The 57226-nt window shown below is 48.7% G+C and overlaps 3 protein-coding genes across 6 annotated transcripts in view; 1 reads left to right on the top strand and 2 right to left on the bottom strand.

Annotated features, from left to right (window-relative positions):
- Window positions 1–8834: 8834 nt before the first annotated feature.
- Window positions 8835–25628, bottom strand: LOC122706234 (interferon alpha-inducible protein 27-like protein 2). Its single transcript, XM_043921309.1, has 6 exons — window positions 25500–25628; window positions 15810–15935; window positions 15240–15404; window positions 10789–10818; window positions 9593–9754; window positions 8835–9103 (listed from the first exon to the last, which is right to left on the bottom strand). Exons 2-6 carry the CDS (start codon window positions 15880–15882, stop codon window positions 8982–8984), a joined length of 552 nt encoding a protein of 183 aa, XP_043777244.1. The 5' UTR covers window positions 15883–15935; window positions 25500–25628; the 3' UTR covers window positions 8835–8981.
- Window positions 25629–25674: 46 nt separating this feature from the next.
- Window positions 25675–45895, top strand: DDX24 (DEAD-box helicase 24). 3 transcript variants are annotated; one of them, XM_043921305.1, is made up of 9 exons: window positions 25678–25797; window positions 27110–27826; window positions 35586–36116; window positions 37194–37347; window positions 37624–38139; window positions 39090–39165; window positions 42341–42529; window positions 43775–43904; window positions 45345–45895. In XM_043921305.1, the coding sequence occupies exons 2-9, from the start codon at window positions 27112–27114 to the stop codon at window positions 45620–45622; spliced, it is 2589 nt and encodes an 862-aa protein (XP_043777240.1). In that variant the 5' UTR covers window positions 25678–25797; window positions 27110–27111; the 3' UTR covers window positions 45623–45895. The 3 variants fall into 3 exon arrangements, with proteins under 3 accessions (XP_043777241.1, XP_043777240.1, XP_043777239.1); XM_043921304.1 differs by having other exon boundaries at window positions 27107–27826; XM_043921306.1 differs by lacking the exons at window positions 43775–43904; window positions 45345–45895 and adding an exon at window positions 43474–43722 and having other exon boundaries at window positions 25675–25797; window positions 27107–27826.
- Window positions 45896–48581: 2686 nt separating this feature from the next.
- The window catches only part of OTUB2 (OTU deubiquitinase, ubiquitin aldehyde binding 2), a 20964-nt gene continuing 12319 nt past the window's right edge, over window positions 48582–57226 (bottom strand). For both annotated transcript variants that reach the window (XM_043921308.1, XM_043921307.1), the window contains exons 3-6: window positions 55945–56063; window positions 52636–52720; window positions 51972–52166; window positions 48582–51023 (exon numbers count right to left, since the gene is read on the bottom strand). In XM_043921308.1, coding sequence (XP_043777243.1) covers window positions 50817–51023; window positions 51972–52166; window positions 52636–52720; window positions 55945–56063 — 606 coding nt within the window. In that variant the 3' untranslated portion in view covers window positions 48582–50816. The remainder of the gene's footprint in view (window positions 51024–51971; window positions 52167–52635; window positions 52721–55944; window positions 56064–57226) is intronic.

The raw sequence follows: 57226 nt of genomic DNA, 5'->3' as shown, positions 1-57226 counted from the left end.
GACTCTCAAAAGTCCTCTCCAACACCCAGCTCCAAAGCATCAATTCTTCGGTGCTCAGCTTCCTTTATAGTCCAACACTCACATCCATACATGACTACTGGAAAAACCTTAGTCTGACTAGCTGGACCATTGTCAGCAAAGTAATGTCTCTGCTTTTTAATATGCTGTCTAGGTTGTTCATAGTTTTTCTTCTAAGGAGCGTCTTTGAATTTCATGGCTGCAGTCACCATCTGAAATGATTTTGGAGTCTAAGAAAATAAAGCCTGTTACTGTTTCCATTGTTCCCCCACCTATTTGCCAAGAAGAGATGGGCCAGATGCCATGATCTTAGATTTTTGAATGTTGAGGCTTAAGCCAGTTTTTTCACTCTCCTCTTTCACTTTCATCAAGAGGCTCTTTAGTTCCTCCTCAATTTCTACTATAAGGGTGGTGTCATCTGCATATCTGAGGTGTTTGGTATTTTCCCAAAAATCTTGATTCCAGCTTGTGTTTCATCTAGGCTGGCATTTCATATGGGGTACTCAGCATATAAGTTAAATAAGCAAGGTGACATCCAGGAGCTCTACAGATACATTGAAGGGCATAGAAAATATGGTCGTCATGGTAATCGAGGTGGTATGGTAAATGACCCTTCTTGACATTATCTGTGTGCATGCCTTCCACCCCCATCCCCCATCACCAGGAACTCTACACCTGTTACAGAATCCAACCTCATATTGCTTACCACAAGACAGGGCAAGAAATTGAGAGAAAAATGGTTTGGGCAATGAATACAGACTTTATTCAAATACCATCTTCTCAGGAGACTGAGAAGATGGTAGACCAGTGTTCCCAAGAGCTCTCTTCGCAGGGCTGGAATTCACTCTTCTCTTACAATGAAAGAATGGTGTAGCTGGTTACTGGAATCTTCTTGGTGCCTTCCTTCTTGCAGCTATCCAGGTAGGTCTGGTCACAAGGTTCCAATGCTGTTGTTTGGTTGCTCAGTCGTGTCCATCTCTTTGCGACTCCATGGACTGTAGCCCGGCAGGCTCCTCTGTCCATGGGATTTCCCAGGTATAAACATCCAGCTAGATAAATGCTATTCTCTTTTCTGCAACTTTGTAGATTTATTTTACTTGAAGGATAATTGCTTTACAGAATTTTGTTGTTTTCTGTCAAACCTCAATAAGAATCAGCCATAGGTATACATATATCCCCTCCCTTTTGAAACTCCCTCCTATCTCCATCCCCATCTCACCCCTCTAGGCTGATACAGAGCCCCCGTTTGAGTTTCCTGAGCCGTACAGCAACTTCCTGTTGGCTGTCTATTTCACATTTGGTAATATGAATTTCCATGTTACTCTTTCCATATCTCTCACCCTCTCCACCCTCTCCCCATGTCCATAAGTCTATTCTCTATGTCTCTTTCTCCACTGCTGCCACTGAAGTAAATTCTTCAGTACCATTTTTCTAGATTCCATATATATGCGTTAGAATACAATATTTACCTTTCTCTTTCTGACTTACTTCACTCTGTATAATAGGTCCTAGGTTCATCCAGCTTATTAGAACTGACAGAAATGCGTTCCTTTTATGGCTGAGTAATATTCCATTGTGTATATGTACCACTGTTTCTTTATCCATTTATCTGTCGGTGGACATCTAGGTTGTTTTCATCTTCTAGCTATTGTAAGTAGTGCTGCAATGAACAATGGGATACATGTGTCTTTTTCAGTTTTGGTTTCCTCAGGGTATATCCTAGGAGTGGGATTGCTGGGTCATATGGTGCTTTTATTCCTAGTTTTTGAAGGAATCTCCGTACCATCTTCCATAGTGGCTGTATCAATTTACATTCCCACCAACAGTGCAAGAGGGTTCCCTTTTCTCCACACCCTCTCCAGCATTTACTGTTTGTAGACTCTGATGATGGCCATTCTGACTGGTGTGAGGTGATATCTCATTGGAGTTTTGAGTTGCATTTCTCTAATAATGAGTGATGTTGAGCATCTTTTCATGTGTTTGCTAGCCATCGGCGTGTCTTCTTTGGAGAAATATTTGTTTGGGTCTTTTTCCCACTTTTTGGTTGGGTTGCTTGTTTTTCTGGTATTGAGTTGTATGAGCTGCTTGTATATTTTGGAAATTAATGCTTTGTCAGTTGTTTCATTTCCTATTATTTTCTCCCATTCTGGGGGTTGTCTTTTCACCTTCCGTCTAGTTTCCTTTGCTGTGCAAAAGCTTTTAAGTGTAATCAGCTCCCACTTGTTTACTTTTGTTTTTATTTCTGTAACCTTGGGAAACTTACGCTAATTGAAATAAATCAGTCAGAAAGAAAAAATATATCATGATTCCATTTACTTGGAAATTAGTTTAAATTGGTCAGATTCATAGAGACAGAAAGGACTGTGGCTGCCAGGAGCTGGGGTGAGGAGGAAATGGGTAGTTAATGTGTAATGCCTCTAGAATTTAAGGTTGGGGTTTGGTGAAAGGAGTTCTGGAGTTGGGGTACACAAAATGTGAATATAGTAAACACTGTTCAATGCACACCGACAAAAGGTCATGCCAGTATTTCAGGCTCTGTGTATTCTGCCATGATTTATTTTTAAAGCATGTGCCTTTGGTGTCTTGGCCCTGGGCTGCACACGTCTTAGAGCTGACTCTGCTCTCAGAGGGTGTGTCTTTGGAGGACATTAGTGACCAGGTCCTGGGGAATCAAGGGAGGAGCCCAAATGGAGAAATGAAACTTACCTGCCTTGGGTGCTGTGGGTCAACGGGGCAGGCGTGGCAAGGAGCCGAGCCTGAGCCTGTGCCAGCCAGCTGACCAGGAGCCAGAGCAGCCTCTCTGTCCTACCTAACTGGAGAATACCTGGATCTGGGAGACCCTTAAGAGTGACCTCATCCTACCCGTGTGAGGTCAGAGGTGGCTCCTCTCTCTGCTCTCTATGGTTTTAGCTGTCATCCTGGCGGCAGTGTGGGAACAGGATGCACAGCCAAGGACAGCACAATCTTCCTCACAGACAGAGTTAGAAAACCAGAAGTGCTCTCCTGATTTGTGAAGGACTAGGGGACGGGCACCTCCCTACTGCCCTGCCCTGCTCTCTGTGCTGTGACAGTCTGTGGGCTACTTCCAGCCCACCCACCCCCCAATCTGCTCAGAAAACAGTTTTGAAGTTAATAATGACTTTGCTTTGCTCCCTGGCCTTCAGAATCCTGTCTACTTCTTAACACCCCATCTCTGTCTGATGCTCACTGCCCGCCCAGTTGAAATCTTAGGGTTTCAGAGCACCCTGGTTCAGGACAAACCCCGAGGCTCCCAGAGCCTCATGGTGAAGGTGGGCTCGGGCCCCCTCCCCACACTCACCTCTGGTCACAGTGACCACAGCCCTGGATGCTGTGGGTGGAGGCCTGTGCTCCCTCCCCTCCCCACTGCCCAGGTCCCTGTTTATCCTGGTTGGTAAGGGTCTGGGAACGAACAGCAGCATGGCAAGTTCTGCACGGAGTGAGTCTGGGGCCTCCAGGAGGCTGAATAATCCCACCATGGATGATATCTAACCCCAAGAGTCCAAGGAGGAAGTGAGTCAGTCTCTTTCCAGCTGTGGTTTCTCCCCTACTTTGCTAATGGGAGGATGAGGGCCATGGGCTGGTCTTGGGCAGGAGCATGACTTTCCCTCTCAGAATCCTCTTCTTGCATGTGTTTGAAATCCACAGTCCTGCATTTTATAAAACTCACCGGGCTTCCCTGCTGGTCCAGTATTGAGGAGTGCAACTTGCAGGACAGCAGACACAAGTTCGATCCCTGCTCCTGGAAGATCCCACGTGCCGTGGATCTACTAAGCCCGAGCACCACGACTGCTGAGGCCTCGTACCTACATCCATGCTCTGCTAAAGAGAAGGCACTGCCACGGGGGTCCTGCCCACTGCTCTTGCTGCTCTGCAGAGTAGCCCTGTTCTCTGCAACTAGAGAAAGCCCGTGCCCAGGAACAAAGACCCAGCACAGCCAAAATAACTAAATAAATATAACTTCAAATAAAAATGTACCTGCAATTCTTGTGAACTTTGTTTTCCCTGCTCCCCATGATTGGCAAGTTCACAGGAGAAAACATCTTCCCTTGACTGACATGTGGCACAGAGCCCTGAACTCATATCTGTAATAACCGAGGAGGCAGTGCAGGTTGGCAGTTAAGAGCACGATGTCTGACCAGTGCCCGGGTTGGAATCCTTACTGTGACCTTCGGGGAGTGATTTGCCCTTGCTGTGCCTCAGTTTGGCGGCACACAGGCACTTACAGACTAGGTGCTGTTACTACATTTACTTCTTTCTGCCCCTTACCCCTAGTGGAATAAGTCTCATGAAAAGTGTAGATCTGGCAGTCTCCTCCTGGGTCTGGAGCTCAGTCAATGTGTTTTGAATGAAAGAATGAATATGGACAAGAAAGGGGAAAGTGACAACATCAGTGTGAAGCTGGGGTGGGGTGGGAGAACAAGGGGCAGGAAATGAAAGGAGGGGCAGAATCAGGGGTGGAAGAGGTCACTGCTTGGGACAGGCGACTGTCCTGGGAATGGGGGCCTTGTCCCTCCTTCCAGAGGAGGACATGAGGGACCAGAGGCAGGGCACTGTTGTCCCCCACCCCCACCCCTGCTTAAGCTTTAGGACAACAACTCCAAACATTTCAGCAAATCCTCCTGCGGTTTCCCTGAGACACTGAGAGATGCTGTCCATGGGGCTGAGAGCGGAGGGTTTGCAGGAGCCCCATCTTGGGGTCACGTGCTATTGGCTTCACTTTCCTGGAGATTTCAGGGCATGAGGGACACCCCCACCTACAGAGGCAGGCCGATTCATTTCTCTGAATTTCCGATCACTAGATGGTAGCTAGATGAAATTGAAAGACACTTACTCCTTGGAAGGAAAGTTATGACTAGACAGCATATTAAAAAGCAGAGACATTACTTTGCCAACAAAGGTCCGTCTGGTCAAGGCTGTGGTTTTTCCAGTAGTCATGTATGGATGTGAGTTGTACTACAAAGAAAGCTGAGCAGGGAAAAATTGATGCTTTTGAACTGTGTTGTTGGAGAAGACTCTTGAGAGTCCCTTGGACAGCAAGGAAATCCAACCTGTCCATCCTTAAGGAAATCATCCCTGGGTGTTCATTGGAAGGACTGATGTTGAAGCTGAAACTCCAATATTTTGGTGACCTGATGCGAAGAGCTGACTCATTTGAAAAGACCCTGATGTTGGGAAAGGTTGAAGACAAGAGGAGAAGGGGACGACAGAGGATGAGATGGTTAGACGGCATCAGTGACTCAATGGATATGAGTTTGGGTAAACTCCGGGAGTTGGTGATGGGCTGGGAGGCCTGGCGTGCTGTGTTTCATGGGGTCGCAAAGAGTCGGACACAACTGAGCGACTGAACTGAACTGAATTGAGATGGTAGCTAGAAAGACACCTTATGGAACAGAACAAACTGGTGCCTTCAGAGTACATGTGGCATTACAAACTCATGAACAAGGGTAAGAGAGAAGTCACCTACTGAGGGGAAAGAAAAACAAAACCTTTGCATTATTAGAATTCCCAAAGTAAAGAGAGTTGTTACGGAATCATATGTTAAAAGCCTTCAGGGTACTTCCCTGGTGGTCCAGTGGTTAAGAATCTGCCTTCCAGTGGAAAGAACACAGGTTTGACCCCTGGTCAGGGAATTAAAATCCCACATGTCAAGGAGCAACTAAGCCCAACTGCCACACCTACTGAGCTCTCGGGCCTCAACTGGAGAGTCTCTGTGCTTCCAGGAAATAGCCACACAACACAGCAAAGACCTGAGTACCACAGCTAAGACCCAACGCTGCCAAATAAATAAATACTGTTTAAAGAAGGAAATCAGCCTTGGGAATTCCTGGTAATCCAGTGATTAGGACTCTGTCCTTCCACTGTAGGGGGCACGGGTTCCATTCCTTGTCCGGGAAAGAAGATTCAGCATGCTGACATGTGGCGAAAGAAAAGTCAGACTAGAAGAGGTGATCCTCAAAGAGAGAATTGTTTACTACCAATGAATATTTGAGAAGACGTTCAATCATTCCGATAGTAAAAATAATTTTTAAAAAAAGTAGCTCTGTGTGTATGTGTGTATTCTATGTATTGGTCAGTTAGGATTTGGCTGCAGCTATCAGAAGACACTCCAGCTAACTGAAGCAGAATGCGTTTTTACACAAGGAGTTCCATGCCTATAAAAGGACCCCAGGATTGGAGAAGATTCAAGGCTGAGGCTGGAATGAACTTCCCATCCTCTAGAGGAACATTGAAGGACTGGGCCACCAAGGATTCTGGGACTGCTGCTTTGATCAGGAACCAGAGATACCAGGAAGCCACTCTGGGACCAAACTGCTATGTATGTCACGTCTGCAGATAAAACAACGCATCTCAGTCAGGTGAGAGCTAGATTCTGACTCCACTGCTGCTGCAGAAGACCTAGTCCTCACTACTGTGCTTGGCAGCAAAGCAGCAGTCCTGTCTCCCTGCCTGACGCAAGATCCAGTGCCTTTGCGGAACCAGTGTCACCAGAGAATCTGGGGAGTATTGTCATTACTCTCTGTCCCTGGGGGTTCACAGCAGGGGATGAAGCAGAACTGAGTGAGGACAACCTCCACAGCTGCTCCAGAGAAAGTAAATAAAAACATCCAGTGTTTGCACGGGGCAAGGAAAGGTGAATGCTCACACCTTGCGGGTGGGATGTGCTCTGATACACGGGTCACAACTGGCAATACAGAAATGTGTAATAACAGCTTTCACTCCACATGATTCAGAAATACTATTTCTGGGAATTCATTGTAAGAAAAGAATCAGATGTGTGCACAAAAACATCTGTACATGATTGATTATCATGGTGTTATTGAGGACAGCAAACCTTTAAAACAAGAGGAAATCAAGGACACATAATTTTATGCCCCTGCATAACAGACATTTATGTGGCCACTGATGATAGTGTCAAAGACCAGTTTACCATTAAGTGAAAGAAGGCTGTGAGAGCTGGACAAAAAAGCTAGCTGAGCGCCGAAGAATTGATGCTTTTGAACTATGGTGTTGGACAAGACTCTTGAGAGTCTCTTGGACTGCAAGGAGATCCAGTCAGTTCATCCTAAAGGCAATCAGTCCTGAATATTCATTGGAAGGACTGATGCTGAAGCTGAAACTCCAATACTTTGGCCCCCTGATGGGAAGTACTGACTCATTGGAAAAGACCCTGATGCTGGGAAAGATTGAAGGAGGGAGGAGATGGGGACTACAGAGGATGAGATGGTTGGGTGGCATCACCAACTCAATGGACATGAGTTTGAGTAAACTCCAGGAATTGGTGATGGATAGGGAGGCCTGGCGTGCTGCAGTCCATGGGGTCGCAAAGAGTTGGACACGACTGAGCGACTGAACTGAACTGAACTGAACTGAAAGAAGCCTGAGCTCAGAGACTCTCACTTGCACTGGTTCTGTTCAGGAGAATTCCTGAGAGCAATTCTGCAGTGTGCTAGCATTGCTATCATTGCTATTTGCAAAAGTATGGTATTCTAAGAGCAACTGGTTAAGACTGCAGACTTTTCCCAAACTGTCTTTACTCTACCACTTTCCCTTGTTTCTGAATGACATTTTAGTGCTATTGGCATTTTAGATTGTAATTCTCTTATTATATTTTTTAGAGTTTTCTCTCCCCAACTACTTAAATCTCAAGCCCCTAAAACCTAGATCTGTCCTTGGTTATGGATTTATATTTGTGAACATGGGGAATTGTTTCTCAGGTATTGTTAAGGAGGAATTTGACCATGCAGTAGTAAGGCAAGACAACGTTTGGTGTTTTAACACGTACACGTGCTTTTCTTTTGTTTGTTTGTTTTTGTGGTAAGAGTCACATAAAGTCAAGCATGCTATTTTAATTACATTTAACTGCATGGACATATTTTTCTCATTATTTAGTCTATTTATTTTTGGCTGTGGTGAGTTTCATTGCTGTGCAGGCTTTCTCTGGTGCTCAGGCTTCCCACTGTGGTGGTTTCCTTGTCTCAGACCATGGGTTCTAGGGCACATGAGCTCAGTAGTTGAGGCTTGGGGGCTCAGTTGCCCCAGGCATGTGGGATCTTAGTTCCCTGACCAGGAATCGACCAATTCCCTGACCGATGTCTCCTGCATTGGAAGGTGGATTCTTGCACACTGGACCACCAGGGAAGTCCCTCTCCTGTGTTTTTAATGTATGGTACTTGGAGCAACTTTGGAAGTCTGGGCAAAATTCTAGGTAACTTACGATGTCGCAGACATAAATTCCTTTTACCATCTGAGTGAGAAAACAGACTTTCTCAGTACCATGGCCACTCAGACCACTTTGGATGTCAGACGTGTGGATTTCCTTACAAGAAACTCCAGTTGTCTATGGATAGCAGCTGGGTGTCCTGCAATTTAACGTGATTCTGACATTAACTAGAGTTAACCCCACGGGTTAAGGGTTCAAACCCACAAGATTGCCCCACTTAGTGGCTCAGATGATAAAGAATCTGCCTGCAGTGTGGGAGACCCAGTTTCCATCTCTGGGTTGGGAAGATCCGCTGAAGAAAGGAATGGCAACCTACTCCAGTATTCTTGCCTGGACAATTGCATAGACAGAGGAGTCTTGCCAGCTACAGTCCATGGGACCACAAATAGTCAGACACGACTGATCGAATGACACTTTCACTTTTGGTCACAATAGAGTGGAAACAGACCTTGCTTCCTGTCATGGATATCGGTGCCCATTCTTACAGAGTTCTTGGCCCATATCCTATCACCAGTGGCCCTACAGATGCCCTGCACCCTGTCTGATAAATAAGAACCCAGTAGGGACACTCATGAAAGGTCACAGCATCTTGTTTTTATTTCTTTTTGTTGTTTTTATTTCTTATGATTCTTGGAAGAATTTTGGGAGGCAGAATTTTGTCATTTGGGGGACTGACATCCTGAGGCCCTGGAAGTTCATCTCCAGCATGGGAACCGCTCTCTTATTCAGTACTGGATCCTGGTGGAGGAGCGGCCTTCTTTTTTGAACCCCACATCCACATGCCAAATACTGACCCAGCAGAGCCCAGGAGGATGTTGGATGATGCGGAAAGTCCAGCTGCCCCTGGGGGAGAGGAGGATGTTAGAGCACAAGGGGACAGGGAGGCCCAGCAGCCCCCAGCAAGGCCATGGGGGTCAGAAGTCCCAGGACCATCTGGAGGCCGGAGAAACAGACATCCCACCTTTGTGGCCTGCTCTACTTCCTGAAACCCCAGGATGTCTGCGGGGGTAGGGGCGGCTGCACATGGCCGCCCAAAGAGGAGACATGAACTCTGATGGTCAGTCCATCAGCGACAGGACAGACCCTCTGAGAAATGACAGGCTGCCCCTCCCTCCACTGCACTCGGCTGGGCCCAGAGAGTGGAGGGACCTACATAGGTTATATAGTGTTGGTGAGGAATGCAGGCCTCCTGGGATGCACACCCCTCCTCCCATCACCCATAACCACAACCAGATGTGGGGACAGTGAGGGGGACACAAAGGTCCAGGTACACTGATGACCATGAAGCTGGAAGAAGCAGAGGGGCCCGCCTCCTCCCGCCCGGACACTTACCCACGGACTGGAGAGTGGCCACCAGGCTTCCAGCGGCAACCCCGCCCCCACTGGCCACGGCGGCCGCTGACATCATCTTGGCCGCGATGGAGGAGGCGGCGATTCCAGCCCCGGTGAAGCCCATGGCGCCCAGCACCACGGGCACAGACCCCACGAACAGGGCTGCAGAGAGAGAGGAGCTTTGGGGTTGGCCCCATGGGACCGACTCCCTACATCTCCCTGACACCTTCCTGTGACATGAGGTGAGGGGTCCACTCTGCTCTCCTGAAAACCTCGGCGTCCAAGACAAGGGAAGGCTGTACATGTGGACACAAGTGGGTGGGGGACCCTTCCAGAAACCTGAATCCCAGGCCTGTTTGTACCTCATTTTAGCTGTGTTCCTGGGAACCTCAGCAGTCCTCCCTGGGCTTTAGTTTGCCCTTTATGAAATAAAGTTGAAACAAGCAGGGGTCTTCAAACGCCCCCTTTTGATGGGGAAACTGGTGTCTTTCACACAGGCACAGGCCCACAGTATGAGGACAGAACTGCTCTTCTGAAAAGGTGCTGGGTGGAGCTTCTGACCTCTGGCCCGGGGCCGCTGGTGAGCATCCCCCAGGGTTCCTATATCTCAGATGGTGCAGGCATAGAACCTTCTGCCACCAGAAACCTTCTATGTCTACACCATCCACATGGTGGACACATATGGCACTGAGCACTTCAGACTGGCTGGTGTGACAGAAATGTTTGATTTTCTTTGATTCCGGCCACCGTGAATGACCCTCACCGGTGGATGACCCTCACCAGTGGATGACCCTAACTGGGCTCACTGGATGAGCTCCAAAGATTACAGAGCAGTTCTGAGAAATCCACACAGCTCAGCTCACACATTTCCTACAGGCCTTTGCAAGAAACCGTGCCCCAGCTTTCTGGGGAGAAATCACGGATTCAGACAAGTCTAGCAACTCACCTGGGTTCCCACAGTTTGCACTCGGGAGAAGCTGAGATTGGAAGTGGGTGCTGTGAATGGCTTTGCTTTGGTTCCTTCTTGGCAAGGTTCTTGTTACCGCAAGAATTCCACCTCTGACACCTTCCACCCCACCCCTACCCACCCAGGTCTTGAGGCTCAAGGCAATCTTGGACTTAGTCAAGGCCAGACTCTCCCAGGAGCTCAGGGACAGTGGCAGATGCGGCTTGAGTTGCTTTACAAAGAGACTCACCTCCTCCGATCACGGCTGCGGCAGTCTTGCCTGGAGAAAGAAAGAACCCCTGTGAGTGCCCAGCACTGGCCTTCCCCTGCATCTCTGCTACTGTCCCAGTGGGAAGGGTTCCCTGGAGTTGGGATCACAGGAGACAGCAGCCCCTGTGTGGCTTTCTGCTTTTACGTAGTAGTCTGAGAGTCAGGGAATCAGAGGAGGATGGACAAGAGCCCAGAGCTCTGTGGCACTCCAGAGGGGGAGAGGAACCTGCCTTGAAACGGTTTCATACTGTTCCTTAACTTCAATACCTTCAGTATCATTTTCTCAACAAGAAAAAAAAGAAGAAATCAGAAAAGCATGTTGATTTTATTTGCAATCAAATAAATTTGACTGTTTTGGTTTGTTCATCTTTCAGACACCCTTCCGAGATTATAGCTTGAGTGGAAGCACCCCGTCCTCCAGGGCTCAGCCTACTTGTGACTTTTTGCACAGAGCATCCCCGATTCCCCCATCAGGAAATGTGTGTGCTGCCTTCTCACTGGAGCCCCTGGCCACACTGGATTCCGGCATGCCTGTACCATACTGAATTGCTCAGAGCTCTTGGGTCTGGCAGGGATACCTGACAGCAGCAGGGACTAGGATGTTTGGGCAGTAGGGACCAGGTGTTCTGGAGATTTCAGGAGCTGTGGGAGTGAGCTCAGCCAGCTCCCCAGGAAGAGAAGCCTTGATACCAGGCAAGGAGGAAAAGGTACAAAATCAGCCTCCGGCCCCCAGCCATTTCTGGAAGGCTGTAGCTCCTGGCTCACCAACGCCTCTCTCTCCATCAGGAGCCCTGATTTGTCTTGAGGGCTTCCATTTCTGCACAGATGAAATTTCTAACAACCTGGTCTTTCAATTCTCACCTCCCTACTTCTAAGGATCTTAGACTCTAGGCCACACACACCCAAGGTCATACCCTATACCTATGCTGCCCACTATGGGAACCACTAGCTATGTGTGTGACTTAAATCTTGAAAGTGAAAGTCGCTCAGTCCTGTCTGACTCTTTGTGATCCCATGGACTATACAGTTCATGGAATTCTCCAGGCCAAAATACAGGAGTGAGTAGCCTTTCCCTCTCCAGGGGCTCTTCCAACCCAGGGATCGAACCCAGGTTTCCCGCATTGCAGGCAGATTCCTTACCAACTGAGCCACAGTGAATTACAATGAAATAAGCATTACAACTCCGTTTCTTGGTCACATGACCCAGGGCTCATTAGTCACACATGGCTAGTGGCTACTGTTTTGGATCACACAAAGAACATGGTCATCACTGCAGAAAGCTCTATTGGATAGTGGGGCCCTAGACCTTGACACTAACAAACACTGCCTTCTCCCTGTGATCAACTTCAGCACCCCTCTAGATACTCCCAGCTCCTCCTTTCACAGATTCTGACTCCAATACAGCCTTCAAGAGTTCCTCAACCACAATGAGATTTTTGATCTCTGTCCAGACACAACTTGGAGATACGAGGGATTCGGTTCCAGGTTACTGCAATAAAGCAATTATCAGATGATTTTTTGGTTCCCCATTGCATATAAAAGTTATGTTTATAATATGCTGGAGTCTACTAAGTGCACAATGACTTTATGTATTAAAAAATGTGTATATCTTAAGTTAAAAATACTTTATTGCTAAAAATATGAACCAACTCTGCCAACTCTTGGTTGCTACAAGCCTTCAACTTGTTTAAAAAAAAAAAAAGAGCATCTGCAAACTCCAATAAAATGAGATTTGCCCACCTTAGTTTCCTGAGGCTGCAGTAACTAAGGACCACAAGCTCTGTTAATTCTCTCATGTTCTCACAGTTCTGGAGGTGAGAGGTGTAGAAGAGCCAGGCTCTCCCTGAAGGCTCTAGGGGAGGATCTTTCCTTGCCTTTTGGAACATCACTGTCTAGTGCTTGCTGACAACTCCTGGCTTGTGGCTGCCTCGCCCCGATCTCTCTGACTCCACCACTGCCGCCCTAGTGGGCATCACCTCTCCTTGTCCAGGATCAGAGACGGGGGAAACACACAGAATGAGACACATCGGCTGGCCGCTGGGTACAGAGAAGGGTGAAGGTTTGGGGTCCCTTCTTGCCCCCTGTGCCCACAGGTGAAAGTTCACTTCTCCAGTGAGGATGAGGAGGCTCTCATTGATCTGGCTTCTGCTTCTATCCTGCGGAAAGAATAGAAGCCATGCCCAGCCCTCAGCATTCAGTCTTTTGCCTGGCAAATCCAGGCACATCTTCCAGGACTCTGCCCCACGTTCCCAATGCTCCTGAGCCACCTCCACCTAAAGACTCAATGTGAGTCTACTGTGCTGCTGCTGCCACAGAATTTTCCACAAGGCAGTATTATTCTCTATCATTTCTGCTTCTTGAGGGTTTTAAAGTCAATCGTAAGTCCTCCTTCACTGCCATCTTCCAACATGAGACCTACTGGTTTGGGACCAAGGAAGCTCTGAAGGAGAATTTCAGAAAAAGAAGTATAAATGAAGCGTATCTTTGCATGCAAAGTCATGTTAGGATCTGAATGCCTGTGTTCCCATAAATTCACATTCTGAAACCTAATACCCAATGTGATGGTGTTAGGAGGGTTGCTTCTAGGAGGTGATTTGGTCTTGAAGGCAGAGCCCTCTTGATTGAGATGATTTTCCTTATGAAAGAGACCCCTCCACCCCATCCCCATGCCAGTTCCTTTGTTCCTCCCACCATAGAAGCTTACAGGGATGGCTGTCTAGGAAGTGAGCTCTCACAACACAGAGTCTACCGGTGTCTTGATCTGTGACTTCCTAGGCTACATAAATGTGAGAAATAAATTCCTGTTCTTTTTAAGACACCTAGGTTGTGGCATTTTGTTACAGCAGCCATAATGGTCTACAACAACACACAATCCACACAGTGGAAAGGCAACTTACAGCATGGGAGAAAAACTTGGCAAATCATGTATCTAGTAAGGGACTAATATTCAAGGTATGGTAGAAGGAATTCCTATGACCGAAAACTCAAAGAACTCGGTTTAAGATTGGGAAAAGAATTCAAATAGGCAATTTCCTAATGAGATTCAAACGGCTAACAAGTATTTGGAAAGATGCTCAAATTCATTCATCATTAGGGAAATGTAAATCAAAACCACGAGATACCACTTCACATCCATCAGGATAGCTACTATTTAAAAAACAAAAAAACATAAAATAACAAGCCATGGTTAGAATGTGGAGGAGGTGGCACTCTTGTGCACTGTTGGTAGGAACAGAAAATGGTGCAAGAGCTATGGAAAACACTATGGCAGTTCTGAAAACATTAAAATAGAAAATCATATGATCCAGCAGCAATCCAATTTCTGGACATTGATTTAAAGAAATTGACAACAGGGTCTGGAAGAGATATTTGCATTGCATGTTCATAGCAGCATTTTTCAAAGTTGTCAAGAAGTAGAAGCAATCTAAGTGTCCATCGATGGATAAATGGGTCATCACCACGTGGTAGAGACACACAAGGGAAGCTCATTCTGCATTAAAGAGGAAACTATGACATATGGGTGAACCTAGGGAAACTTACGCCAAGTAAAACAAGCCAGTCAGAATAATAAAAATACTGTATGATTCCGCTGACATGGAAATTAGATTACCTTACTCAAATTTTAGAAATAGAAAGAACTGTGGTTTCCCAGAGCTGGGAGCAGGAGGAGACAGATAGTTCATGTTTAATGTGTACAGAGTTTCAGTTTCGGGAAATGAAAAGAATTCTAGAGATCAAGTACACAAGAATGCAAATGTACTTAACACTATTCAACCTACACTGACAAACTGTCATCTTGGCATATTAAATTCTATAGTGTATGATCACCTGATTTAAGAAAAAACAAACATGCACCTTTGGTGCCCTGGCCCAAGGCTGGCCCCACATTAGAGGTGACACTGCTCTCGGAGGGTGTGTTCTGGGAGGACATTAGTGACCAGGCCCTGGGGCATCCGGGGAGGAGCGCAAATGGAGAAATGAAACGTACCTGCCTTGGGTGCTGTGGGGCCACAGGACAGGCATGGGCAGTGAGCCGGGCCTGAGACTGTGCCTGCCAGCTGTCAGGCATTTAACCTGAGCAGCGCCTCTGCCCCACCTAACTGGAGGTGACCTGGTTCTGAGAGGCCCGTAAGAGTGACCTCATCCCACCCCTGTGCTTAAAAACAAACCTATGAAGGCCCAGAGAGGGCAAGTGACTGGCCCTGGGTCACTCAGCGAGTCAGAGGCAGAGCTAAACCCTAAGTGTGGTCCCTCTGATTCTAGAGCATCATTTATTTCATCTCCTCTGTACGCTGTGACTTTTTTCTGACTGTGTGTCAGAGACATTCCATCAGGAAGACTGTCCTGACAATGACAATTTTAGCAGGTTGAGCTGTGCAGTGGGTGTGGGGTGAGGATCCGTACGTAGACTGGTGCTCGGAGACCTGTTACCTGCATAATGGTAGAAATTGCTGCCTTGCGACTCGGGTGGATCTCTGGGGTCAGAGCCAGAGCCATCTGGTCCCTGATGAGGCCCCTCATGTGGCCCCTGTGGTGTCTTCCCAGGAGAAGAGCCATCAGAGGCCTGATTGCTTGACTGGGAAGGTTCTTCTTCCTCTGGAAGAAAGAAATAATGGGGGAGCACACAGCGGGGCAGGCAGCTGTGGGACCAGACCCCACACAGCACCCTCTACCCTTTCCTGAAGCTCCCAGGATCTCTGATGCAGGGAGGGGACCTCAGAGGAAGCTGCGGTATCAAGGGTTCTTGGAGGTGAACCAGGAGAAGACAGAGAGAGGGAGGCCCAGCACCAGTGGAGAGCTGGGGTTCCTGACTGCACAGAGCAGGAGGCTGAGGACCAGGGGGGAAGAGACTTGATGGGGCCCAGAGTACCAGGGGTGCTCACCAGGGGTGCTCACCAGGGGTTGCAGCACCAGGACAGAACCCAGACCCCCTCTGCCCACATCCAGGAACCCCAAGCTCTGGGCCACCCCACCCTCAGGAGCTTTCCCAAGGGCACTCACCTTCCGACAGCAATTCTGGCCGGGGGGCATCCAAGGCACCGCCTTCCCCGCTTTCTATGGCTTTAGCTGACATCCTGGAGGCGGTCTGGGAACACTAGTTGTGGAGCCAAGGTCACCGCTGTCTTTCTGAGAAACAGAGTGTGAAGTTAAAACTGCTCTGCTTGATTTAGGGCTTCCCTGATAGCTGAGTTGGTAAAGAATCTGCCTGCAATACGGGAGACCTGGGTTCCATTCCTGGGTTAGGAAGATCCCCTGGAGGAGAGAAAGGCTAGCCACTCCAGTATTCTTGAGCTTCCCTTGTGGCTCAGCGGGTAAAGAATCTGCCTACAATGTGGTAGACGTGGGTTCAATTCCTGGGTTGGGAAGATCCCCTGGAGAAGGGAAAGGCTAACCATTCCAGTATTCTGGTCTGGAGAGTTTCGTGGACTTAGAGACTGGGGTCTTAGAGACTCGGACATGACTGAGCGACTTTCACTTTCACTGCCTGATTTAGGCTGCACCTAGGTTTCAGGGGGACATCTCTCTGCTGTTCCAGCCCTGCCCTCTGTCCCATTGAAGCCTGAGTCACTTCCAGCCCACCCCCTTAATCTGCTCAGACCACAGTTTTGAAGTTAATAATGACTTTGCTTGGCTCTCTGATCTCCAGAGTCCTGGCCACCTCTAATACCCCATCTCTGTCCCCTGCTCACTGCCCACCTGGTCTGTCTCAGGGCTTCATTGTAACCCAGGTCAAGACAAGACCAGAGGTTCCCAACATCTCATGGTAATGGTGGGCTCAAGCCCCCTCCCCACACTCAGCCCTGGTCACAGGGACAGCAGTCCTGATGGAAGTGGAGAGGGAGGCTGAGAGTGGAGGCCCTTTGCTGCCTCCCCTCCCCACCTCGCAGGCCCCTGCTTACCCTGCTTAATAGTTGTTGGGGATCGAAGAGTAGTGTGTGAAGCCCTGCACATAGTGAGGCTGTTGAGAACTCCAGCCGGCTAAATAGTCCCTCCCTGGGTGACGTCTGACCCCACGAGTCCAAGGAGGAGGTGAGTCACCCTCATTCCAGGCTTGGTGCCAGGGAGACCTCACCTTTGCATGCTAATGGGAGGATGAGGGGTGGGCCTTTTGCAGGAGCATGGCTTTCCCTCTCAGATTCCCCTTCTTGGATATGTGAGGAATCCCTAGTCCTCCGTTTTATAAAACCACCTGCATTTCTTGTGAACTTTCTTTTCCCTGCCCTCCATGATGTGCAGGTTTACGGTACAAAACATTTTCCCTTGGCTGACAAGTGGCACAGAGCTGTAATCTCCTATCTGTAATTACTGATGCGGGTTGATGGTCAAGAGCACCATCTCTGACCAGTACCTGGGGAGGAAATCCTTAGTTGCAACTAAGGGAGTGAATTCCCATTGATGTGCCTTAGTTTGCTGACACAGTGGCATTCACAGAATTGTGGTATTACTACATTTACTTCTTTTTGTCCCTTGAAGTATTAGTCGCTCTGTCGTGCCGACTCTTTGTGATCCCAAGACTGTAGCCTGCCAGGCTCCTCAGTCCTTGGGGTGCTCCAGGTAAGATTACTGGAGTGGGTTGCCGTGCCCTCCTCCAACAGATCTTCCCGACCCAGGGATTGAACCCAGGTCTCCTGCATTACAGGCAGATTCTTTACCACCTGAGGCACCAGGGAAGCCCTTCTGTCCCTTATCCCTGATAGAATAAATCTTACGAATAGCACAAATTTGTCTGTCTTCTCCTGAGTCTAGAGCTCAATAAATGTTTTGAATGGTTGAACAAAGAAGAAGAGGAAAGTGAGAATGTCAGTGTGAAGCTGGGTCAGGGTACAACGGGCAGAAAATGGGGGAAAGCGCAGAATCAGTGTTGGAAGAGGCTCTGCTTGGGACAGGCTTGAGTGTCCTGGGAATGGAGGCCTTGTCCCTCCTGCAAGGTGAGGACAGGAGGGACCAGGGCCAGGGCCCTGTCTTTCCCCCACCCCCACCTCTGCTTAAGCTTTGGGACAACAAAGCCAAACATTTCAGCAAAAGCTGCTCCAGTTTCGGTGAGCCACCGCGGATGCTGTCCATGGGGCCAAGAGCAGAGAGGGTGCAGGAGCCTCTCCTTGGCGTCACTTGGTATTGACTCTACTTTCCTGGCAGAACGCAGGACACAAGGAACATCCCCCACCTGAAGAAGCAGGCCGATTGGTTTTTCTGAAATTTCTGTCACTAGAAGATAGCTAGACAGACAGCCTATAAAACAGAAAAGACTGGTATCATCCGACACAGGTCACATTAAAAACACCATCCATCCCTGTCTCTTTGACCTAATGGCTGTGGTGGTCAGTCTGGGTCACGGTCTGGGACCCGGTCCCATCTGGGACGCCAGAGGAGCTTGAGAACTGACTGGGTTCTGGATGCCTGGCTCCTTCATGATGATACCTGGACAGGGCTTGGGGACCAGGCCCTGAGGGCACCGCCAGCTGAGATCTGCCTCCTCAGCCAGGTCTGGGCACTGTGGGAGGACCCCGATTGGGTGCTTGACCTGGGCAGGGTAACCTACCCCCTCATGGACCCTCTCCTCTTAGGCAGGGCCTGAGCCTTGGAGGGCAAAAGTTGCACCTGGGAACCTTGCCCTTCCTGCTTCCTTGGCAGGACAGAGACTAATCTTTGTTTGGTGGAGATTTACAGGAGCATAGTGCCCTGACTGGGACCTGACCTCTAGAACAAGGGATCTGACATCAGGAAGGTTACAATAACTAACCACGCCCCTCCCTCATTTTTCCTAGGAAAGGGCTTTACTGAAAGCTTCCAGATTTCTGGATTTTTAAGCCATGAGCCACCTGTCTCCTTCCTGGCCCTGCAAAAAACAGTCCTCTGCACCAAACTGACGTTTTGATATTGTTTGGCCCCACTGTTTGTTGGGCACACGGACATACATTCAGTTACATGACCTCTTCCTTGGGTTCTATAATTTGCCAAAAGGCTCACAGAACTTAGGAAAGCACTTTCCTTACTATTACTGATACACTGCAAAGAGTATTAAAAGATGCAAGTCAACAGTCAGGTGGAAAGATACCTACGATGAGGTTGGAGCACAAGAGCTGCGGTCCCTTGAGCACAGGAGTTGTGGTCCTTGGTCCACAGGAGTTGTGGAGTCTGGGGGGCATCACCCTCCCAGAGTGCCGATGTGTTATTGTTTACCAATTGGCAAGTTCTCAGAACTCCATATTTTAGGAATGTTTATGCAGGATCCATTGTGTAGGTGTGATGGAATATTAGCTTCATCTTTATCCCTCTCCTAGCCATGCAGGATTGGAGGATGGGGCTGATAATGGCTTGGTCTTTCTGGTGACCAGCCCCCATCCAGGAGCCCAGCTAGAATCACCCCCATTAGAACAAAGGATGTTTTTGTCACTCACTCAGGAAATTCCAAGGAATATAGGAATTCTGTGTAAGATGTACCTATCACTAGGAAAGTACAAGGTTTTAGGGGTTCTGTGTTAGGGATTAGGGTCAAAGACCAATATGTATATATATATATATACTGTTTTTCCTTTTTATTTCACATCATCATAATATTCCATATTATTTCAAATCACATTCTGCTAAAAGAAAATGCCAAAATTATTTCTCTTTAAGAAAGAATATCAAATTAATTATTTTAGTAATCAGATGCAGGTTAAATACTTTGTGATAAGAATATATGGGTGATGTAGTTTCTTTACTTGTTAAACATTCAAATAATGATGGATTTAAAGGAAGTTGCCAAATTCATGCAGAGACGTTCTGGGGATCCTTCACCCAGTTAACTGCATTGCTTATATATTATGTAATGATAGTATAAGCTAAAAGCTAGGGAAATGACATTGGTAGAAAGTGTGTTTATAATGCTATGTCATTTTACTACATGTGTAACCACTATTGACTCATGATACAGAACTATTTCATCACCACAAAGATCTCCCTTTAGTGACCCTCACACTGAACCTCTAACACTCTCTGGCCCAACTTTCCTTATCCCTTGAAACCACTAATCTGTTTTATATCTCTATGATTATGTCATTTTAAGAATGTTAAATGATGTTTTGTGATGGGCTTTTTTTAATTCAACATAATGCAGTTTAGATCCACTGAAGTTGTGTATATCAATAGTTCATTCCCTTCTATTGTTGAGTAGTATTCCACGATATAGATCCATAGGGTTTTTTCCCCCAGTTTTATTGAGACATAATTGATATACACCACTGTGTAAGTTATACTGTGCAATGTGATTTAGTACATGTATATATTGCTAAAAGATTACTGTACACTGCCATTTGTTTAGTCATTCACCTGTCTTGGTTGTTGCCGGTTTTCAGCTACTAAAAGTAAATCTGCTATGAACTATCAACAAATGGCACCTGACCAGGCCGGTACTCTTTGTAACTTTGGGTACCAGGTTCAGCTACAAAAGTGGAGGTGAAGAGCCTGTTCTCAGCTAGGGTCAACTGCCTACTCATTCATTCATTCAACAAATATCTATGACTCACAAAGTCAGTCAGGCACTGATTAGGCATTTTGGGGGGATGCCAAGATAAATCTGACGGGATTTCCTGAGGAGTTTGCAGTCTAGGAGGAAGACAAGAAAAATAAATCTCTTTCTCTAATACACAGTTGCAAGTGCTATTCAGCGCAGCAAAAGCTCTGGGAATCCTGAAGAAGCAGATGTTGAGATAAATTCTTAGCCTGAATTATACTTTATTCAACTGTGGTTACAGGTTTGAAACAACATTCTGCAAGGAAATGATTTCAAATTTCAAGCCAATTCAATCTCAATGTTTTCATACTTTGAACTACGTATTGAGCTAAGGGTCACAAAGCTGATTTTGAGACAACTTCCTTGCCAGGTCTAAGATTCTCCAGGCAACCTACTTTGCAGAGTGAGGAAATTTGGCAACTATTGTTTTCTTCTCAGTTTGAAACCAACTCAGAAAGAATCCCATTTCAACATTGTATCCATAATAATCAGGAAAGTTTTATTATGAAAAAATTATGCATAAATAAAAACACTTAGTCTGATGTCAGAATTTCCATCTCATGTGTCATTCATAACTTCTCCCATTTCCCCAGCTTAGATCTGATTCAGGCTCCCATATGGAGAGGTTTCAGAAGGGGAAGGGAGATAGAATCTGCTCCTCACCTCTCTCCTCTACTGCTTCCCCAAATGACTGCTTTTGGCAACATCAGGGTCAACTGAATGGAGCCATGAAAGATAAAGGTGCAAAAAGCTATTTTACCTTAGGTGGTACAGTATGCAGATGTCCCTTGATTGTCGAATAGACCTGTCTCTGTCATGGAAGACATCCAAACAAAAGCTGCCCTTTTTTCTCTGAAGATATTTTTTTTGATGGTTAATTTTATGCGTCAGTTTGGCTGGGCCACCATGCCCAGATATTTTGTCACACATTATTCTATACAGTTTTGTGAAGGTTTTTTTCAGATGAGATTAACATTTAATATCTAGACAGCATATTAAAATGCAGAGACATCGCTTTGCTGATAAAGGTCTGAATAATCAAAGTGATGGTTTTTCTAGTAGTCATGGATGGATGTGAGAGTTGGACCATAAAGAAGGCTGAGCGCTGAAGAACTGATGCCTTCAAACTGTGGCGCTGGAGAAGACTCTAGAGAGTCCCTTGGACAGCAAGGAGATCAAAACAGTCGCTCTTAAAGGAAATCAATCTTGAATATTCATTGGAAGGATTGATGCTGAAGCTCCAATACTTTGGCCACCTGAGCTCATTGGAAAAGACCTTGAAGTTGGGAAAGATAGAGGGCAGGAGGAGAAGAAGACAACAGAGGATGAGCTGGTTGGATGTCATCACTGACTCAATGGACATGAGTTTGAGCAAACTCTGGGAGATAGTGAAGGACAAGGAAACCTTGCGTGCTGCAGTCCAGTGGGTCACAAAGTGTTGGACACAACTTAGTGACTGAACACCACCACCAAACATCTGAGAAATATTTTTATTACTATTACTGTTAAAATTTTGGGGTGTGTGTTGGGAGCCGTTATGGGAGGTCCCGCCCGTGACGAGGTCATGAAGAAAATACCGGGCAGGCAAGGCCGTCTGGGACCCCATCCATGACAAGGTCACGAGGAAAATACCTGACAGGCAAGGCCGTCTAGGATAAGGGACCCTCCAGGTTGGCCTCGGCCTCTACCCCACCCTATATCCTCCCCCCTTTTCTAGTGTTGTTCTTATTTGCCCTGCTGCAGATTTTTGTGTTGCCTGCCGAGAGCTCTCCTGCTCCTCTTTCACTGAATAAAGACCAACTTAAAAGCTAATTAATAAATCTCCTGGACGCTGGTACCCTATGAAGGGGCCAGGGATGAAGGAAATGCTTCAATTCAAACCCTTTTGCTGGCATTCTGGCTTGTTCGATAAATGTGTGCTCTCATTGCAAAAAATGCTCATGATTGTTCTAAACATCCTAAGCACAGTACGCTAACAAAAGAAACTATTAAGCATAGGCCCTTCGCGGGGTGAGAAAAGCTCCACAAATATTATAGCCACATATACGCCTAATAGAAAATAGTTTAGATAGAGATTAGCTGGTGACTTCTTGCAGGTAATTAACTTTTGGACTAAGAGCCTGTTTTGTGCCATATCTGCTGTTTTTGCAATCCTTTGCATTTCTGTTCTGTAAAAATGTAATCCTATCTAGTTCCCTTGGAGATGACACCTAATAGAAAGAAAATAGATTAACCACAAAAAAGACAGGGTCGGCTACTGAAGTTGCTTAAAGTTGCACCAGGGGCAAACCATAAATTGTCAACAGGCCTGAAAGCCAAAAGATATTATACCTAGAGATTAACCATTAAAAAGGCCCTAATAGGCACAGAGCCCTTTGGGGGGTGAGGAAGCCCTATTAGAAAATACAAAAATATTGTTTTAAAAGTGGTTATTAGATCAACGTTTGATTGATGTTAATGTGCTGAGGTTGTGCAGTAGAAACTATTGTTAATATAGTTAAAGATATAGTAAAATAAGAGTTTAGCCCTAGTGTAAAAACAATAATTGTTAATTTTAACCAAGAGCGCTAAACAGGGGCTGCCTCACCAGAGCCACAGAGTCTTTGTGTGTTAAACTTTTTAGATAAATTTAGCTGAGAATTTCTGCAAAAAGACTGACTTTTATGTTAACAGGATTGTATTTCTATTATGTTACAACTTGCTGTACCATGAGACTGCCACTTTTCTGTTTTCTGCTAAGCTCAAGGCCAGAAGATAATGTACAAAAAATCTATGGGAGAAGACTCTCATAAACAAAAAATATACAGAGCACACCTTGTTTCGTGAAGGACAAGCTGATATAATGTTAAACTAAGTCTGTGTGCTTATCTGCCCCTTAGAAATGTACCGACTTAGGGTATAAAGGCTATGGTGAAAAATAAAGCAACGGCCAGACTCTGCTGCATATTCCTGGTCTGGTCTCTTTCTTTTTCTCTCTCTCTCTTCCCCTAGCAGACTTGGCCCTATCAAGACTGGTCCTACGTGTCTCTCTCTCGCCGACGCCGTTCATCCTGAGGGTTCCCCTGGATCCTGCTGGGGCTGGACCCCGGCAGGTGTGCTGGGTCTTCATCGCAGTGCACAGGCTTGGTTGTTGCTCCATGGCATGTGGGATGTTAGTTCCCCAAACAGGGATTGAACCCACATCCCTTGCATTGGAAGAGATTCTTAACTACTGGACCACCAAGGAAGTCCCAGATGAGATTAACATTTAAATCTGTGGACTTTGAGCAAAGTAGATTCCCTTCCACTGTGTGGGTGGGCCCCATCCAAGCAGTTGAAGGCCTTAACAGAACGAAAACTGACTTTCCCTGAGCAAGCAGGGCTTCTTCAAGCTAACTGCTTTAGGATGCTTTCCCTGAGTCTTCAGCCTGCCGGACTACCTCAGCAGATCTTGGATTCACTGTTTCCACAATCACTCTGACTTAATTCCTTAAAACAAACCTCTCTCTAATAGCATTGAAACATATATATTACTATATGTGAAATAGATCATCAGTCCAGGTTCGATGCATGAGACAGGGTGCTCAGGGCTAGTGCACTGGGATGACCTTGAGGGATGGGATGGGGAGGGAGGGGGGTGGGGGATTCAGGATGGGGAACACGTGTATACCCATGGCTGATTCATGTCAATGTTTGGCAAAAACCACTACAATATTGTAATGTAATTAGCCTCCAATTAAAATAAATAAATTTTTAAAAATGAAAAAAAAAAAACAAATTACTTATTCCTGCTTTTCTAAACAATTTCTTAAAAAATTAAACCTTTTATTGAAAAGGACAATATTGTCTGTTTCCATCATGAAGAAAAATAATTATTACCGGTTTGTTTTATGCTGAGAAATAAATATTTACTATGCTACTTTCCTTTCTAAAACTGTCCACACGACTTTCAGCCATTGTAAAATCAAAACATCTTATTATATAAAACTTTAAACATATAAAATAATATAGGAGGGAATAAAATTTGATTGACTTTAAAAAACAAACAAACAAACAAACCCCTCTCTATATATGGTATCCTGTTGATTCTGTTTCTCTGGAGAAAGTGAAAAATGAAAGTGTTAGTCGCTTGGTCATGTCTGACTCTTTGCAACCCCATGGACTGTAGCTCACCAGGCTCCTCTGTCAGTGGGATTTCCCAGGCAAGAACACTGGAGCGGGTTGCCATTTCCTTCTCTAGGGCATCTTCCCAACCCAGGGATCAAATCCAGGTCTCCAGCATAGCAGGCAGATTCTTTACCATCTGAGCCACCAGGGGGAACCCTGACTAATACAGATGCTTTTGTTAGTTTTTTGGAGGCCTCCACTGAGAATCTCTATGTATCTTTCGGACCCCATAAGACAGCCCCCAAGTCCCACTTCTGGGACCCTACTTGTAGCCTCTTTCTGGTGAGGTCCCTTTTCCCACCAACCGGCCAAGGTTTGTCAAGGTTCTGTCACGACAGCCCTGCAACCCTCCCGAGGTGTGTAGCTGGCCCAGAGGAGACAGGAAACTGTCCTACTGCGGAGGGACAGGCAGCCTTCCTCCTCACTCTGCCGTCAGGGACAGCTCCAGTCTCTTGTCATCACATCCCCCTTAGGCACCACCTGGACACAGACTCTAGGGGATACATTGGCAAGCGCCCGCGAGAAATGAGTTAAGCTGTGTTCCACGGTGGCGCTGTGGTGGGGGGGAGGCTCACTTGACCTGAGCTTGGTGAAATCCTTCGTTGAATCTTTAGGACTTCCCAAGGCGACCAGACATACAGACAGTCTATGGGAAAAGTTTCCCAAATGGTCCGGGGATCCCCACATAGAAAAAATGATTACCTACTGTGGAGCTGATTTCTCTGCATAAAACAAAAGACCCAGTTTAGCTTGATGACTGGAAGCAGGTCCACCTTCCCCAACCATCAGTGAGCAATAGGCGGAGGCATGAAAACCTGGAGATAACAGAACCTCCAATACAGACTGGTTGAGTTGTAAAATGTTAGTCGCTCAGTCCTATCCGACTCTGCGACCCTACGGACTGCAGCTCGCCAGGCTCCTGTCCATGGAATTCTCCAGGCAAGAATTGAGTGGTCAGTTAAAGGCTAAAACGTTTGAGAGGTTCCAGGCGCACAGCCGATACGTAACACAGTGCGCTGAAACTAAAGCAAGAAGACAAGAAAACTTACATTCCCGTCCAAGAGCTAGCACAGAAGTCTCCAGGAAGAAGCAGGGCAGACGTCACCTGTTGCGCTTCCTCCCTAAACCCTGGAGGAGGAGGACCTACAGGCGCCTACAGTCTGCCGCGCCGCAGCGAATCAAGTGCGTTGTCTAGAATGGGGGCGGGACTTCCTTCGCTGCGCGCACGCGGGCCTGCGTGCAAGCCCCGCCCCGGAACTGCGGCGGACGCTGCCGCGGCACGCCGGTGCTGCGTGTTTGGAGGCGTTTGGTGGGCGTCTGAGGGGGCCGCGGCAGGGTAGCCTCACGGTGAGTGCCGGGGCCGGAGCGGGCCTGGGGGCGGGCTCCTCCAGGCCCTCGGGTTCTCGCGACCAGAGACGGGTGGCCGCCGGCCTTGTCAAGTGCCCTGGCCGACCCTGCCCTGGGGGCCTCTTCTAGGGCCTCGGAACCAGCCGAGCCGACGTCAGGGCTCGGCTGGTTCGGCTTCTCCGCTTGGTGCGCCTGTTCGAGCCTGAGACGAGGCGCCGGCGCCGGGCTAGGCTCCAGAAGGAGGGACCCCGCCGCTTACTCCACGAGTCACACTCCGCGTTCTCGCCCCGCTAGTGCCTGCCCCTCACGCCTCCTCCCAGTTGGTGAGAGGTGTCTGTGACCGCGGCGTCGCGGATGCGGGGCGGGGGTGGACCTTCGCTGCGCGCTGGCGTGCTTTGTCCACCGGGCGCGATGCTAAGTGGTTCTGAACGTGCGTCACCTTTTCGTCTTTGCGTGCCAGTCCAAGGAGCCGCAGCCCCTCATCATCCCCATTTTCCAGACGAGGAACTGAGGCTCGTGGTGATTAATAACGGCCACCCCAGACCCAAAGCTGACCAGTGGCGCGTCAAGATTTGAACCTAGGGGTCTCGCTTTGTTTTCCACGGAAGCTATGATTTTTCTCTGCCTTTCTGAAAAAGGGAGAACGTGGATCACGTTCCAGTCAAACGAGTTGTGCATCAATGATTTTTAAATTACTTAAAATGTAATGATTAAAGCTGGTTGGGTTTTAAGTCACTTGGCAACAGCCAGAGTGATGACGCAGGCATTTGAGCTCTTGGGGTAAGATTTGAGAGGGAAGAAAGCTTTGTGGTTTCAGTAGAGCCGACCCTCTCACGCATCCTCCAGCGACCCCCTCCTGGATTCTTATTCTGGCTTCAGAATGGCTTGAGTGTGGTAGGCTTCACCCTCCACGCTTTAGGTGTTTACTTGTTGCATAGAACATTTTGTGATTTAGCAGGTAAATCCCTCCCACCTTTTTAAAATATGAGAACTCTGAGGTTCAGAGAGGATTGAGCAGGACCTGCCAAGGGCACCCAGGCAGTAGGTATTGGGTCTGAAATCCAAACTATATTTAGCTCGTCTGTCTTTGCCACACCTCCTGTGTCCTCTCTGTTGTAGGCCTAGCTGCATGCTCTTGGGTACATTTCTTCCCTTCTGTGATCTTCTCCAGCTGGCAGCATCGGCGTTAGAGCCATCTTTGTGTCCTTACTTTTTTGTAAGACCTGATAGCTGCTTAGGAAATATTTGTTGCCTCAGAATCCTTTGCTTCTCAGTTGCCAATCTAATGGAACATTTCTTTCCTTTTCAGCAGCCATGAAGTTGAAAGAGAAAAAATCAAGCCCGAAGCCAACAAACTCTGGCAGATTTCAGAAGAAGGGGATCAAAGTTGTGGGACAATGGAAGGAGGTGAAGATAGACCCAAATATGTTTGCGGACGGACAGATGGATGACTTGGTGTGCTTTGAGGAACTGACAGATTATCGGTTGGTCTCCCCTGCCAAGAGTTCCTCCAGCCTCTTCTTGAAGGAAGAGCCGAAGAAGAGAAAGGCACAGGCTGTTTCAGAAGGAGAGGAGGAAGGAGAGCCTAGCTCCTCAAAGAAAAAGATGAAGTTGAAGAAGAGTAAAGATGTGGAAGCTGAAGAAACTAGTGCCCAGAAAGCGTTTGAGGTCAAAGATACTGAGCCAGTGCCCCAGGGAGAGGGCACAGTTTGTCCTGATCCAGAGGTAGGGGAGATGGCATCAAAAAGCCCGGTCCAGACTGTACCAAAAAAGAAGAAAAAGAAAGGGAAAAAAAAGTCAGCGCTTTCCCAGGGTACTTCTCCAAAGGTGCCCAAAAAAGCGAAGACGTGGATGCCTGAAACACATGATCACAAAGCAGATGTATCGGCTTGGAAGGATCTGTTTGTACCCAAGCCGGTTCTCCGAGCCCTCAGCTTTCTAGGCTTCTCTGCCCCCACACCAATCCAAGCGCTGACCTTGGCACCCGCCATTCGTGACAAACTGGACATCCTTGGGGCTGCTGAGACAGGTGAGGGCATTCTTATCTGGCCAGGGCGAGATTGCTGCGGGACTGAGCTTGTGGCCACTAATAGGCTGGATGGTTGGGAGCCTGGGGAATGTTGGGAGCATGACCACAAAAGCACTGTTGCATGAAGACTTTAAGAAGTCAGCTAGCTCTTTGTTTTGAAATAGGTCACTTCCTGATTGGTGCCCTGTGCAGGTCACTTTATTTCTCTCAGCCCTGTAGACTGTATTATCAAATGGAGATAGGTAAATTCAGTACCTACATCTTTTGCTGTGTGCTGTACTTAGTCGTTCAGTTCTGTCCGACTCTTTGCAACCTCATGGACTGTAGCCCTCCAGGCTCCTCTGTCCATGGGATTCTTCAGACAAGAATACTAGAGCACGTAGCCCTTCCCTTTTCCAGGGAATCTTCCCAACCCAGGGATTGAACCTGGATCTCCTATATTGCAGGTGAATTCTTTACCACTGAGCCACAAGGGAAGCCCTTTTTGCTATGTGCGTTGTGTAAATGCTTACTAAATTTATACATTTACGTAATAGTAAACTGCTAACAAAAAACAATAGTAAACTAAAATTTACACAGTACACTGTAAGTAATCTGTGAAAGTCACTCAGTCGTGTCCTACTCTTTGCGACCCCATGGACTATATACAGTCCATGGAATTCTCCAGGCCGTAATACTGGAGTGAGTAGCCTTTCCCTTCTCCATGGGATCTTTCCAACCCAGGGATCGAACCCAGGTCTCCCTCATTGTAGGCGGGTTCTTTACCAGCTGAGCCACCAGGGAAGCCCAAGTGATCTGTAAATGGTAGTTTTTTTCAATTCTTGAACCTTTTCTGCATGACTCAGGGGTAACGTGGGACCAAGATCAGCCCTCTGGAGAGGTAGATCTTCATTAGCATAAAGAAGTGTCTAATTCTCAAGAGTTGTCTACAGATAAAAAGGACTGCATTGGGAGTTGGTGGGTTTATTGGCATTGGAAGGTTTTGAGTGTGTGATAACCATTGGGTAGATTTGTAGGCAAATTTGGGCAGGAGGTGACTGTTGGAACTAGGCACTGTTTAAAGATCCCTCATACCCTGGGCAATCTACGGCTTTGTGAAGCAATGATAGGTTGACACGCTGGGAGACTAAACTGCTGATGGGGGTAAGGAGCAAACAGACCTGAAACTGTTAGTCCAACTTGACCAACAGTAACCATTAGAAATACATATGTTATGCAAGCCACATGTGTAATTTAAAATTCCCTGGGAGCCATATTAAAAAAAGTTTTTTAAAAAAGTGAAGATTAAATTTAACAATATATTTAACCATTACATAACATTTCAGTATTAATTAATGTAAAGTTATTAATTAGATATTTTACATTCTAATTTTTATACTATTTTCAAAATCTGATGTGGAGTTTGAACTTGCCACCCATCTCAGTTTAGAGCAGTCTCATTTTAAGTGCTTGATAGCTGTATGTGGCTCAGTTCAGTCGCTCAGTCATGTCCAACTCTTTGCAACCCCATGAACTGCAGCACGCCAGGCCTCCCTGTCCATCACCAACTCCCGGAGTTTACTCAAACTCATGTCCATTGAATCGGTGATGCCAGCCAGCCATCTCATCCTCTGTCGTCTCCTTCTCCTCCTGCCCCCAATCCCTCCCAGCATCAGGGTCTTTTCCTATGAGTCAACTCTTCGCATCAGGTGGCCAAAGTATTGGAGTTTCAGCTTCAGCATCAGTCCTTCCAATGAACACCCAGGACTGATCACCTTTAGGATGGACTGGTTGGATCTCCTTGCAGTCCAAGGGACTCTCAAGAGTCTTCTCCAACACCACAGTTAAAAAGCATCGATTTTTCGGCACTCAGCTTTCTTCACAGTCCAACTCTCACATCCATACATGACCTCTGGAAAAACCATAGCCTTGACTACTCAGACTTTGTTGGCAAAGTAATGTTTCTGCTTTTTAATATGTTATCTAGGTTGGTCATAACTTTCCTTCCAAGGAGTAAGCGTCTTTTAATTTCATGGCTGCAGTCACCATCTGCAGTGATTTTGGAGCCCCAAAAAATAAAGTCAGACACTGTTTCCACTGTCTCCCCATCTATTTCCCATGAAGTGATGGGATCAGATGCCATGATCTTAGTTTTCTGAATGTTGAGCTTTAAGCCAACTTTTTCACCTTCCTCTTTCACTTTCATCAAGAGGCTTTTTAGTTCCTCTTCACTTCTGCCATAAGGGTGGTGTCGTCTGCATATCTGAGGTTATTGATATTTCTCCCGGCAATCTTGATTCCAGCTTGTGCTTCTTCCAACCCAGCATTTCTCATGATGCACTCTGCATATAAGTTAAATAAGCAGGGTGACAATATACAGCCTTGACGTACTCCTTTTCCTATTTGGAACCAGTCTGTTGTTCCATGTCCAGTTCTAACTCTTGCTTCCTGACCTGCATATAGGTTTCTCAAGAGGCAGGTCAGGTGGTCTGATATGCCCATCTCTTTCAGAATTTTCCACAGTTTATTGTGATCCACGCAGTCAAAGGCTTTGGCATAGTCAATAAAACGGAAATAGATGTTTTTCTGGAACTCTCTTGCTTTTTCGATGATCCAGCGGATGTGGGCAATTTGATCTCTGGTTCCTCTGCCTTTTCTAAAACCAGCTTGAACATCTGGAAGTTCACGGTTCACGTATTGCTGAAGCCTGGCTTGGAGAATTTTGAGCATTACTTTACTAGCGTGTGAGATGAGTGCAATTGTATGTGTCTAGTGGCTACTATATTTTATGGCATAGAACTGTAACCAAAGTGGGGTGGCTGCTCGCTCCTCAAAAGCCAGTGAAGAGGCCAGGTTCGTGGAAAGGAAAGTTTGCTTTATTTTGGATACCAGCAATGGGAAGCGGGGGAAGACTCCTGTCCAAAGGCTGGCTCTCCCCCTGCCACCCCATGACAACCAGTGGGCAAGAACTTTTATAGACAGAGGGAGGGGACTTCATGCAGACACAGCACAGTCAGCTCTGACAGACATCTTGAACTTGGTCGTTGGTAGTCTGACCAGCTTCATTTTGACTAAGTACAGTTATTTCCACAGGAGTTTGAGTAAACTCTGGGAGTTGGTGATGGACAGGGAGGCCTGGCATGCTGCGATTCATGGGGTCTCAAGGAGTCGGACACAACTGAGCAACTGAACTGAACTGAACTGAACTGACTGAATGACTGAATTTCAGCTCCCAGGTCTGTCTGTTTCCGTTTTCTTGAGGCCAGTTCTCAGAAATGTGGCAGCTTATGGACTTCCTGGTGGCTCAGTGTGTAAAGAATCCATCTGCCAATGGAGGAGATGCAGGTTTGATTCCTAGTTTGGGAAGATCCCCTGGAAAAGAAATGGCCATCTACTTCCAATATTTTTGCCTGGGAAATCCCATGGACTGAGGAGCCTGGGGGGCTGCAGTTCAAGGGGTCACAAAAGTAGGTCACTTAGTGACTAAATAACAATGTCATGGCTACAGTCTGGTCATCATGCAGTTAACTTCTTTCATGGAGTGGGAGTTTCTGTATCTACAAGATACACAGCTCACAGCATGTGGCTCAGAACATTATCTGTAGCCCTTGAGAAGGAACTAAAGGTCCTTAACTATGTTTATTGACTAAACTGTTATTATTTAGTCTTGTTGGACTGCTTTCCTTTTTTTCTGCATTTTCTCACTTCTCTCATTAAACTTATTGTTTGGCTAAAGTTTTTCCACAGACAAAAAGCAGGCAGAGGATATGGTGGGGAAGGACTGTTGGGTCCTGCTCTGTTTCAGAACTAGACCATCTAGACACTTTGCGCCTTAGATTTCTGGAAGAGTGGTCAGGAAACTTGAGGTGAGGTCCTGTGTAAAAGTCAGAAAGATGGAAGAGGGAGGAAGCCCCAGGAAGGGGGAATGGAGGTAATAGCGTTAAAACATTTCTTTAAAATACATCACACAGTGTGTTACATGCGTTATACTGATGAAAGTTCTCACAGCCACTCTGAGATAGATGCCATTATTATTCCCACGTTACTGAAGAGAAAACAGCCTCACTGAGGATAGACAGTGTCCCTAAAACTGCCCTACTGAAAGCGGTAGCTTGGATTCTGGACCAGATCTGTGTGCTGTTCAGCTCTGCTGCAGGACTTGGGTGTGTGCAGAGAGGCCTGGGAGGCAGAGGCCGGGTGTGAGCCACTGTGGCTAGAGACTGGCGTTTGGGTTTATACCGCAGATCCTCAGGCTGTTTCTCTCAAGTGCTGTGGATCCACAGGTCGAAGTCTCAGAGACAGACTTAGGCCCCTTAATAATCCCGCCTTCCCTGGTCGCCTCCTTGTCACATCGCCAGATAACTTCTAATAGTCTTTTTGTCACTATAGATTAGTTTGCATTTTCCAGAATTTTAAAATGGATCCTACAAATACGTATTTTGGGGAGGGAGAATCTCTGTGCTTTAACTTGGCATACTTTGCAATTCAACCATGTTATTGCAAATACCAGTGGTTCATTTCTTTCTATTGATAAGTGGCATTCCTCTGAATGGATATAGTGCAGTTTGTTTATCTGTGTTGATGGGTGGTTCTGGTCTTTCTGGTTTTTGGCATTTACAAGTAAAACTACCATAAGTATTGGCGCATCAGTCTTTGTGTAACTGTATGCTTTGTTTCGTTGGCTGAATACCTAGATGTGGAATGGCTAGGTCTCAGGGTAAATGTAACTTTTTAGGAATTTTCCAAAGTGATTGTACCATTTTACATAATCACCAACTTATGAGTTTGAATTGGTCTGTGACCTTGCCAGTCCTTAGAGTGGTCAGTCTTTAATTTAGTTTAGATTTAAAAATTTCTAATGTTTCCTTGTGGCTTTAGTTGGTATTTCCGAAGTGACTAGTTAAGCAGCATCTTGTCGAGTGCTTAATTGTCATCCATGTCATCATCTTTGGTGACACCTGTTTAGTTCTTTTGCCCTGTTTTAATTGGGTTGTGGTTTTATTACTGAATTCATTATATATTCTAGATACACCTCCTTTATCAGATAGATGATGTACATTTTTCTCCCCCAGTTTGTGCTTTATCTTCTAGTTCCCTTCTGAAGAGCAGGAGTTATTATTTTGGTGAAGTTTAAATGATCTTTTACAGATCTGCTTTCCCGAGAATCCTTTGCCTAACACAAGATCACAAAGATTTTCTCCTACATTTTCTTGTGGTGGTGTTATTAGTTTAGTTTTAGGTTCTGTGTTTCGGTCTGATCCTTCCTGGGTTAACTTTTGTGGTGAGAAATATGGATCAAAGATTTGGTTTTGTTTTGCATATGGATATCTAATTACTCCAGCATTCTTTGTTGAAAAACTACTCTTTCCCCACTAAATTGCCTTCACATCTTTTTTGAAAATCAGTGACGATATAGGTGTGGGTTTGTTTTTGGAGTCTTCTCTTTTCCATTGGCCCATTTGTCCATCTTTACTGTTTTCCCAGCACCTCACGGTGTTGGCTAGTGTAGCTTTAGTGTAAGTCTTACAGTCAGGTAGTGTAAGTCCTCCAACTCTGTTCTTTTTAAACGTTGTTTTGGCTATTCTGGTGACTGCAGCCATGAAATTAAGCGGTGCTTGCTCCTTAGAAGGAAACTATGACCAACCTGGACAGCATATTAAAAAGCAGAGACATTACTTTGCCAACAAAGGTCCGTCTAGTCAAAGCTATGGTTTTTCCAGTAGTCATGTATGGATGTGAGAGTTGAACTATAAAGAAAGCTGAGCGCCAAAGAATTGATGCTTTTGAGCTGTGGTGTTGCAGAAGACTCTTGAGAGTCCCTTGGACTGCAAGGAGATCAAACCAGTGAATCCTCAAGGAAATCAGTCCTGAATATTCATTGGAAAGACTAATGCTGAAGCTGAAGCTTCAATACTTTGGCCACCTGATGTGAAGAACTGACTCAGTGGAAAAGACCCTGATGCTGGGAAAGACTGAAGGCAGGAAGAGAAGGGGATGACAGAGGATGAGATGGTTGGATGGCATCACTGACTCAATGGACATGAGTTTGAGTAGGCTCCCGGAGTTGGTGGTGGACAGGGAAGCCTGTCGTGCTGCAGTCCGTGGAGTCGCAAAGAGTCAGACACGACTGAGCGACTGAACTGAACTGAGGCCCTTTGCATTTCAGTATGAGTTTTAAAGTCAGCTTTTCAGTTTCTTCAAAAAAGCCAGCTAGTATTCTGATTAGGATTGCATTGGTTATAGAGCCAACTGAGAATGTGACATCTAGACAGGCTAGAGTCTTCCAGTCCATGAATGCGGTATAACTCTCCATTTTTTTAGGTCTTTGCTTTTTCTTACTGGTGTTTGTAGTTTTCAGTGTATATACTTCTACTAGCTTTATCCTTAACTGTTTCATAGTTTTGATGCTTTCGTAGATAGTAATTTAAAATTTCCTATTTCTGTTGCTAATAAATAGAAGTATGCGTTTGTTTATGTTGATCTTGTATCCTGCAACTTGGTACGATTAACTGGCTTCCTGAAGATTACATAGGATTTTCTACAAAGGTGATTATGTCATCTGGTCTGGATGCCTTTTGTTTACTTTTTTCTTATCACACTGGCTAAAACTCCATTGCTTTGTCCCTGATTTGGGGGAAAATGTTCAGTGTTTCATCATTAAATATGATGTTAGTAGGTTTATTATATTTAGCTTCTATCAGGTTGAGAAAATTCTTGTCTGTTACTAGTTTGCAGAAAGATTCTTATCAGGAATGGTGGTGGTATTTTTTTTAAATGCCTTTTCTGCATATATGGGATGCATACTTTTTTCATTTTCAATTTGTTGATGATAAACTGAATTTAGTTGCAGTGTATTATTCCGTTTATACCTTGTTGGATTTGATTTGCTAAAATTTTGTTGATAATTTTAAATTTCTATTAATGGGATATTTGTAGTTTTTTTGTAATGTCTTTGGTTTTGAAATCAAGAGTGATACTGGGCTCAGAGTGACTTGAAGTACTCTCTTCAGTTTTCTGAAGGAGTGTGTGGTAGAATTGGCATTTTTCTGCCTGAAATGTATGATAGAAATCATCTCAGAAAATGAGCAGCTCTAAGGAACAAGGTACTATAAGCAAGAACTCAGCTCGTTTTACTCTGAAAAATCTGTGAGTTTTTTGATGCCTGGGATAAAACCTTCATATAGAGATCACTTATTTGCTTCTGCTTGGGGCATTATAGTTTTGGAACCACTTTAAATTCTCAGCCTGAGGTATTTTGTCTCATTTTGTTTTTTGACCACATAGATGGGCTCCATATATGCTCAGAGGCTAGTTTGAAAATGTTCAAGCAGAGACGAAAGCTTTAAAGTTTCCTTGAAAACTAAGAAAACTTTCTTTCACTACCTCCTTCCTCACCAAAGAAACATTTGGGGAACGTATTACACAGATTTCCATTTTTTACCCTTCAATTTTACGTTCCTCCACAACAGCAACAAAACACACGTACCCACAACTCGCCTGTCTCTTCAGGTTTCATTGTTTGGACACTTGTCTTTAGTTACTGTTGACCTCAGCTCTGAGTGCTGTCTGTCAGACTCGCCCTCAGGTTCCTAATTGCACGGCTGTCCTCTGGTTGCAGTGTGGTTGGGATACCTGTGTGGGGTGGAAGGAGCTTTGCATTGGTCAGGGTGGCACTTGGCTATTTCAGGTCCCTTATTCCGAGTAAAGAATAGAACCTCAGGCAAGAGTATGTACCTGTTGATTCACACTGTTTTTGTTTGTTTTTTGTTCTGCTTTTCAGGGAGTGGGAAAACTCTTGCCTTTGCCATTCCAATGATTCACACAGTGCTGCAGTGGCAGGTGAAGAAGAAGCCTGCCCCAGCTCTAAGTAGCACAGGAGTGCCACCTGGGGAGACCGGTAATGAGCCTGGAGCTGAGAATCGATCACCAGGCAGGGCTGGAGCTTTGCCTGATGAGATTGGAATTGAGGGTGAAGCACTTTCCAGTGAGGTTGGAGCAAAGGCTGGAACACCACCCAGCCAGGCAGGAACCAAGACTGGAGCTGCCCCCTCAGAACAGGGGCTGCTCTCCTGTGACGATGATGTTGACGCTGGTGAAGGACCTTCTTCCCTGATCAGGGAGAAGCCCATCCCCGAACAGGAAGAAAACCAGGTGGAAAAGCACGATGAAGAGCAGACTGGAAAGTTAAAAACAGAATTGGGTGGCAGCACTGCACCGCCGAAGCGTCCTCTGCTTGGACTGGTTCTGACTCCCACTCGAGAGCTCGCCGTTCAGGTCAAACAACACGTCGATGCTGTGGCCAAGTTTACAAGTGAGGTTTAATTCCATTGAATAAATGTTTCATGAAAGGATCCCAGTTGCGGGGGTGGCAGAGGTGAATGAGCCATGCCTCTTGCCCTCTAGAGGGAATTTGATTTGCCAGAGAATTAAGCCCGACAGAAAACTGTTTGAGTGACACATTCTTAATTCTCCCAAGGATAGCACATAGCTAACGCTGTTCTGGCTGCATAAGCAATTAGTTACCTCACTGAATACAGTGGATACGTGGGACAGGGTTTGGCAAACCGCTGTTTGGGGGGTGGTTTGTTTATTTTTTTTCTGGTACATAAAGTGCTGCCTCACCTACGTATTTACACATTGTCTGTGGCCACGTTTGCACCACCAGGAAGAGTGGAATAGAGGTGGTGGGTGGGACAGAGACCGTTTAGCCCACATGCAGGGCTACAGCTGTTGACTGTTCAGAAAGTGTGCTGACTTCTGCCTTAGGGCATTAGCACTTAATTTTCCCAGGGAATTCCTTGGGAAAGGCTGCATAGTGGGGGCTTCCATTTTAGAGTAAAAGGAACGGTTCTTTACCGAGCTGTTACTGTGTATATGAGGCACTTGACTAAGCACTTTGCCTGCATGACCCTTTTTGTTCCTCCCACACTGGATACCTTGAGAAGTCCTCCTGTAGAGAGGAGAAGAGAACACTAGCATTAGAGGAGATTCAGATGGATCCGGATTGAGGGAAACGGGCAGGAATTCCCCGGGAGAAGTGTCACAGCTGCTGGTTCCATCTTTCCCAGCGCTGCAGTGTGCCACTGGTCTGTTTCTCCAGAACCTCGGACGTCACCATGCCTGGGTTCAAATCCAGCCATACGGTTGTGGGTGAGGGGAAAGAGTAGAAAAAACTGAGGTTGGGGAAGTAGGCTGGGCCTAGATCATAGCAGACCGGGTAAGCCCTGCAGTAACGGCATCAGCAGGCCTGGCCACCTCTTAGCACTCCCCTGGAGAAGGGAGCTGTGCCACTGACTGGCAGCCTTTGCTAATCTGGGGGCACCTGTGTCCACGGTGGAAGAAATAAGCGATCAGACTAACACTGTCCCTCGTGTTGTGTGAACCATAGGCATTAAAACCGCTATTCTGGTTGGTGGAATGTCCACGCAGAAACAGCAGAGGATGCTGAACCGCCAGCCTGAGATTGTCATCGCCACTCCAGGCCGGCTGTGGGAGCTAGTTAAAGAAAAGCACCCTCATTTGAGCAACCTCCGGCAGCTCAGGTGAGAGTTCCCTCCCTGTCCGCCACCCCCGTTCTGCAGTGGGCCTGAGGTGGCCTGGCACAGCGCCTCCTCCCTGTCACAAGGTGCCGTTGTGCAGTACTAGCCAGACTTGGCCTTGAGGAAACCAGGCACGTGTGAGGGAGGGGAGTTGAGGGCCCTGGTGGAGGTGGTGAAAGTGGTGTTTGTCTTGGGGGGTGGGGGGCCCTGGTAGCGTATGCTGTGGTGACTCCTTCCGTGCTCCTAACCGAGTGATCACAGGTCTGTCTGGATCCGTAGGTGCCTGGTGATCGATGAGGCTGACCGGATGGTTGAGAAAGGCCACTTTGCTGAGCTCTCACAGCTGCTGGAGGTGCTCAGTGATTCCCAGTACAGCCCAAAGAGGCAGACCCTTGTTTTTTCCGCCACACTGACCCTGGTACATCAAGCTCCTGCCCGCATCCTTCACAAGAAGCATGCTAAGAAAATCGACAAAACTGCCAAACTTGACCTCCTCATGCAGAAGATTGGCATGAGGGGCAAGCCCAAGGTCATTGACCTCACAAGAAAGGAGGCCACGGTAGAGACGCTGACAGAGACCAAGATCCACTGTGAGACTGATGAGAAAGACTTGTACCTGTACTACTTCCTGATGCAGCATCCGGGCCGCACCTTAGTGTTTGCCAACAGCATCTCCTGCATCAAGCGCCTCTCCGGGCTCCTCAAAGTCCTGGACATCATGCCGCTGACCCTGCATGCCTGCATGCACCAGAAGCAGAGGCTCAGAAACCTGGAGCAGTTTGCCCATCTGGAGGAGTAAGTCAGGCCTGTCCACAGACTGGCCATTGGGTCCAGGTTGCCAGGAGGGCGGGAAGCTACCTTCTCTCACGGGAGCCTTATTAGTAGAAGGTAGTCGCCCCACCCTTTTTTCTTTTAATTCTGCACAGCATGAGGCAGGTTCGCTCTCATCTAGTACATTTATTTTTACGACATACCTCAGGTGCTTTTGACTCTTCTCAAACTCCGCATACATTAAGAAACATCATCCAGTACATATTATTGAGTGCTTGTTTTGAACCTGCTGCTGTTCTAGGGCCTGGTAATAGAATAGTGAGTAATGCAAAGTCCCTGCTCTTAGGGAGTTTACGTCCATGTGGAGGGAAAAGTAAGTATATAGTTTGTCAAGTGGTGCTAGGTGCTAAGAAGTAGAGTTATATAGGGAGTTGTGCAGACTGTGGGTGTGTGGTCTGGGAGGCTTTTCTCATAAGGTGAGATGGCAGCAGAGCGTGGAAGAAAGGAAGGAAATGTGACTATCTGAGGAAAACCTTTCTGGCCTGAAGTGCACTAAGCAAAGACATGGAGGCAAGAGCAGATCTGGCATGTTTGAGCAAAAGCAAGGATGTCTACCTGTTTGACAGAGGGAATTAAGTGGGAGGGTGATAGGAGATGAGGTCACTGACCTAGAGTATGACCCTATTTAATTCACTTAAATTGGTCTGTGTTATTGCAGAGTGTGGCTTTATTGATTGTGGCCAGTGAAACCCAGGTTTGAATCCTGGCTCCACAGTCACATAGCCATGTATGTGTCTTGGGAGGTTAGTATCTCTGAGCCTCAGTTTCTTCATCTCTCAAAAGGAGATATGTACATAATAGTGTCATCTTGTAGAATGTTAGTAAGGGTTGTAGTGTTTAGAGTACTCGATTGTGGTAAGGAGTTGATTAATGATAGCTGTTAGTTATTACTAAGCTTTCTCTCTCTATCACAGTTGTGTGCTCCTGGCGACAGATGTGGCGGCTCGGGGCCTGGATATTCCAAAAGTCCAGCATGTCATCCATTACCAGGTAGGGACATCAGGGAACTTGTGGGCACCTTCCAGCATTGAGCAGAGAATTTTTAAAGCAAAGGTTGAGGGACAGAGCAAGGAGGAGAATTGTTGGTCCCAAGGCTTCATGCAACAGAGAATACCACTGGCGTCTAGTGACCAACTAGCTGCTTCCACTTAACTATGGTGAGATTTATTCTCCAAAACGTCCTTACATTGTTTGATGTCAAATAGCCCCTCTCTTTTTGATTTGGGCAGGCTACGTAATACTGGCAGGTTAGAGTCTAAGTTTCTTCCGTGAAATGGGCATAGTAAAGTTTAGCATGTAAAATGATTACCCTGCTATAGAGAAAAGAGTGTGGTGGTTAAGTCCTGCAAGGTGAAATAGGTTATTATGTGTGAGGAGTTTAGAAAGCCAGGTGGCAATTCCTAAATGTTAGCTGCTGTTGATGTGGATGTTAATGTTAGTGAGTGAACCCAGGAAAAATTAGCAGAGAATGGTGGTTAGGATCATGGGCTCTAGAACCTCACTTCCAGCATCTGAATGCTGATTGGCTGCTTCTTAGTGGGTTAGCTTTTGGCATGTTACTGAGTTTCTTTGGTTTCAATGTCATTGTAAACTGGGAGTGGGGATGCTGCTACCTACTCCATGGGGTTATTCTGATTAAATGAACTAATGCTGATGGATCACCTAGCACAGTGTAAGTACTCAGTAACTGGTGTAATCATTTCTTCTTTTAAATCCTTCTTGCTTTCTTTTTTTTCCCTTTAAATCTTTCATGCTTTTAACAGTCTTTGAGGGTGCCAGTTCAGTTGAGCAAATCTTTATTCTTCCTCTTTTTGGAAAGAGTCTGGGTCAGTCTGTGGGAAATATCCAGATGAACAAAATACAGTTCCTAGCCCCTAAGAAATATCAAATCCACTAGAGGAGGTGAGATGCCTGCAGCCATAATATAAGGCAGAAGATACTGGAAAGTGGCAAAATAAAGTTGGACAAAGAGATAACTTCTGGTGTGGGAGGTTAGGTTGGAAAGTGCTCACTAAAAGATGCTTGGCATTCAGGGATGGAGAAGATTCAGACATGTAGAGGTAGGGAAGGAAAGAGGAGAATGTGTGGTAGTGGGCTGTTGCTGGGCAGTGAGAAGAGGGTGTGTGTGCTGAAAGAGGAAGTGAAGGATGCATCACTTCTGGCACCATCATGAACCATGGGTCACGGTGCTTAGAGCACTAAATTAAATTTGCTAGTTCTGGTCCATTTTAGTTCACTGATTCCTAAAATGTCGACGTTCACTCTTGCCATCTTCTGTTTGACCACTTCCATTTGCCTTGATGCGTGGGCCTAACATTCCACATTCCTATGTAATGTTGTTCTTTACAGCATCAGACTTTACTTCCATCACCAGTCACATCCACACCTGGGTGGTGTTTTCGCTTCATCTCAGCATCTTCCTTGTTTCTGGAGCTATTTCTCCACTCTTCCCCATTAGCATATTAGGCACTTAACCAACCTGGGGGGTTCATCTTTCAGTGTCATATCTTTTTGCCTTTTCATACTGTTAATGGGATTCTTAAGGCAAGAATACTTAAGTGGTTTGCCATTCCATTCTCCAGTGGATCATGTTTTGTCAGAACTCTCCACCATGACCCATCTGTCTTAGGTGGCCCTACAGGGCATAGCTCATAGTTTCATTGAGTTACACAAGGCTTTGATCCATGTGATCAGTTTGGTTAGTTTTTCTGTGATTGTGGTTTTCATTCTCTTCCCTCTGATGGATAAGGATAAAAGGCTTGTGGGAGCTTCCTGATGGGAGGGACTGGCTATGGGTAATCTGGGTCTTGCTCTGAAGGGTAGGGCCATGCTCAGGAAATCTTTAATCCAATTTTCTGTTGATGGGTGGGGCTGTGTTCTCTCCACGTGGTTTGGCCTGAGGCCAAATATGGTAGGGGTAATGGAGACCTCCTTCAAAAGGACTTATGCCAGCATGCTGCGGCTCCCAGGACTGTTGCAGTCAGTGCCCCTGACCCCACGGCAGGCCACTGCTGACCCACGCCTCCACCCGAGGCTCCTGGACACTCACAGGCAAGTCTGGCTCAGTCTCTTGTGGGGTCGCTTCTCCTTTCTTCTGGGTCCTGGTGCACACAAGGTTTTGTTTGTGCCCTCTGAGAGTGTGTTTCCCCAGTCCTGTGGAAGTTCTGTAATCAAATCCCACTGACCTTCAAAGTCAAATTCCCTCGGGGTTTTCAGTCCTTTTGCCAGATCCCCAGGTTGGGAAATCTGTTGTGGGCCCTAAAACTTTTGCAACAGTGCGAGAACTTCTTTGGTGTAATTGTTCTCCAGTCTGCGGGTCATCTGCTCGGTGGCTCTATGGTAGGGCTAATGGTGACCTCCTCCAAGAGGACTTAGGCCACACGCCGCACCTCCCAGGTCTGCTGCAGCCAGAGCCCCTGTGCCCGTGGCAGACCACTGCTGACCCGTGCCTCTGCAGGAGACACTCAAATCCTCAAAGGCAGGTCTGGCTCAGTCTCTGTGGGTCTGGGTCCTGGTGTGCACACGGTTTTGTTTGAGCCCTCTCAGCATCTTTGGCGGGCATGGGATTTGATTCTAAACATAGTTTTGCCCCTTCTACCATTTTTTTGGGGCTTCTCCTTTGCCCTTGGATGTGGGGTATCTTTTTTCATTGGGATCCAGCATTCTCCTGTTGGTGGTTTTTTAGTGGTTAGTTGCAGTTTTGGAGTTCTCGCAGGAGAAGATGAGTACACATCCTTCTACTCCACCATCTACTAGGTCTGCTTAGAGCAATGCTTTGGGAAAGACACTGAGCATTACCTGGGCTCAGTGGAGAAGACTGTTCTTGATTAGTGGTGTGTGCCACGGCGTGGGGGAAAGAGGGATCGTCAGCTCCATGCCACGTTAGCTGTGGATGACATACCCACTTTTCCTACTTTTTATTGGAGTGGTCATGAGAACCTGAACCAGGGCAGGGGGCAGAGCCTGCACAGTGAACGGGCTAAACCTGGGGACAGTTTGGATGTGGGCCTTAGGGAGAAGGGCTTAATCTCTCCACAGGGCTGGCAAGGTTTCTAGCTGCCTGGCTGGGAGGGAGGAGGGTCCCGCTTTGGGTTGTTGGCCTTGAGGGGATGAGCGGTGTTTGGGGACAGTCAACGTGTTGACCTCCCAGTTCCTTCTTTGTTAGGTCCCTCGCACCTCAGAGATTTATGTCCACCGAAGTGGTCGGACTGCCCGTGCCACCAATGAAGGCCTCAGCCTGATGTTGGTTGGGCCTGAGGATGTGATCAACTTTAAGAAGATTTACAAGACCCTCAAGAAAGATGAAGACATCCCACTGTTCCCTGTGCAGACAAAGTACATGGATGCAGTCAAGGTAAAAAGGAAAGCTAGAGGCCCAGTGCTGACGAGGGGAGGGCTTGTGCTGTTCCCTCACTTTGCCACGGGATTCTTGCAGTACCGCTCTTGGAAACTAATTCATAGTTTTGTGTAAAAAAGAAAAGTAGGGCGCCGTTCCTTGAAGAAGGGAGGAAAGGGCAAATGGCCAAAGAGTGAGGAGTTTCCTTCATGAACCCTTCCTTTACTGTGGCCCTGCAACTTCCACCATCAGCCCCACCACCACCACTGGCCAGAGCAGTGAGCACGGCTGTGTTGGACGGATGGATGGTTGTAGGGAAGTGGGGTCAGTGTGTCTTGCTGAGGCAGAAACTAAAAGTCTGTCACATCCCTGAAGCAGATGCCTGTAATTCCTACCTTTGGGGTTTTACTTAACTCAATAAACGTTGACTTGAGTGAGTGCTGCTTACTCTGGGCTGTAGCGCGTCAGGCGCCAAAGCGGGGTGGCCTCTTTTCCGTAGGAGCCCACGGCTCGTGGGGCAGGTTGCGGTGCAGGTGCGGATGGGCGGTGGGCGTATAGTGGCACGGGCAGGGGATGTAGTTTCCTTCAAGCCTGCTGCAGGCAGAGGTGTGAGGAGGTGAGGAAGGCATGGGATTCCAGGAATTGGGAGAGCAAAAGGCAAGGAATGGCTCCAGAACGTCCGCTGTGTGGGAAAACGTGGGAGATGAGACAGACAGGTAGAGACTGCAGAGAGGCTTAGGAGCCACTAGGCTTCCCGTGGCTCCTTCCCCACCTCACAAGATCTTTCACATTTTTTTTTTGGTGTTTCCTGTCACTGCGGTCTGAACCCAGTATGCATAAGAAGGAGAATCGAAGTGTTTTGGGAGGAGGACGACAGAGGGGGAAAGCAGTCCTGTGACAGTTCTGTGTTATCCCTGTGGACTGAGAGCTGGGCCCTAACTCGGCTGTTGGGGTGTTTTCAGGTCTCAGCTCGGCTGTGAAGGTCAGCCATGGTGTCTGGGGAACACGTCTGACCAAGGTGGGCTGCCAGGAAGAGGGGCTGTTTAAGTTGGCTTGGAAGGCCTGCCTTTGAGGTTCGTGTGTACACGCTCACCAGTAGTGATTACTTTAACCAGGAACCAAAGCAAATGCTTTTTGATGGGAGCTGAGGTGCCTCTCTCTGAGCACTAAAGAGCTTTTTTAAAAACACAGTTTAAATGAGCCTTTTTTCCCCAGAGGCCTGAACCCTCTGTCGGATGAATACTTTCTCTGCCTTGTCCCTAGGAGCGAATCCGTTTAGCTCGACAGATTGAAAAAGCGGAGTATCGGAACTTCCAGGCTTGTCTGCACAACTCTTGGATCGAGCAGGCAGCGGCTGCCCTTGAGATTGAGCTGGAAGAAGAAATGTATAAGGGTAAGGCACCAGATGGACTTGAGGAAGGGTTCATTCAGCTTTTAGCTTTTGATTTTCCCTTCAACTTCTGTCTGTTAGAGCCTCCCCCACCACCATGGGTCCCCTCAAAACCAGCAGGATGCTGCCTCCTCCTTTGTGAGAAGCCCAAATCTCAGATGAGCCTAAAGCCCTCAGCCTTTGACAAGTCATCTGTCTGGAGGCTGTAGTTCCATCCCTCGTGTGGAGAGATGGTAAAGGTCAGGGCAGGCTCTGAGACCAGACTGCAGGTGTTTGCTGCCTATTCTCTTAACTAGCTATGTGACCAGGTCAGATTACTCAACTCTGTTGTACCTATGCTGTCCTCATTTATAAAACCAGGGCATAAAGTACCTGCCTCATGGGGTTGTGAAGATGGCTTGAGTTAATGAGTCTGAAGTGCTTATGACAGTGCCTGGTAAACTGAAAGTACTCACTACGTTTCAAGTTACTTATTGTCACCTGTCTTCCAGGGTGACAAAGCACTTCTGTCATCATCTCATTTGATCTTCTCCAGTCTCATGATGTAAACCAAGCAGGAATTGTTGGTTCGTTTGGGAACTGGTTCTGCAGGGAAGCGGCTCCAGCACCAGGCTGAGCTCTGAGCCTGGGCCGGAGACTAAGGATTCAGGGCTGAGTCTGTGATCCTTGCTCTGGGAAAGCATCAGACTCTAAGAGGTGATAGAACCACATCTAGAACTGACACCAGAATGAGGTCCAGTACTCTTTCGACCCCACAGATGGGTGACTCAGCTGAGGTGTTGGCACCTCGGTGCCAAAGCCAACAAATTCAGAGGCAGACTCACTGCTTGCTGCTCAGCATGGAAGCCAGGAGCCAAATCATGAGGCTTGATAACAGTCAGCTCCTCCTGGGAGCTCAGGCTTTGGCTTGGGCTGTGGTGCCAAGACCCTGGATTCACTTCCTGAGGACCAGCTGGCATGAGACTCTTTGGCCGTGGCCACCTCTGCAGGTTCAGTCACAGTCCTGTTGGGGACATGCCGGGAGCTGGGCTATGTAGGTGGGTTTCACTGTTGCCTGAGGCGTGTGTAACTGTCCAGTCACCAAATTGCTGGCAGCAGGTGAGCAGGTCGTAGGAAGAAAAGTGATGTTCAGATCAGGAGACTGGGGTACTAATCTCAGTTTGAAAGCTAGCTCTGTGACCTTCGGCAAGTGACCTGAGTTTCCTCAACTGTAAAATAAAGATAATTGCTAGGGCCTTTGATGTTTAAAAGACAGGGTGGCCCTGAGTGGTTCCCCTAAACTGTGTCAGAAGTTAGCCAACACTGGCCTCTGTGGAGAACCTAGGAGCCCTGACTCCCCAAGAGTTCCAAAACATTTTTTCATCACAGGTATTATCCATCAAGGGAAACAAAATGCTCCTACAAGTCATAGTAAATGCGATATATTTTGAATTGCGTTTCAAGGAGGAAAAGTTGACGAGCAGGAAGAGCGTCGGAGACAAAAGCAGATAAAGATCCTGAAGAAGGAGCTGCGCCATTTACTCTCACAGCCGCTGTTTAAAGATGACCTGAAAACCAAGTATCCGACTCAGTCGGGCAAGCTGCCGGTGCTCATGTCTGCCCCACGAAAGGGCGAGTCCGCGCTGAGCTGCCTTTCCAAACAGAAGAAGAAGAAGAAGAAAAAGCAGCAGCCCAAGGAGCAGCCGCAGGAGCAGCCACAGCCGAGCACAAGTGCCGGCTAACCGCCCCCAGGTCAGTCAGCTGGCGACCGCGCCGTGTCTGTGTTCTCCGGTTGTATGGAAACCTTCCCGCCTTGGATCTCACCCCACTGTGGTTCCAAAAATCTCCCTCTCTTCCACACCACCCCTCACAGCAGGGCAGGCCTCATGCAGATTTGTGTTGTTTCAGAGTAAGAATTCTGTGTGCCAGCTTATATTTTTCTGCATTTCAGTGCTTACAGGCTTCTTGTATGTGTAACTTGATTTTCTCAATTAAAAACAATGGTTAGAACCATCGCGTCACCTTGCGTTTCTGCCGGGGTGCGGGTGTCGCCGTCCGGTCCTTGGGCTGCAGCCTGCTCACAGTGTGGATGGAGCAGAGGTGGCGAGTTTCGCCAATCACGATGAAGTCATTTCTGCCTGGGTCCCCAACGTGTGTTCCCACTTTTCTCCATAGCAGAATCCTAGCACCTCCTTCGCTCTTTCTGCCTCACAGCTGTTGTCTTGTCTGAGCCTCCCTGGTAGGTGGGCACAGAAGAGACTGCTGCTCTCGGATTCCTAGAGAACACAGCTTCCTTAACCTCACAGAGCCCCTCGTGGGGAAGCCAGGAGCAGTATGCGGAGTCTGACAGTGAGGTGTGCAGGCTCTGGCTGTGGCCATCCTCTCCAGCCTGGTCTCTCGGCTTCCCTCCTCTGTGGGACAGAATGGTTGCTGCCCACACTCTCACGCCCCCATTCCTTGGCCCAAGCCTTTGTCCCAGCGTTCCCTTGTCCTGTTTGCCTTTTCCCAGCCCTGAGCAGTGCTGGCCCCTGAGCCCAGAGCTGAGGTGTTCCTTCTGTGGATCCCACAGCACTGGCATCTGGTATCTTGCTGAGCTCCCTGAGAGCAGAAGCTGCTTTATTACCCCTTGCAGCCCTTGAGCTTAGATCCGGGCCTGGTGTAAATGAGAGCTGAGGGAACACGTGACCTCCCAGCACCACCGCAGCTTTCGCCAGTCAGTCTGGGCGAGTAGCCAGAGGTGGGGGAAGCACGCCATTTCTGCACAGCTAAGTCTGGGCTTTGAAGCGTCTTCCCTTGGCCTTGTGGTTGGCAGCTCTATCCCCACAGCCCCTGTAGGTAACTGCAACAGGGTGCTGGCCTGAACTCAGATTCAGGTATTACTGGCTGTTGCTTCAGTACTTTTTATCTGCTTTAATTATCATTTAGTTTCCGTCAAGGCCCTGAGACATAAGTCTTAGTACCCTTTGTTGTCGTTGAGAAAGCTCATGCTGAGTGGTTAAGACTTGCTCAGAGCTAGGATTAGAACCCTGGGCATTTCCTTGTAGGTCAAAGGCAAGTTTAGAAAACTGCTTTGGTGGTTAATTTTTTTTTATGCTTTAAGTGTTCTGTCTGTGTTTGGCTGTGCTGGGTTTGCTGCTGTGCGCGGGCCTTCTCTAGTTTGCACGAGCAGGGGCGCCTCCAGTTGCCATGCACAGGCTTCTCGTCCTGGTTTCTTCTCTTGTTGAGGAGCCCGGCTCTAGGCTGAGGGGCTTTAGTAGCTGTGGTTCCCAGGCCCTAGAGCACAGGCTGGTTGTGGGGCCTGGGCTTAGTTGCCCCGCAGCATGTGGGGCACTGATTTTCCTGGACCGGGGATGGGACCCATGTCTCCTGCATTGCAGGCAGATTCTTCACCATTGAGCCACCAGGAATCGCCTGCTTTAAAGGATGTCTCCCCAGCATCACCAGTGACGTGGAGGAGAATGCCGAAGAACACAGCTCTCATCTGTGAAGTCGGCTTCTGAGTGACAGCCGTCTGGGGACGGCAGGGGCCCTCCCACTTTCCAGATGACAGTGGTGGACGTACAAGCAGACCCAAGGTCCCTCAGCCGCACCGGAGCCTTGAGAGGCCTGAGGACACTCGTCACAGGCCAGGCAGGCCCACTGGTGTCCTCTGACATCCTGTCCTTGCCCCCTAACAGCAGATTCTTTTGTGGTGGGTGACATGTTAAAGAGCTGGGTTTTAAAAGATAGGGCCGGCCGCCAAGGCAGTCAAGGCAGTTCTGCTCTCTGACCCAAGGAGGTGAAGCTTTGGCGAGGCCTGTGGTTCCTTTGGCACTTCCAGCCCAGCCCAAGGGCAGAATTTCCTGAGTGGCTGGACCTCTCCCTCAACGAAGACACTCCTGCCCCTGCTGATCCACTCACACAGACAAGCCCCATGGGACGGCAGTGTTGATCTTTGGTGCAGGCCAGGACCAAAAGTTGTTATGGAAACCATTTTAATACTAGGAAAACGTTTTTAACCAATTGCCCGAGGAAGCTGTAGGGCCTGGCCTACCTCCCACAGAACCAGGGGTCCCTGGGGACCCACTCACGGAACCACAGCTTGTGCCCCTGCCCCTGCTCAGCATGGCAGTGCGTTTGGTCCTTCGGCTTCTTCCCTCTGCCTGGGAAAGCACAGAGCCACCACCGAGGTGGCTGTTCCCCGTCTTGGGGTGTTCTGCCACATCCCATTGGGAAGGGTCTATGGGGGAGGCATCCCACTTGTAGGATACTCTCTACATATCAGGTCGCGTGATTATTTTCACACATAATCTTGTTGCACTTGAATCAATAATTATGTGTTGGTAAAAGTGAAGTCGTTCAGTCGTGTCCAACTCTTTGCGACCCTATGGACTGTAGGCCACCAGGCTCCTCCGTCCATGGGATTTCCCAGTCAAGAACAGTGGAGTGGGTTGCCATTTCCTTCTCCAGGAGATCTTCCCGACCAAGGGATTGAACCCGGGTCTCCCACATTGTAGGCAGACACTTTACCGTCTGAGCCACCCGGGAAGATGTGTTAGTAATTGTCTCCATTTCACTAGTGTGGGAACGGAACTCGGGGAGTGAAGTGACTTGGCTAAGGTCATATAACTAGTTAGTGACAAAGTCAAGATTTTGAACCCAGGCAATCTGGCTCCAGAGCCACTTTGCTTAAAGTAGGAACCAAAAGCGAGGACAGTTCTGTTGCTAAATAGTCACACTGATTTATAAAGTTCCCTTCGGAAGGAAAGTAACACATACGAAGTTGTAAAGACAGACTCTTAGAGCAACTTTCCTTCCAGCTTTTGGTCTGCAAAGAGAAGGCATCGCGGGGTGGGTGCATCACCCAGGAAGTGGGATTGCTGATGTGACTGGCTGCTATAGATGAGCAGGGTAATGTCTGTGGATGACTGGATTTATTAACTCTGTGTTACTTAGAGTTCCTCTGAATTCTGCCACTCCTTTCCTCCACAGTGCTTTCCCTTCAGAAGCAAGATCTGAGGGTGGATGTGAAGGGAAGGGAGTGGTGCTTTGGGTTTGGCCAGTGGTTTTGTGAAAAAATGGGAGAGCAGAGGGCAAGGTCATGAAAACAGCCTGCCTCTCTCGGGTGTTCTGATTCTAAACTGACAGCATCTCTCCTGGGAAGAGGGTGCCCCCGACATGAGCACTGGCAGGGCTATTAGGCCTGGAAAGGCAGCACAGACAGACCCCGGAGGGAATTTCTCCAGCCTTCTGCCGAAGAGAAAGCTTTGCTTTTGTGAATGCTGCACAAACTACAAATGCAGTTAGGGAGCAGCCACTGCTGATTGTACTGTGCCTGACAGCCCAGCCCAAGGCCCAGGACGCCTCTCACAATGGCTCAGAGCAGCCGAGATTCAGCTCGGTGTCCTTCAGTTTGGAAACAGGGATCATGATATTCACAAACCATGTAACGCGTTACCCCACTCTGACTGTACTTGGCACAGCGTGCTCCTCCCCAGGCCAAGGTGGGAGGGGCAGGGAGGGGGGACCACTGAACCAATTCAGAGATCAGGGTCAGGTTTACATGCCTGTGAAGAAGGGACAGTCACTTAGCTTGAGCCCGTGGGTCCACATTCCAGCCCAGGGCAGTATGGGAACCTGGCCCCCTGCCTGGGATTAAAAGCACCCTGACATCAGTCTTCACAAAGGCAGAAAATGGACACAAGTGTGCCCTTTGTATAAGGAACTGGGAGCAGTCTGGCTGTCAGCGGACACTGCAGTCTGACACGGAAGCACCAGTAGATTTGAATAAATCCCTGCAGATTGGAAACTTTGAAGGCCTTCGATTAAGGAAGGCAGTTCCACACCCATGCATTCTCCCTTTCTTCCAGAGGGGAGGACAGCTTGCTGGCAGTGCCGCAGCCCAGCCAGGGCTCCTTGAGATCCTGAGGCAGCAAGGTGAGCAGGTTATTAAGGGCCACGTCCAGACTGATGAATGAGGAGGCTGGCAGGAGCCAGGGCTCATGGCTACCCGGCAGCTTCCACAGTGGTGGTCTTTCCCATCTAACCTCTACCAGCCCATAAGAGGGAAGGGAGAAAGAAGCCAAAGACAGCCTCAAAACACTCGTCTGCTCTGCTCAGCTGGAGTCTGGTTGCACGTACTGGTCAGTATCTCCACCTGGCTGCATCGCTAGATCCTACTTCCAGGGTGTGTTAGGGATGACGAGACAGCTTCTTGGTCGTCCCGGACCCTCGTCTTTCTCAGTATCTGTCCGGGTGGGGCTGGCGGCAGAACCCCGCAGCACTGCCCCCCAGAAAGCAGGCAGTCCTGGCCCTGAGGGAGGTAAGGGGCCCGACAACTGGGCTTCATGCTGACGGCTACAGGCCCCTTTCTAGACTTTGGCATTAAAGTCTTGTTCCTCAAGTTTGGGGTGAGAAAACGTTCCTTCGTGAGTGTTTGGAAGTACACTGGAGATCTTCAAGTTGGCCTCAGTTCACCTTTCCAAGTCCAGTCCAGCAGCTGACTGGACTTGATTTTTTTATAGAACTCGTAAGATCTTGAGCTTTTCCTCCCCTGCAGAGAGGCACTGCCCCCAGTAAAAATAAACCAAAGGGTATTTTTTTACCCAACAATGGAATGTCAACACTGGCAGGAACCTCCTCCAGATGAAGAATTGGACCCAGAGAGGGGTAGTGACCTATGCAATGTCTCGGAACTGGGGGTAGAGCCAGGGGCTCTGGCGTCCTTGCCCAGAGTTATAAAACATTGGATCCTCCATGAAAATAAATATTAAAAATATTATCACCAAGTTACCAACAGTCCATAGTGAGTAGGCCTTATTCCCAGTGCCTCTGCCCCAAAGGCAGCAACGTTCTCTAACTATAGTCTAAATCGCTTAAAAAATTGAAGAGCCATAATGTTCCATTCAGAATGCAGTCCCGTTAGGTGACAGGCTCCACTGCATGGCCTAAAATTAATCAGTGTTTATCGGCTGCATAGAGGATGTTGTAGTGGGATGTTTTATAGAGCAGGTACACGGAGGGGGTGGCAGCCTCGGGGAAGACGTGGTGGTTCAGGGCTGTGTCCATCTCGTCCACGTACTCCACCTGCAGGGCGATGTTCAGGGCCTGGGACAGGGCCGTGATCTGGATGTGGTCACACTCCATGGCCATGGGCTCCACCTCCTGCAAAAGCCACACGGAGAAAACAACCCAGTTGAGGATGCAGGCCCAGCACTGGACGGGTGAGAGGTCCCACCCTGGCTTTTTGCCCAGTTGCAGAGCTCAAAACCTCAAAACAACAAGTCTTGAGGCAGATGTCGACATACGCATTTTCTAGAGAAGGAAACGCAGGCTCAGTGAGGAAGGAACAGATAGAAATCACCAGAATTAAAAGGCTTAAATCTAAATCTTTTTGATTCTGGTCTCCTCGTTGTATGTCAGAGGAACACACTACTTTAAAGAATCTGGAGGGGAAAGCAGGAGTTTTTCAGCTTGGGCTTTCTAATGCATAAGGAACCTCAGAGCAGAAGGGGACTCTTATCATAACGGGATTTCAAGCTTAGGTGCTTACAGAGTGGTGGGCGAGCAAGTGAGCAAATCAGTGGAGACAGGCAGAGATGGTGACAAGCTGGCTAGTGAGTCCCAGTAACTCAGGCAGCTGCCACTTAGCTCTTGCTGATGGTTGCCAGGCAAAATAAGGTCTGGGGAACTGGATCTTTTGATTTTTCCAGAGAAATCCAGACATCCATATAAAGACTGCCCAACGTTTAAATGTTGGCAGTCCTTTCAGGTAAACACCACACATCGTAAAACATGTCCTGGAGCAACGATGACTCTGGGGTTGCTCCTCTGTTTATTTTGTAAACAGTAGTCCAGTCCAAAGGCCCTTTGATGAGACAATCTGAGGCTCAGAGAGGGAAAGCGACTTGCCCAAAGCCACACAGCTCAGGCAGCTCAAGGAGGATCTGTTCAGTTGGCTAATCTAATCCAATGCTCTGAATTGCAATGTAGGCGTGACACCCCAGCACCCTGGTTAGGGAATGTCAGTGTTCAGGTCTACTAAGGAGAGAGGGCTGAGAGCAGAGCCCAGGGCTGGAGGCCACATCCCAAGCCAGGGCCCCGAGGACCTACATGAGTGCAGAAGTCTTTGATGTCCATCTCCTCGTCAATGAAATGTCGGAAGAAGTCTGCGCGGTTCCTGATGAAGGCAGAGGTCAGCAGGCGCAGGAACTGCACGATTCGGTCCGAGAAGCTCTGGTCGTTGAACACCTTCAGCAGGCTGGACACGGAGCCGTCCTTCTCCACCAGCTCTACCACGCTGTAAAACTGCACCCCGGGCCCTCAGTGGGGGGCCGGGCAGGCCCCGCCCCTCCCTCCACTAGCCTCCCTCCTTGAAATCCTCAAGTTGAGGCCCCAGAATCAAACCATCAGAGATCCCGCCAGAGCTAAGTGACAGGGTTAGAGACACTCTGTAGTGAGTCCCTTGGCCCAGAGCTTCCCTCCTCACTGCCGTGACTGCGATCCTTACATACAGATTCAGAAGTGAGAGTCCTCCATCCCCACACCGCCCTCACTAGTGGGGTCAGGGGGGTGAGGTGGGGAAGAACGCTGGGGGAAGTTTCCAGCCTGACAGCTACCGTTCCAAAGGAGGTGCCTCCTCCCAGAGGAAGGACAGGGCCCTGGGCTCCCTGTCCCCTCGATGTCCCCACAAGCAGCAAGCAACCCTCAGTCCTTGGTCTGCTCTGCCAGCGAGGAAGGCCGGGCCCTTCAGCCGTCATGCCCAGGGTTAACTCACTGCGTTGAAGAAGTTTCGGAACTTGTGCTCCTCGAAGCCAGCCGCCAGGAGGTCGTTGGGGGTCTGCAGTACACGTTCTTTGAACCTGAAGGGGAAGGCCGGTGCTTTCAGGGAGAGGCAGGGGGTCGCCGCTGTGACCGTCAGCTGTCACCTCACTCCCCCCTCCACCCCCACACACCTGAGAGTCACCGGAGGTGGGTCATACACCCATTTCGCAGATGAGGAAATTGAGGTACCACCCATTCCAAAATATATTGATTCTATCTTTCAAAGGTCTCTTGACTGTCCCATGGTTCCTGGGGCATCAATACCATCTCTGGCCTGGCTGCGCCCAGCCTTCCCTCCCTCCTAGTCCCCACTCCACAGGGACCATAAGAGTGACCTGCCGCAGCCTTCTCCCTCAGGTCACAGCTTCTCAGCACCGGGGTCCTGGAAGGGCCCCTGCCGAGCTCACCAGCCGCATCTCCAGTCCAGTCCACAGCCTCCCTCATGCCCTACAGCCACTCCCCATTCGCATCTTCACCCCTTAACACCCACTGTCCCCTCGGCCAGGCGTGCTCTTCTCAGAGATGGGCTGAATGTAAAAAACATTGTTTTTTAAAAAAACAAGAGTATCATCTATGCTTATGAGGTTATCATTGTCTTTTGTGTGTGGACGGTGGAAATATGATCTGGACTATAGTGTATGGTGCATATCTCTTCCCAACTCCCTGTTCAGTGAACCCATGATGGTAGCTTGAAAAAAATAAAACAAATCATGACAAGAGGATTTAGACCACAGACATCAACTCACACCACAGATCAGGCCTCCCAGCCAAACGGCCATTAAACCTTTGCCAGCACTGACCTCCCTGCCAGATCTGGTCCCGGGAGCCCTCCCTCTTGTCACTGTCCCCACTGCAGGCCACCTACTGGCACAGCCCCGTCGGGGCCTGTCCTGACCCCTGGGGACGGCGAGGAGCTGCCCCAGGATGCGGAGTTCACAGTCCGAGGGACTGGTCCACAGGAGGGACGCCTGCCACACAAGAAGGGCCGAGTGCAGAGGCTGGGGGACCAGCTGGCTCGGGCCTAACTGCAGCCCGGCCCCTGGGAGGGAGACCAGGCTCCAGTGAGGACGCTGCGGGGGTCTTCACGAGGGACTCAAGGCACAAGGAGAAAGGCCTGGGAGGCGTAGGCGCCCGGTGGGAGGGCGCGGGGAGGAGAGACTGGTCTGAAGCAGAATCATCTCATCATCTGGAAGGTGAGGCACTTTTACTTTTGCTGCAAGGCAGCCTGCCCCTGGCTGGGCCGGCATCTCTGAGCCCGTTTCGGCCAGGCAGGTGTGGGAAGGAGCGCGGTGCGGGGGCCTTCAGCCCTGCTGCTGAGTCGCTCTTCGGCTTTATAAGGCTCCCCTTCTGTGCAGGGTGGGTGATGGGGACAGGTCTCCATGGCAGGCTGTGAAGACCTCTCTGGCCACTGTTCCCGTGAGGCCGACATGCACAGCTCGGCTCCCGGCTCTCCTGCCCGCACACCCTCCCATCCCCGGCCATGTGCCCATCACATCCCCACGCTCATTCCTCACCAGTGCCTGCGGGCCTCATAGTGCCAGCCCTGGTTGTCACAGAGACACGTGGGCCCAGTCTAGTGAGGGACAAACACTCGGGGCAGGACTCCCGCCCCGATGAGGTGAGGGAGGGGAAGGAGGATAGTGTAAGGACTTGGAGCGTGGGACCCCTCTTGACTGCACACTTGCCTTGTGCAAGTCATGTAACCTATCCGAGACTCAGTTTACTCATCTGTAAAATGGGGTGACACCAGCCCACTGGTGTGAAGCCCAGTGGTACTTCCCACTGGACCCCACCTGGATGGCTCCCAGGCATTTTGGACTTGGCAACGTGGAGCTCCCGATCTCCCCTGGCATCCCTGGGTGGCAAGGGCTTCTCAGTCCTGGTAACTCGGGTCAAACGCCCAGCACTCAGTCTTGACTCTCCGCTCACGCGTCCCACTCCAGCCACGAGTGGGTCCTGTGGTGCCACCTCCGCCCGCTCAGGCCACCTCTACCACCTCTCCTGTGGGCGCTCCGAGGTCACACGCCTGCTGCTCTCAGACGCCATCATTTGTGTGTGTGCCTCGTTTTTCCTGCACACAGCAGCCTGCTCGGCAGGCCCTTTGCACGGCCAAACCCTCTGTGGCTCTGTCTCATTCAGGCCAACATTCAAGGTCCACTCAAGGGCCCATGAGGCCCTGCCCCACCTGTCCCCACTATGTCTCCAAACCCTACTTAAAACTGCAGCCCCTAGCCCTGCACAACCTGGCAGCCTTGCCTGCCTGATATTTTTCCTGCAATGCTTCCTGCCACCTGACACATCAAGTACTGTCCGTATCCACTGTCCCTCTTTCCCAGTTAGGATGCAAGCTCGACGGGCAGAGCGCTTTGTCTCCCCCGTTTGCTGCTGCGTCCCCGGGGCCCACGACACAGTCGGCATGTGGCACCCACTTGGGTGATGGCTGCAGGGAGCAAGGGTGCCCCAGAGGGAGGGTAGGGTAGAAACCCGGCTCAGCAGAGGAGCTCAACCCTGTGCTCGTGACCCGCGGCCACTCCGCACTCTTCCCTGGTGTGTGTGCGGGAGGGCGTGACGAGGAAGCCCGAGATCTCCATTGATCCTCGAAGGGCTGCCAGCCCTCCAAGGTTAAGGAAGCGGGTCTCAGCATCTTGCTACTACTCCTTGCTACCCAGCAGCGGCAGCAGCTTCTCCGGGAGCTTGAGAGAAATGCAGAGGCCCGGCCTGGCCCTACAGAACTGGAATCTGCATCTGAAGAAGATCCCAGGGGGTCTGCACAAAGATGACATCTGAGAAGCCCCAAATTAAGCCAAACCCTGGGGATTGAAGGGAGGATCGTGTCCCAGCCACATGATAGAGGGACCTGGGACGGCATCAACTCCAGATCCAGGCTGACTGGGTAGATGCCTGGTTACACACACTCACTTCAGAGGTCAGCTGAAGCGATCCAGAACAACGGGCAATGCGTCTTTGTTTTCTCCTTGGAATGAAGCTTCAAGAACGCACCCAAGGCAAAACTCACCTCACCCAGGCACACTCAGATCAGAGAGTTGAAAGTGCCCGCTAGGTCATTTGGCCCACCCCCAGCTGGCCCCTTGGCTGCCCTCTCTTCCACCACAAGGGCCGCTGGGCATCCCCTCGATGTCAACGCCTCCACTCACTCCCTGGGTTGAGCAGGCAGCGCTGAGGCCAAACCCTCGCGGAGGTTCAGGGCCGATGGACACAGCAGAAAACACAGCCCGCCTAGCAGCCCTCACGCGGCACTCACTTGAGGATCTCCCTGCTCTTGCCCAGGAGAGACTCCAGGTAGGAGTAGCCCAAGGCCCGGTAGAAGCAGTTCCCGTCCCCCTTGGTCTTGCGGATGGCGGTGAACCTTTTGCTGAGCTCCTGTGGGGGACAGAGGAAATGTGGGCATCTGTACCAACAGCAGCCCCATCAAGTCCTGTCAGAGGCGGGGTCCCGCCTGCCCCAGGCAGGATGCTCCCTCATCTGACTGGAGGCCCTCCACAGTGTCCCAACCGTCATCCCACAAAAATAAGTATATGCCGAGTGCGACCTGCGTGAGGCACTGGACAGGGAGCTGTGCCCCGCTCTGAGGAGCCTACAGGCCAGGGGGCTGATGGACATTCGGACGACTGTCACAGGAGGACAGGGGACGCACCGGGGTGCCATGGAGCAGTGGCATCTACACCAGACTTCAGCAGTCCAGGAAGGCTTCCTGGAGGAAGGGCACCGAGAGAAGCGGTATGCCTGGTGGGGGCAGCGAGGGCGCACGCGGCTGTGAGATGGGCCAGGAGGCTGCAGAGGCAGTAGGAAAGACTTCCTCGGACATCGCCAGGCAGTCTGGCCAGCCTTCCAAGCGTTTCTTAAGAGGTGTGGCGTCCCCACGGCACCCCCTCCAGTTCTGCTCCGAGCTGTCAGCTTCCGCCCTGGCTGCCTCCTGGGCCTGCCTACGGTCAGGATTCTGACGGCCCAGTGTGGTTTCCAAGGGGTCAGGGAGTCCCTGCTCCCACCAGGGTGGAGCTGACGGCCCCCCAGAGGCAGGCCGTAGGGAGGGGTGTGCTCCCTGGAAAGCCAGCTCATCTCCAATGGATGAGATGTGCGGCCCAGCTCTCACTCCTGCCCCAGGAAGGGTTCCCGGCAGCCAGAGGAGACAGTCCTGCCAAGTGCAGGCGGCCAGAGGGCAGCAGGGGGACACCCAGGTTCCTCCTAGTCCTGTGATCGTTCCTGCATCCTTCAGCCATCTCCCCTCTGTCAGAGTCTGGCCAGGGTGGGCCTTCTCACCAGAGAGGTGCTGACAGAGTGATTACAAATACTACTTTTATGAGCTCAGGCTGCCCGGCCCGAATGCCAGCTACTCCATGTATGCGCGGTAAAATCATGGACCGACCACTTAATTTCTGTAACTCGGTTCCCTCAGCTTTGAAATATGGGTAATTAAAAGTCCTGATCTTGCAATGTTGTAATGAGGTCCAAAACTGCTGGCTTTTTTTTTGCAACTAAAGGATTTCTCACTAAGGTAAATAGGTCCAACATTGCAATATCCTGGG

This window comes from Cervus elaphus, chromosome 13, assembly GCF_910594005.1.
Source record: "Cervus elaphus chromosome 13, mCerEla1.1, whole genome shotgun sequence".
Lineage (NCBI taxonomy): Eukaryota > Metazoa > Chordata > Mammalia > Artiodactyla > Cervidae > Cervus > Cervus elaphus.
The sequence above is the reverse complement of the archived record's forward strand: the minus strand, read 5'-3'. Positions and strand labels throughout refer to the sequence as shown.

Coding starts and splice junctions, on each gene's coding strand:
- LOC122706234 (XM_043921309.1), bottom strand. CDS start 15,882: ATGTCAGCTAAAGCCATAGAAAGCGGGGAAGGCGGTGCCTTGGATGCC. Junction 10,819..15,239: donor CAATTTCTACCATTATGCAG/GTAACAGGTCTC, acceptor TTCTTTCTCCAG/GCAAGACTGCCGCAGCCGTG. Junction 9,104..9,592: donor GGCCACTCTCCAGTCCGTGG/GTAAGTGTCCGG, acceptor CCTCTCCCCCAG/GGGCAGCTGGACTTTCCGCA.
- DDX24 (XM_043921305.1), top strand. CDS start 27,112: ATGAAGTTGAAAGAGAAAAAATCAAGCCCGAAGCCAACAAACTCTGGC. Junction 27,827..35,585: donor CCTTGGGGCTGCTGAGACAG/GTGAGGGCATTC, acceptor TCTGCTTTTCAG/GGAGTGGGAAAACTCTTGCC. Junction 42,530..43,774: donor AGTACATGGATGCAGTCAAG/GTAAAAAGGAAA, acceptor CCTTGTCCCTAG/GAGCGAATCCGTTTAGCTCG.